Source organism: Pagrus major, chromosome 19 (assembly GCF_040436345.1).
Source record: "Pagrus major chromosome 19, Pma_NU_1.0".
Lineage (NCBI taxonomy): Eukaryota > Metazoa > Chordata > Actinopteri > Spariformes > Sparidae > Pagrus > Pagrus major.
The window spans coordinates 23,371,626-23,438,890 of record NC_133233.1 but is presented as its reverse complement, the minus strand read 5'-3'; the positions used below and the strand labels follow the sequence as shown (position 1 = coordinate 23,438,890).

The following is a 67,265-nucleotide window of genomic DNA, read 5'->3' as shown; positions in this document are numbered from 1 at the left end:
GGAACAACACAGGCTTGAACACTTAGAAAGTAACAAGGGGATGAGGTGCAGCTGGAGAACAGGACAGTGCTGACGAGGCTGATGTGAGACAGTTGTGGGGGGAAATCAGGCTGAGGAGGAAGTATAAAATGACAATAAAATAGGAAATAACATACCAAAAACAAAAAAAACCATGACAAAGCCAGGCCAGGAAAAGGGTCTGTATAGCTGGACTAGTACTCACCAATGTTTTTAAAACAGCAGAGGCCAGGAGAGTTCACTGCTTTCATTTTGTCTTTACTCTTGTTCTTGGCTTTTAAATGCAGAACACACCAAATCATTGACTTCTCCTGAAACAAGAACAAGGAGTGCTATTAACCACGGACAGTGTTGTTGTTGGTGGTGTTGATCTCAGAGGTGAAACTACTGGAACACAAAGCGCATTGTGCTGAATACGGAAATTCAGAAGTTTTATTTAGGGGGAAACTTTAGTCTCTAACCTCAACAACAATGCTAGATTATCTCGTTTGTTTGTGTCAGTCTTGTGTGTTACTGACTGATCTTTCATCTTTGTACTTTTTGGGCTTTTTTTTGCCTTTATTGATAGAAGAAGACAGGAAATGGGCCCAGACTCGACAGTATCGAGTCCTTTTCTTTGCAGAAAGTCAACTTCAATAAGTCTTTCTGTGTTTTGTTTGGCTAGTCACACATAAAAATAGATAGTTAGGATATGTGTAATGTTCCTAAGGGGATCAATCAACTATAACTAATCTCCTGTTCATCTGTTCCCATGCGAGAGTTTGAGCTGACGTCGAGCTCCCTGTGTGACGTCTGCTAACTCCTGGATCCAATCCAGTCAATTACAAACAAACTGAGGCCAATCGCTCATTACCCTGACTTCACAAGCTTCAGCGAGGAAGATGTGGACCCAAAAACAGGTCATCCTCTAATTGTTTTTGGGCTGTTTGTTTTTTTATGAACTGTGACTTAGAGGGCAGACAACACTAGAGACAAACAGGACTTCCAAGTCTGCTTGTGCTCCTGCCAAGGCTGACCAAACACAGTCTGGCAACCATGCCTGACGAGGGCACTAATGAGTGTACTTGGAAGGGTCAACGTCTTTTGCGAAAATGCATGAGCCAGACACAAAGAACACACTGACTCATAAGTTCAATTAGAAGCAGAGTGGTAGAACATTTTTAGGATCGCTGTAACCTTCACAAAGAGACGCAGACCAGAGAGCACGTCGTACTTAGTCCTGATACATCAGATACGCTCATCAGGCCTGTACGGTGGCTTTGTTTGCTCTTACAAGGTGAGCAGGTGTCCATTTTGATTCAGTGGCAAGTTTTCAAAATGAAGAAAAACACAATCCTCTACACAGAAACATTTCAAACAACTTTGTCTATACTTATTATGTTCCTAGTGGTTGTGTTGTAACCCAATCATGTCATCATGTGGCTTACCTGCCAAAAAATGCTTGAACAATGGTCTCTTGGTTGATTCCTGTGATTCGGTTCATGCAAACAATTTCAAGATAAAACCACATAAGCCAGTACGATCAACAAACAAAAGAACTAGCTGAGAATCGAGACCTACAAGGCTTTGGCGACTCACTGATGATGCGTCTGGGTATTTCACTAATGAATCAATCTCCAACAAAAGCTGTCTTCTCTAATTTCCAACAGGGCAATAGATCTATTTCAGTAACATAATTAGTCCAAAACACAGCTTTTCATGCATAAATGGTGACAAAATAGTGACAATCTGCGGTCAGGGACGCTTTTTAATGCTTTTATTTGTCAAAAACTCCACTATTTGAAACCAAAAGCCATTAAAATGCAATTACAGGTTACCAAAGATGGCTGCCGAACTCTGACCTACTGATTGATACCCCATTTGACCAGTTAGGAGCTTCCATGCCCGCCCTGTGGCCTGAAACAGCCAACGAGCAGTCGGAAAGACAGGAGACCCAGCCTCTCTTCGTTCCTCTCTCTCCTGAGCCACTTAGACGCCAGCCTCTGTATACATGATGTGGACCCATTGTGTGTTCCAGCTAAGAGGGGCAGCTACAGGTCATCTGCAGGCTTATTTATGCATTCAAAATTTCAGGCGAGCAGACTGAATAGATCAATTATGTAAGCACTTACAGAGCTTCTGACTGTGGTGAAAACATCTGACTGTAACCTTCCAAAAGTGCCCAATACGAAACCTGTATTAACAAGAATGATTATAGTTATTACTGCATCCTTGTAATGACATTTGATAGATTGAATGTAGGCCGAGGACACACTGCACGCACGAAAAGCAGAATGTAAAATCCTTTTATGAATTAAAAATGTCTTAATAGGCAGATAAAAATTAGATTTTGGATTGTTACAAAGGAAAGGCTGATATTAATCAATCAGCTGGGGCGGCTGTAGCTCAGGAGGTGGAGCGGGCCGCCTAGTAATCGGAAGGTCACTGGTTTGAATCCCTGGATCCCGCAGCTGCATGTCGAAGTGTCCTTGAGCAAGATACTGAACCCCAAATTGCTCCTGATGAGCAGCTGGCACCTCTGCCATCAGTGTATGAATGGGTGAATGTGACAAGTGTTGTAAAGCGCTCTGAGCGGCCAGCAGACTGGAAAAGCGCTGTAGAAATTTGGGCTGTCAGAAAGTAAACTCAAATTATCCGATGTCTCGTTAAGTATAACCAGCCTACCCTTCTCCACACGTGGCTCTGGGTATAATAAAGTCAGTTTCTGTTGTTTAAACTCATTCACGCTGGGCAATGTTTCCCTTTCGCTCATCCAAACTAATTCACACTCGACTCCGCTCTTCCTTGGGTCCTCAACAATGCACCTGACACCTGAGCGACACGAGAGTGAAGTCGATTGGATGAACGCTTTCTTCGAGAAAATCGAAGGTCAGACAGAGATTCTGTCCATTTTTAGATAGATTTACAGAAAGAAAGAAAGAGAGAGGAGAGGCGAACAGAGACGGAGAGAAAAATGACTCATCCTTGAACTGGGTCGAAATTGATTGTGTCAAACCGAGAGGAAAATGTGTTCTCCCTCAGGAGAGGTAAGAGGAGCAAAGGACAGAGGAGAGGCAGGAGGGTCACGGAGAAAAGTAAAAGGGTTCTCGCAGAACAAAACACAAGCACACAAAGGTGCTCGTCAATGTACTAATTCAAACACGCACAGACACACACTGTGTATGGACCAGCGTAGCATAGGTGTGTATGCATTAGTATCGAGGTGACACTTCAACCCTCATGGGGTAAAAAGACATGACTTCACCAGTCAGGCTGCCTAACTTTATATTAAATATATTTCTTTTTCTCCTTCAGTTCTTTTTCTCTTCTTGAGATGATTTTTGTTGTTGACCTCCAGTATTTCACCGCTTATTTCTGTGAGCTATCTGACGGCTAATGTGCAGTTGTTTTCCTCGAGAAGACTGCTGAACAACCACCTCATGCAGTGGATTCATGGAGACTTTGCTTGAGGGAATTAAATGTTAAAATCAGGCATGGACGAAGAAGTTTGGACTGTTAGTATGTATACATACATAAAGACGGACAGACAGATAGATGCTGTATTGATCCAGAGGGATATTTAGACATCCAGTAGCTTATACGACACATACAAAACACAAATGCAAACAAAAGAGTATAAAAAAGAAAATGTAAACAAGAATATAAGGATAGCAAACACACACAGCAATGAAGTGATGTCTAGCCACCAGAAGTACTTACTGTCGTACTTCAGTATGTGCAGACTCAGGTAGTTCAAGTGTACGGGGGTTCAACAGTGCATGTATTGCAGATTAAAGTGATTAAAGTTTAAAAAATGATGCAAGAACAAACTAATACTGTTGATGAAATAAATTAAATGCAAATTGAGATATAAGGAGATCCCAATCAGATCGTGCATCTGTGGGACGTGCCGGAACAAGTCCGATCCATGGCGGTCCCACACCCCAACATACAAGACCCGCAGGATCCACAACAAACGTCCCGGTGCAAGACACCACAGGACACCTGCAGAGGTCTTATGAGCTGTTCTGGCTGCACAAGGGGAAGCTGCACAATATTAAAGGGGCTGTTCTCAGAGGAAAAAAAGGTCCCCAGAACGCTGTTTGAAGCTCGAAAGGTGGCAGGGTCCGCCACATATAAACGGTGTGAAATTTTAGTATGTGTGCAAGGCGAGCTGTTCAAGAACTAATTATTATTTCTGGCGGACGTTGCAGATTTCCCACTTTTGTTTCCTCCTGCAGTCACTCAAGGTGAAACAAACCAGCAGGGACACAACTATTTATGGAAACCCCTTTAGGTGTTGCAGGGGTCAAACCCATGACCTCTCACTTATCGTCTCTGGACACCGCTCCCTGATGCAATAAACTCAGACTGCAGTGGTTGAGTTAAGAGCAATAACTTCGGGCCTGGCGTTATTGATTGGCAGAGCGAGCAGCTGACTAATGCTGTGTGCCAGGCTCTGTTCTTTCCTTCAGGAGGAAGAGGAGAGTGACATTGTCTTCCTGCTGCACATCCTCAGGGAGGTCCCAGGCTTTGTCCGCCGTTATCCCGTTATCGGATGCTCCTCTTTGTTCGCTTTATTCACATGAGGATTCTCATCTCATTCTTGATCATTCACGTTCAGCTCAAACACACGGACAGGGCAGAGACGCCGGGCTGGCCTCTGGGCGTTTGCTGTCACTCGTTGCCAGGACAATAAAATCCACAGGGCATTCATTAAATGTATTACAGGAGGAATATTGAAAACATGAACTCACCTGATTAAACACGAAAGTAAAGGTGAAAGAAACGGGTGAAAGAAATCAATGTAAAGCTGCTATAAAACATGATTTAAATCAACACAGCATGTGTTAAATCGAAGATGGCACAGGATGCCTCGACTGTGATGTGCTCTACGAGGTTATTTGTGCTTTCATATTAGTATTTCGTATGCATGAAGTAGCAATTAAGGCTCCTGGATTAATAATTCATGCGCAGAAATATACAGGGAGAATATATGAAACTAAATTGTTTGTCACAAACTTTTTAATGTTTTACAGGCAAAAATCACACAGCACAGCCAGTTATCTCCAGGTATATTTGACCACAATGAAACAAATTGTATCAAATCAGAATGGTTTCTTTAGATCAGGTCTGAGGTTTTTGTTATTTCCTGTTATATTTTGAAGTTCTGCCTTCATGTGTCATGTTTTGCTTTTAATTTCCTCCTTTTGTGTGATTTCCCGCCCTTTTTCTGTGTTCACCTGTGTCACTATTAGTTAATCAGCCTTTGTGTATATAGTCTGTCTTTGTCTCTGTGTCCTCTCTCCTATTGTGTTTTCCTGGCTTTTGTGTCCTCATGTTTTCCTGGTTTGTACTTTGTTTTGCTTTTGTCTCTTGGATTTTCCTGGTTTTTATATTTTGCCTTTGTCTGCCTTGCGTTGCTGCCTCATTTTTGGATTTTGGATTTCACTGGGTTTGGTTATCAGCTATTATTGAAACTCGCCTTTTGTTCTTTACCTGTCTGCTTGCGTTTGGGTCCATTCTGTGTAACTTGACGTGAGCAGTATTGCAAAAAACAACACAGGTTTGCAACTTCAGTGTGCGAGCGAGGGGTCTGGGGGGCCTCAGTACTGATAATTTTTTTTGTGCAAATTTGTGCTTTTCATGCATCAGTTTCTTTTTTTAAAACGACATATTTAATACAGTCTTGGGCCTGCAAGATTTGAGGGTCCAGTTCTTCCAGTTCTTCACATTTAACACAAACAAACGAGATATAGGCCACCTGAAAAATTCAGACGAACCCCTTCTTGCACCGACCCAGCCTTAATGTTTAATTAGGTAAAATCAAGTCGAGATCTTCACATTAAAAGTTCAACCTTAGGTAAAAACTTTCCATCAACTTTGCATCGATGATGTCAACACAGAGTCCACTATGGATTACTGGAACAATTAACTGAAATGAAAAGGTTTGCAGCTGCTCTGCATCCAGTGTCAAGATGTTGTGTACTTTTGTAAAGATGTGCGTTATATGATGCATGCAGGGACTTAGTACAAGGTTGTTCCTTGATGGACAATAGGGAGCAAAGAGTGCTCCTGTTGTCGATATTGTCGGATATCCAGCTGTTGATCACTGGACTCTTAACCTTGAAAACTTACATCTATAATTCATGCTTATTCCGCAAGGTGACATGATGACTGAGGATGTACAGGGCGACCATACAATACGAGACAATGTGAGCATTTATCACTTATATCACTCATATTTGCATGTCTTTGGAAGAAACAACATTTCTCCGGAAAGCGAACCTGCAGCTGGAGGCCACTGACCTTGCACGAAAATCACTTGCCCACCACAAAAGAGGCCTGGGTTTAATTCACAGCAGTTGTCCTTGGTGATACACGAAAAATAAACACAGAGCTCGGTTTGGTGCATTTTGTGATACCGTTGTGGCGTGATGTACCAGCATTTGTTCTTGATCAAAAATAGATGAATATCTCTCATAGTGATTGGGGAAGGACTGACCCTGTCATAAACTCCTCATGGGTCACCTTCGATGGCCCTCAGGGAAACAGAAGTCACATTCATGTATGACTAAATGACAAAACTGAACGGTGCACTGGGAAAAAAAGAAGGGAGTCAAAGGTATTCCCCAGCTCATTATTAATTTCAGGGCCTGAGGCAAAAGAAAAGCCCCGAGCTCTTATTAGTTTCTGACCCTGATGTTAACCCCTACTAAAATTTAATTGGCTGTGAGATGAAGGGCCTGCAGATTCTGCAAAGACAAAGTTGAAGTGGTGTGAAGTTTCGTATCCTTCACGTCGCACCTTGCAGAAGCGAGCGTAGAGATAATGAGCAGAGGAAAGATATTGTCGTGCTCACATGAAGCCATCAGACCCAAGAGCCCTGATTTTTACACATCATACTCGGTTGCAACTTCTCCAAGAAACACCTGCTCATCAAATCTGACGGCACCACAGGCAGGGGCTGTATTTCTGTTGATATTTGATCATTTGTTGCCCAAGTTATTTATAGATTATGATGCTTTTGGAAACAACTCACAGGGACACAAAGGGCATTGTTTGACTGGAGTTGTATACATGTAATTCATCTACAGTACAAGATTGATGCTTTAGGTTCATGTGTCTGGGTATCGTTCATATTTTAAATGATACCAGTTCAGATACCAGTACCCAATGGTACCTTTTTTCAGCACTTTACTCTCTAATTTCTAACAACAAAAAATGTAATTTCAGTTCGACCCAGTTAAATCATTCCTCCGTATATCATGAGCACATCACGTCACACACTCTTTCTAAGTTTTATTTCAGTAGCATCCTGCTAAATCTGGTTAATAAAATACTTTCTGAAGCAAACTGCTACAATATATACAATAATAAATAAAATACAATTTTAGATCTTAATAGTGAAATAAAAAAACCTTTAAATTAACATCCTTCACATATAAAATTGATTGTTGGTTTACATTAAGTATGTGAATTCAAACATATCGTTTGTAAATATACTTTTATCGCAGTCATGATGCTAACCTCCATTAGCACGTTAACGGGCCTACCTATTATGTGTTAGCATCGAGCTAGCAGGCTAAGCACTTGTTATATAAAATCATTTTGGGAATCAAAGTATGCATACTGTAATATTTCTAAGCAGTTCACGTACCATTAGCTTCATACCAAGGTTTCAGACATAAAAAACATCATTGGCTGAATTTTGGGGGATGTCTCTTTGTTCTTCTCTGTATAAAGTAACTGTAAAGATGCGCTTTCAGGTGCTAAATTTCGGTCAGTACTCTTAAAAGTACAGAATCCAATAACCAACCCCTACTCATTAATAACAGTACTTTCACTGACGTTAGGTTGGAGACCTTAAATTATAACGTTAACAGTTAAGGCTGAGAATGACAACAGAAATAAACAAGTTTATTGATTTCACGTTTCTCCTGGCAGATGTGACCGATGTTTCCAGTGCGACATCACAGTGCTTCGGTCTACATGATGAGCTATTTTTAGAGATACTGGACCAATCCAGCTACCAGATGTAAGCAAAGCACGGCCCTTTGAGTGTCATGTTTATTTCCATATGAATAGACATGACATTTAGCTCCCTAATGGAAAATCCAACAATCAAAATATATGCAAGGCACTTTTTCTTAAGGTATGGATTCAACCACCAACCTTATCAAACTCACCCAGCATCAAACTGAGAACGACCAAAGACAATTTCCATCAAAGAGATCAAAGTCAAATGCTTTTCCATTTGGATGATTCTCCTGCTGCCGGGCCGATAAATTGGTAATTGAACAGGAAAGTAAGCGAAGGGCAGCGAGGGAAAAAGAGCAGACGGAGGGTGAACTAATTATTCTTCAATCAAAAGGTTTTTTTTTCTGTATTCATCCTCATTGAAGAAGACCAGTGAAATTGACAGAATGAGATGAAAGGCAGTTGTGTTTATTTGTGCTCTTTCTTTCTTTCTTTCTTTCTTTCTTTCTTTTCTTTCTTTCTTTCTTTTCTTTCTGTCCTTCTCAGGTTCAGTCTTTCGCTCTGCCAGGGGACTCGTTTGGCCATGAGTGAGTGGCTGAGTTGGGAAAAGCATCAGTATCAATTTATCCACACCATTACCCACATTGAGCAACACCACACAGACACACACACACAGAGTTCAGTCTCCAATCTCCAGTCCACCGGATGACACTTTGACCTCTGGAAAGTGCTGGCATGTGATTACAGACGGAGAGGAGACGTAGCAGTCCAGCGTTGTTGGGCGAAAAGTTCAGGAAAGACAAAGAGGGATAGATATTTTTATTTTAATTTGGAAATTGTTTAATAAAACCAAGACATGTAGACTTCTTCTTCAGATAGAAATTAGAACTAGTCATCAGCACATAACGTGAACGCGTGGCATCCAGCTCAGTGAATTTCACCAAAGCTGAGGCTGACCGCTGCCCAGTTCTCAGCTACGGAGTGCCTGTTTATCTGTCTCGGGCGAGTGGCAGTTTCTTAATTGGCGTTTTAAAATCAATAAATAGTAACTGTAACCGGCAAGTAGACGTAGACTGAATTAATCTGTCTTAACACATCGGTATGAACCCAAAACGAAGAGATTTCTCTGTGATCTGACTGCAATAAATGGATCAAAAGGACGCCTGCTGTTTCAGGTTGGTCAGCCACAAGACAAGCAAACTTCTTTTAAAATGCTTATTCCCTGAATAGAGTTCGGATCGATATATTTCCAAAACTTACCAGGTAGCCTTACCTTCTCATTCACTTCCCTCCACAGCAGCTCCTTAATTGTCCCGTCTCGGTATGACTAGATGTGTTGTCGTACAGCTCTGGGTGTCCACAAACGGCCACGATTAGTGATTATTATCCTCTCCTCCATTGTTGTTCATGTTCAATATCCGTAACAATAACAACTGTGTCGCGTCATTCGTGCTAGCTGGAGCGATTAGACGCAAATTTGGCAAACCTATCCAGGTTCGTCAGCGATCAGGAGTCTTGGTGGTTGCAAGTTTGTGGAAAAAAAGGTACTGCCCCAGTGTTAGCCATATTAGCGTCAGCTAGTGTCAGCAACATTAATGTAAGCTAGCTAGCGTTAGCAAATTTAAGTAGTGTAACAAACTGGCAACCACTTCAGGGGGCGGAGGAGTTGAACAACAGCGGCGTTGTAACGTGAGTGTTATCAATAACAACCTTAAGCAGGATTTTACTATTGTAATTCAGGTAAACATTGATGATTATTCTCTTTGACAAATTGATTGACTTGTAAAAATTCAGACATTGGTTAGAAATGCTGTCACAATAACCCAGAGCCGACCTTCACAATGTTTGTTTGGTCCAAGCAACAGTGCTATAAAAAATATATTAAGATTATTATAATAATTAAAAGGTCAGGCAGCAAACATACCGAGAAATGTTGCAAAAAAAACGACTCAAATGATAATTAAAATAATACATTTTCTGTCAACCGATTTATTGTTTGTCTTCAATTCAGCTCTTCTTGTATGTTTTGTATGAAAAATATAACAAGAGCTTATAACTTGTAACTGAAGCTGTCAAATAATAATAGTGCAGTAAAAAAAAACTGAACTGTAGAGGAGTTTACATTTAAAGCAGTAAATGTATTTATCTGCGTCATGATTAGTCAGTGTTTACGTTAGCATGTCTAATGGCGATACATAACCAACGCTGTGTAAGCTCGTTCGAACAGAGGGGGGAAGATGTCTTGTATCAAACGTCCGGAGGCAATACGGGGGATCTGACATGCTCCTGCTGACATGCTCATGTCATGAGCGCGCCATCGAACTGACAGCTCATCTTGTAGCATCGCCGGCCCTCAGATGCTAGTCAGCCGCTGCCATGAGAACACCCACCTACAGGCCTGGAGCTTACACACAAATGTATCCAAAAACTATGTCCTCTTTCTTTAAAGATATAAGGGGGGAAATTGCAAAATAATTGCATCATTACGGTTTGTATTTCCTTGCACAAAAGTCGAAAAATATGGAATCCTCTTGGACTTTAAATTGAGTGATTGAGTGGGCAATTAGGGTGAAGAGAAAAAAATCCTATTTTCAACCTTAGTAGGAAAGAACATGTACAGAACACCGGGTCGCTGATTGCTTTAACAACAGTAGAGTTGCAGAGTCTGAAGAGAAAATTGAAGGGGAAAGAAAAGAAATGACACGTTACAAAAGTCCTTGAAGCTCACAAGAGCCCAGGTTATTGGGAGAGCAGCGATGTGTATTTACATCCACTACAATAAACTAATTTATCAACATGTCATTTCATACAGCCGGTCAGCGATTGGATTTCTTTCATACTCACCTTACTGTTGAGGTTTATCGTTTAAATGACGTTTCATAAATCAGGTTATTGCAGAAAGCAGAGAATGACCAGCCCGCTTAAGTGCATGTGAACACACCACCGTATCGATCTGAATCAAGGATGTCAGAACACAGCACGCTCTGACCCAAATCAGTGAGGCGTGTTTGATTTTTAAGATTTTTCCAGACGGGTGGAGGTTGATGCCGTCTACAGTAGAAAAAGTCTGGCACTAAAATATATATTGTTTCCAATTATTATTTTTAATGAGCATTTGAGACTAACCAATGCTTCTATAACTGCAAAAAATAAATCAGTCCCCACATTTTTCACACTTTGAATGTCCTCAGTATCACAGAAATGATGTATGAGTGGAAAAGTAAAGTTATAACAACACCAATACATCCCCCAGTTCGCTTCTGCACTCATAGATACCAGTCTTCTAAATATGGCTAATTATCTTCATCTAGATCCGTGCATTACTCCCTGAGAAATTAACAAAAATGAGGAAAAATGCCCAAATCTTGCAGTGTTCCTGGATCTGTGCCTTTAACCGGAACCGCACCAAAAGTTAATGGGGTCTATTCTGGGCCGAGACACATCCTCCATCCAAGTTTTGTGGAAATCCGTTCAGTAGTTTTTTTGTAATCCTGCTGACAAACCAACCAAGCAACAAATGGACACGGAGGTAAAAAAATAAATAAAAAATGTTTAGCAGGAAATGTTTACCATCATACAGACGCTTCTTTCAAAATGTAAGCTTATGGGCAAAAGTATTTTTGGGTCCCAGTGCATCGCGTGATGATGTAACACGGTTTGGCCACTACGAAAACTGGCTTCAAAGCTTGGGGAAGACTCTTTACAGCACATTCGATCGTTTCTGTTCGTATGAAAGACACAAAGATAGTTTTATTTAAAGTTTTCCACTCCAGCGTGTCATTATGAAGTAAATGTTGATTGCACAGTGTAATGGAAATAGAATAATAAACCATCAGTGTTTACATCGGCTCACTGTAAACCTCGCCGTCACTACACAATTCTGTCTGCCACCAGGCACGAAAACCTCCTGGGGAAAGGAAGGTTAGCTGCTGATTAATTTCAATTATAGACTAACTGATTGAATAAATTCTCGTTCCCTCTTGTGTCGTTGTTATTTGCGACGAAGGAAAACGGAAAAGGTCCAGCTGTCTTTGCAACAGCGGCGCCAACAATAACACCACCTGGAAAAGCTAAAGCCGACTCTTTACAACAGCTCGATCGGTCCAGGTAATTAAAGCAAAGACTCGAGCAAGACATCAACTAACGATGCAATTCTTTCTGACGTTACATGACAGCCAAAATCTTACTGAACGCAGCTCGAGGGGGAAAGAAGAAGAGAAGAAAGAGGTTTTATGTTTTCCATCCTTGTCGTCTAATTTATCAGAGCAACCTTTATCGCCTCGGGGCGGGAAGCATTGTTAATCCAGCCTTCCTGTCTCAACACTTGTCACTCATCTTGATGAGTTTAAGATGACATCTCGCCCGGGGCTGAGGCGATCAGCATCCATGAAGACACGAGTACAGCAGCAGAGGCAGGAGGAGCAGATGGTGAAAATTACAACATCTGCAGCGCAATGTTAAGTCCTAGATTTTAATTGGGCCTCGTCTGTGGCATGTTGAGCTTAGATTTCTTGTGTCTGAATCCCAAATCCTGTAACTACAAGCCAACACACTGTCTCCCATGTCCACACACATTGTGTACATCAAAGACGATCCATTTGTCCACATGCACCTACGCTCCTAAAATAAACCTTCTTATATATTATTAATGTGATAAAGCTGCATATCAAGGCTTTGATTTGAAAATAATTAATTCTACCGCAAGTCCACGAGAGTCTTTGTCGTCTCACGCAGACTTATTTAAAACATATCATTGTCAGCTCTGTGAAATAAAGCAGCTCTTTCACACCGAAGCTGATGAACTTTTACGATGAAGACAACCCCGGCTCACACACTCCTCTCTGGAGACAACAGCTCCTCGCGTCCTGTGCCCTTTTCCCGCCCCGGCTGTCCACCTGTTCGGCACGGCCCTCTCGAGCAAATATCTCATCAGTAGCCGTAGAGACGAGGCCGCAAACAGCTTGAAATAGCCTCTGCAAGCCTCTCATTAAGGCACACGACCGTCTTCACTTCTCAGATTAATTAGCAAATGTGCAAAAAGATCAGATTACGAGCTTCTACAATGGACACTAACACCGGGGCGTCTGGATGAATCGTGCCGCGGCCGAACTCCTGCGTTGCCACGTCACCTCTAGTCAGTGAACACTTGTTGTTGCCCTTTTGCCTGTTTCCAATCTCTGTCTCGCAGCTGCAGTCAGTACAATCTAATGATTCAGCGCCTTCTGTTAATTAACATTTTGGCAAAAGGCCGCTGGAATTAGTCGGAACAACTAACTGACTACACTCGTAGATAAACGCTGCACTAAATAAAAACATTACCCGCGTGTACGAATGTGTCTGACCTCAGAAAATCTTTCACACATGCACGCATCTACCACAATCTCAGCAAGGTTTGTCAAAAAAAAGTTGCAGCCGTTTGAATCAATTCCACAACCTTCAGCTGGCAAAACTACTTTAATGTTAGGGTAATGTTTGATAATTGATTCAGGAGATCAGATTTAATGGATTTCACTTCACTTCATGTCCCCACTCGACCTAGAGATGCCAGCGACGAGCCTCCTGAGGCTGCAGTCACATTTTACCCTCATCTCCATTTTACTGTATTTTGTGGCAGCTTATGAATTATGGCAGGGGTCCATTTCTACTATAAGGGAATCAAGATAAGTTGATTTTGACGTGTTTTGTCCTGAGAAAAGTTAAAAATAAGCCTTAAATTCTTCCAACAAGCAGATATAATGTTGTTTTTTCGATATAAAACAATATACACATGTTTACTGTGTGTTATGACATAGAAAACTGGAGTCGGAGATGTAAAGTTATTTTTAATTGTGTTATTTAAAGGTCATATATGTAGGAAAAGCTGATTTTTGAGACTCATTCCCAACTTATCAAAACCGCTTTGGGGTGGCGGCCGACCCAACCAACCCTCCCACTGCGTCAGTATTTAACGAGTTGGGAATGAGACTCAAAGGTAATCAAGAAATTGGACCTTTAAAGCTCAAAATTAGACATTGATTGTTACATACCAGCAAAGATATTACTCCACTCCATGAATTGAAGGTACCTGGAGTTTTATTTAAGGTTTCTCAACACATCCTGTTTGAATCCTTGAGGCCCAATAAATGAGTTTAATGCATTACTTTGCTCATAAGCTGACTTTTGGAAGAATTTAAAACCATTGTTTATGTCAGTCTTCTTCGGTAGACTATCTTCGTGCAATAGCGTAAAAACCTTTGACAGGATTGTGAATGAAGTTGACGTCACCTGCTGGTTTGTGGATCATCATTTTGAAGCCTCAAATTTCAGCCATCGCCATCTTCTTGAGCCACAAGTGACCGTACAGTGTCGGGGCGAGAGGGTGGAGGTGGGGAGGATATCCCGATTGGACCTGACTGGAAACCCGAGGACGCGTCTTGGTAGCGACTTGTCAATCACAGGGTAGCCACACCCCAAATCATACCCTGCTTTATTGATGGACCAGGCTGAAAACAATGATGTATATAACTTGATTATGCTTTGCAGAGTCAGCCCACTACTGAAGGCAAAAAGTCGTTAGCCGGTCAATCAGCCAGTCTGGCAATCCATTAGGGTCGGTCAAAAGAATCGATCAGTCAGCCAACCATTAAACCAGTCATTCAGTCAGGCTGTCAATCACTTAATCAGTCAGCTGTGAAACAAACAAAGCCTTCATCAATTACAGAAAGTACATAAAATCACTTATTTCATTTAAGAGCCTGACTCCTTTTGTCCTTAATCACACAGAACATTACACACATGCAACACGTCTTTTTTCATGTTATAATCTTTTCCTAAAGTCTGCACAATGTGTCCATAAATCCACATTTCAGTCTCAGAAAGGTGGAGAGAGTGAGAATTTATTTGTGGATTGTCAGGATTTAACCTTGTGAAAGGAGCCAAGGTGTCACGTTAGGAGGTGAACTGAGGCCGGTTGTCACTGTGATTCCTTTGATTCTCACTTTCAAGTTGAAGCTTTAATGATTTTCTTTGAATTTCAACAAAGGTTTTGTCTTTTCTTTGCTTTAAACATGCATCTCTCCTTGAATTCTTAACTCTTAAATGTGTGAAAATCACTTTAGGAACATACTTTTATTGCTGCGGTGCTACGACTTAACCAACAGTCTTCCTATAATAACAGAAAGTTACAACAAAAACTACTACTACTACTATTTGATGACAGAGACGTCGGTCCCTTGAGAGACAAAAGTGCAGGGAATGTGTCCTATACCGGCTAAATGTTTTATAAAGCAAATTTCATTAAATTAGCTCATTTTGTTTTATTAATAATTCATCCATCCATCCATCACTGGAGGTGTAAGAGTGCATCTGTTGGCAAGGTTACACCTGAAATCAAAGGATAAGACGCGGCATCATGAGAGCGAGCGGGAGCAACGTGTGTGCGTACATGTGCATTACCTGCATAATAAGTGTGCGAGGTCTATTATTTGCTCTATTAAACTGCTCTCACCAGAGAGAGGACATTTTATTTATACGATTCAAAGACATACGCTGATGCTTTCCTGACGAGTGGCTACTTGTGGTTGTGTGAATAATGCAGCCCGGTATCCTTATGTCCAGCACTGCACAATAAATTACAATATTGAAGGGGCTTTATGTAACAATTTTTAGTTATTTACATGAATGAATCACTTTCTTAATTACCATATGTGAGTGGATTGTGAAAAAATGAGACCGGTTTCCTGCAAGCCTCTGGACAATATGTGTAATGCTGCTGGATGCTTTGGATTTCTTTGTGAAAGATTTACATGACAATTAAAGGATGTTACTTAACGCACGCTCTCGAGTGCCTCTGTCCGCTCCCCTATCATTAGCTTAGTAACGGAGTCCGCTAACGTAAATGGAGATCCATCTTTCAGCACAACATAAAAGCTCCACAGAGCTACTTTAAGCTAACGAAACTGCAATGTTGCCAAAGTGCAATATCCAAATCACAAAAGCTGCTATTTTTGGATAAAGGTACAATGGTGACAGCATTAAAGTACTAAATCTTGTTTTACAGATGTAACATAAAACATCATCGGCATGTTGTTGTTGTTGTTTTTGTGATGATGACTGCATTTTCATTCTTGTGTGAACTGACTTCCTCTAACCTTTAACTGCAAAGGAAGCGTCTGATCTAAATGCAACAGCTTCTATATTTCTGCCGCAAAATAACCAAAAACTCCCATTTTGGGATGAAATGTGCGTGTTCCTCTCAAAGATCTGCAACAAGTGCTGCTGGAATAAGAAGGACCAGGATGAAACACGAGCGCTAGAATAAAGATGGCGGAAGAGGAGTCTTGAGCGGTGCATGCACCTGTCACAGCCTTTAACTCAGTTCTTCTGAGATCATTTGAGATACTTTATGTCGACCAAAGCCAAGTAAATCACGATGATGGATGTTGTGATATTCACTTCCAGTGCGTTTCTGCCACAAATGTTTTATTATGCAATACTTTCATTGATGTCTGGACTTTAAGTGAGGTGGTCTTGCTCTTAAATTAGATATTTTCTCTCTGGAGTCTGGACTTGCAGCAAAGTGTAGTAAGGTGTTGTTCTTCTTCTTAAATCAGTTGTTTTCTCTATGAAGTCTGGACTTGCAGTGAGGTCTTATTGCTCTTAAATTAGACATTTTCTCTCTGGAGTCTGGACTTGCAGCAAAGTGTAGTAAGGTGTTGTTCTTCTTCTTAAATCAGTTGTTTTCTCTATGAAGTCTGGACTTGCAGTGAGGTCTTATTGCTCTTAAATTAGACATTTTCTCTCTGGAGTCTGGATTTGCAGTAAAGTGTGTAGTTGCTACTACACGCACCTGTCACAGCCTTTAAACCAGTTCCTCTGAGCTCAGTTGAAATACTCTATCTCGACAAAAAACAAGTAAATCATGAAGACAGAGGTGTGATATTAACTTCAGCCACAGGCATTCTTGTTATGCAATACTCACTTTCTTTGCTGGTCTGATGGTGGTTTGAGGTTGTTACACATGCGTGCTCACACGCACTCACACACCTCCTCATGTTGAGGGTTTCTGTCCCCCAGCGCGTTAAAAGGCGCTGTGGGTGATAAAAGCTCAGTCGCACTTCGCGCTAAGCCGAAAAGGAGCGCACCTCTCCGGACCGGGAGCGCACGGCGAGAGGGGGCGGATCTAACACGACACCGGCATCTGCTGTCTGAATCCTCACTCACTCTCCAAGCAGCTCTCTGGGACTGTAAAGCCATCTCAGACATCTCTTCTTTCTTCTTCTTCTTCTTGTTCTTCACTAATGCGCTCACGGTGCCACAGCGCGCTCCCCCGTGCCCCCCTCGCTCCTCCAGATGGGCTCACCGGATGAAAAGCACCGAGACCGGATGGTCGGTGCAAACTTCGGGCCGGTGCAAACTTCGCGACTCAGCCCGGTATGATCGTGTGCAACGTGAGCCTGAGCTGCGCGCACTGTCCCGAGGGAGGCACGGCGGCGACGTACGAAGAGGTGCCCGGCTCTCTCCCTCCTCCGACCCTGAGCCCGAGGGGGCACCTGGTGGTGGCGGTGTGCCTCGGCTTCATCGGCACCTTCGGGTTCCTCAGTAACTTCCTGGTGCTCGCGCTGTTCTGCAGGTACCGGGCTCTGCGCACGCCCATGAACCTCCTGCTGGTGAGCATCTCTGCGAGCGACCTGCTGGTCAGCGTGCTGGGCACCCCGTTCAGCTTCGCGGCCAGCACCCAGGGGCGGTGGCTGATCGGGCGCGCTGGGTGCGTTTGGTACGGGTTCGTTAACGCATGCTTAGGTGAGCTGATGATTTTTGTTTTATTTTATATGTGTCACTGGAGAGCTACTGACCTAAAGGGACACCTAAGAAAGAATTTAAGCTTTAAATCTAATCTATCTGCTTATTTTTATCACTGATCATTTACCACCTATTAATTTCTTCTTTTCTTAACATATTGACTTTAAATGTGGCTGAAAGTGTGAAAATATTGTATCCAAACTGTCCTCTTTTCAGTCTGATCATGCATGTTTGTCCAAAGCGACCTGAGCTTATGCATTTCATCAGTTGCTCATCTCTCATCAGGTAGGAATTTAAACGAAAATCGACTAAATTTAGTGAGAATTGATCAATCCTGAAATAGACTCGAGCACAGACGTCTCTTCTCCTTCACTCACAGCTTCATCATCCATCTCTGTTACTTTTACTGCCCTCTTGAGCAGTGTTGTTGCTCTTAAATAGGGTATTTTCTCTCTGGAGTCTGGACATGCTGTAATGTGTAGTAAGGTGTTGCTGCTCTTAAATCGGTTGTTTTCTCTCTGGAGTCTGGTCTTGCAGTAAGAAGTTGCTCTTAAATCGGTTGTTTTCTCTCTGGAGTCTGGTCTTGCAGTAAGAAGTTGCTCTTAAATCGGTTGTTTTCTCTCTGGAGTCTGGTCTTGCAGTAAGAAGTTGCTCTTAAATGAGTTATTTTCTCTCTGGAGTCTGGACATGCAGTAAGGTGTAGTCAGGTGTTGTGGTTGCTCTTAAATCGGTTGTTTTCTCTCTGGAGTCTGGTCTTGCAGTAAGAAGTTGCTCTTAAATCGGTTGTTTTCTCTCTGGAGTCTGGTCTTGCAGTAAGAAGTTGCTCTTAAATGAGTTATTTTCTCTCTGGAGTCTGGACATGCAGTAAGGTGTAGTCAGGTGTTGTGGTTGCTCTTAAATTGGTTGTTTTCTCTCTGGAGTCTGGACTTGCAGTAAGGTGTAGTCAGGTGTTGTGGATGCTCTTAAATCGGTTGTTTTCCCTCTGGAGTCTGGACTCTGGACTCTAGGTGAAAGTGTGAAAATGCTGTATCCAATCTATCCTTTTTCAGTGTGACCACTCTGCACATCATGCACTGTTATCGAAAATGACCTAAAAAGATTTTATAAGCCCCAAATTTTACAGATGAAAGTGGACAAAACTGAGGATTTTTTCAGGATTAGCAGCAGCAAACTCCTTTATGGCTGATTTACTCTCCTTTACCTGATTTTAACCTAATTGTCTCGCTTTAGCTGCTTTCAAGAGAATGAAGAAAATCATAGAACTCACTCGAAACATATGATTACGATCCTGTTAACTCGTCTCATTCTGCAGTTGATTGAAATCCCATTAAGTGGTGAAGGTAGTGTGCTGTTGACCTCTGATAACATTCAGCTGTGCTATAAGCTCGCAAACTGAAATTTCCTTTGGGGACATAAATAATGTGACAGTGTGATGTGTCATAATTCAGATTCGGTCCCAGAGGTAACTTCGGAGGGAGGATGCAGGAGAGATGAACTCTGAAAAACACGGAAAAAGCATTTCTGATCGTATTACATAATAAATATGCTCTTGTTATAGGCTCTTATCTTGATCCTTAGAGGTTGTGTCTGTTTACAAGAGCTCTTCACCAGTGCTGGATCAGACCTGTGACCTTTCAGCTCCAGCACAATCACTTGAATTACTAATGTCAACCTTCTGCTCAGAAACTTGGATCATCATTTTTAAGCCACTGGTGTGAGGAAAGATGAGAGAGATGATGATGATTGAGGGGAATTCCTGCTGCACTTGTCAGTGTTTTCGTGCTCTCTCTGAATTTAGATGCTTTATCTCTTCGTACTTAAGGGAGTGTGTGACTGACTGCAAATACAAGTGAATGAATCAAGAGACGTCACCTATCACCTCTTCATCATGTCTCTCTATTACTTGTACTGCCCACTGGAGCTCGTAAAGCTTTTGCTTTCCCCCTAGAGTTTGGACTTGCACTGAGTTGTTGTTGCTCTTAAATCTGTTGTTTTCTCTATGGAGTCTGGACCTGCAATAAGGAGTTTTTCTTGTTGCTTTTAATTCAGTTGTTCCCCTCTAGAGTTTGGACTTGCACTGAGTGGTTGTTGCTCTTAAATCTGTTGTTTTCTCTATGGAGTCTGGACTTACAGTATGATGTTGTGGCTCTTAAGTTGTTTATTTTCTCTCTGGAGTCTGGACTTACAATAAAGTGCAGTAAGATGTAGTTGCCCCTAAATCGTATGTTTTTGCTCTGGAGTCTGGACTTTCAGTTCGGTGCAGTAGGATGCTGTTGCACAGAAATGTCTTGTTTTCTTTTCTGGAGTCTGGACTTGCAGCAAGGTGTTGTTGCTCTTAAGTTGTTTGTTTTCTCTCTGGAGTCTGGACCTGCAATAAGGAGTTTTTCTTGTTGCTTTTAATTCAGTTGTTCCCCTCTAGAGTTTGGACTTGCACTGAGTGGTTGTTGCTCTTAAATCTGTTGTTTTCTCTATGGAGTCTGGACTTACAGTATGATGTTGTGGCTCTTAAGTTGTTGGTTTTCTCTCTGGAGTCTGGACTCTGGACTCTAGGTGAAAGTGTGAAAATGTTGTATCCAATCTATCCTTTTTCAGTGTGACCACTCTGCACATCATGCACTGTTATCGAAAATGACCTAAAAAGATTTTATAAGCCCCCAAATTTCACACACACATCAGGTAGAGAGCACCAGGTCACATGCTGCAGGACCTGTTGGTCTGCTGCTGGAAATGAACTACACACCTGCACTGATTTGATGTTTTTCAAATCAGTTGCTTTCTCACTGGAGTCAGGACTTACGGTAAAGTTCAGTAAGATGTTGTTGCCTCTAAATCATATGATTTTGTTCTGGAGTCTGGACTTGAAGTAAGGTGTTGTTGCTCTTAAATTAGTTGTTTCTTCTATGGAGTCTGGACTTGCAGGAAGGTTCCCTCTTCATTGTTGCTCTTAAATCATGTGTTTTCTCTCTGGAGGCTGGACTGGCAGACCATTTGACCTGGACTTTGTTCTCAATTTTCTCCCCATCAAGTTGAAGGATTCTGACTAAATCCCCCAATAACTCCACTATACTGCTACTGACATGGTCAGCAGCTCTCCAATACAATCCTGGATGCTACAAACAAACCTTTCAAAAAAGAAACAACAGTCACTCTGTAATGAAACACTCCCAATTTATAAATCTGATTTGAAGTTTTCCCATAACCTGAAAATCTCTTTTGATGAATTGTGCACAATGTTTGTCTCACTTGTGCTTGTTAGAAGTTAGCTGTAGAATAAACAAGCAATAATCAATAGTTTCAAAACCGTACGTGAGAGGATCAAAGGCTCACTGCTGAAAGATACCTTGAATAAGATGCTTTAGAGATGTAATTGTGTGGCTGGGTTGGTCGTTGGCTTTTCTAAAACCATGGAGTGCAGAGATGGGCACACCAGCATCAAAGATTTATGTGAGGTGTTAATGATTGATGACAGTTTGGTCAGAATCGATCTGATGGTGGAAAAACAAGAAGAAATGGAGCTCAGGTAGAAAATGTCCAGAAATAACCTACAGTGGAGCTTCGAGTTAACTCACATTGTATTCTGGCAGATGGACAGCTTGTTGTGTTAAAAGTGATTAATATACAGAAATAAAACACCCCTGCCTGAGAGTAACAGGGACAAAACTTATTTCAGTTCTTTATTTCCTTATTTACACAAACTTTGTGCTTATAAAATAGTCAAAAACAAGTGCTGAGGTGGAAAAACAGCCTATTCAAAGGTCCAAAACACTTAAAATTACATAATTTCCGAGTTTAGGGCTTTAAAAAAATGATTGCAGGATCTGAAATTTCATTGGCTACATGATGTATCAATCATCTGGAGGCTGGCGAGTCAGTGGCTCACACAGAGGATAAAGAAGAGAGAGTGGGTCACATGTCTACACGGTCACCCATTGGCTGTTGTAGGCTCTAGGGTGGGCATAGATGCTCATTTCTGAGCTGTCAGTGGAGTTTTTTGATGGATAAAAGCATGAAAGAACCTGCGATCGCATTTATTTTTGCCATTTTGTCAGTTGATTAATTGATATGTGGATCAACAGAAAATTAATCTTGACAGTTGTTATTTTGATTTTCAATTTTTGCAAAAATGCCAAACATTCACTCGATCTCGCTCTTCCAATGTGATGATTTGCTGCTTTTCTCTGTTTAATATGAATACATATCATTGGGTTTTGCACTGTTGCCGGACAAAATAAGTAATTTGAAGACGTCATCTTGGGCTTTAGGCAATTGAGATCCATATTTTGACATTTTGTAAACTCAACAGCAAATCTGTAATAAGACAATAGAACAAGATCGACTGGTAATGAAACTAAGTGTTGGTCGCGGACCTCGTACAGACACCTTGTGTGGAAGTGTCAATGCGATGCGGATACATGCAGTCGTAGGTTTGAACTCTGCAGAGTTCAAATGAGTCTGAAGTGGAAAAAATTGCTGCCTGAGGATGAGATTTAGCTCGAAGTGCATCACTTCTTTAGAGTGGATATTTAGCTACAGTATCTTTGTATTAAGTGCATTGAAATTGTGCAATTGCTCAGGAAATGTTGGCTTCCCGGTGGGCCTTTGTTGATAAGTGCAATAATGATAAAGGCAGTTAAGTGCATGACGTACATTTCTCTTGTTCAGCGCTGTTCGATCAAGACTTTTATGCAAAGACAAACAACCCACGATGAGAAGCGTTCCCAGCTGTGCTGAAGTGGACGACATCACTAATGAAAAAAAAAAAAAGGAAATAGAGAAAATGACCTATTTTTATTATATCAGATTTTTCCAGCAGTTTCTGACATAATTTCAAATGATACAGATAATTAAATTAACATGACCTGGATCAGGATAAGCAGCATGAAATAGGCGGATTAGCCCATTAAAAATGATTTATTAATTTAATGTATTCATGTATGTGCACCATAAAGAATGAAAAAAGCCTCCTGCACACACTTTCTGCTTTAATGGCAGATCAGGGCAGATAGATTCAAAAAGATAACTAAATTAAAACAAAAATTAGTAAATTGAAACCTTGGATTCACTTTAATTTTGGCAATTTTATGGATTTTTTTCTGTTTATTTTACATTTTTTCCCTGTATTTATGAAATTCACAAAACATCCATAAATTATATAGTTATTCGCCTGAAATTATGTATTAAAATCCAAGAAAAACGGCACAGCCCTGTCATTTTAAGCCTGATTATTTGTATTATGAACAGTGTTTGACTATATTTAAAGATAACTTTATCGTTATTATACGTGTAAATATCCTAAATTAAACATTTAAAGGCCAAAAAAATAAATGATGTCAAATTACATCAAAAAACTGTATTTTATTTACAGAAAATTACTGTATTTCTAAGTTATTGTCCGTTACTTCCAAAATATCACCGTTCTTTTCTGATTATTATTTTAACATGTGTATACGATATATTTAATCAGACTTTTAGGTTATATGTGTGTAACGTCACCCGATAGCCGGCAGTCACATACAAAACATTTTATAAATAACATCACTCCCTGTGTGTTAAATATTTAAAACTTTTATAAATTAATTTTTAATTGTTATTACTTTTTAATACCTTCTGAGGCCATCAAAGATACCCTGCGATTTCAGAAAATCTCCTAACAAGCATTACTGTAGAAGAAGCTACTCAAATAAAGTAAATGTAATTGATTACTTCTGACAGTTACTTATCAATATCTCCTCCACGAATACACATTACTCCGTTCAGTCAGTCTGTGTACAGATACTGTGTCACTTACAGGCCTCATAAAACAGAAATGAATCTCTCAGGTTGGCAGGACTGAAGTGAAAACACAACTGAGACGTCTCGTTTCACCGCCTGCCTTCGAGACAGAATCCACTTCGTTTGTTAATTCCCTAATGAAGCATCGTCCGCCCCGCTGCAAATTACCCAGACTGCATCAGAGCTACTGTACCGTGCAGTCAGGGACTGTTAGGGAGATTGTAATCAAGCCTCATCAGGTCACTGGAATAAGATCTTTCTTCATGAGGTCACAGAGGAGTCTTTCCTTTTCTCACTTTCTCTCTCAGCTGCAGGATGACTGGAAGTAAAAGTTAGGTAATAACTGAGAGACAGATGGAGGTATTAGTTTAAGACTTTTTGGTATTTGTGCACAGGGCTGAGCTTTATATACGATATATTATAGTGATATCAGACTTGTTATATCATGGTGTGACATAAGTGTTGTCTTTACTGGTTTTAAAAGCTGCATTACAGTGAAATGATTGATTGTTCTAATACTTGTCTTTATCTACTCAGTCATTATATCCACATTACTGGTGATTATTGATCAGACATCTCACTGTGCTAATGTTTTATGAAAGTACCAATATTGTCATCATATTAATGTTGAAGTATTTGGTCAAAAATATTGTGATTTCATGCTTAATTCTCACATTTATGAGGTGCTTTTGAGAACAACTCCCAGCCCTGTATTATTAATATTGAATATATTTTATTCCTTTGTTTTAACCTTTGTCTCAGATTCTCTTTTTCCTTGTTATACATATTGTATGAGCGTTGTTGGAGGAAGGGAACAACAATTTAATCAGCAACTGCTGCTTTATTTTGATTGTTGCACATATTAAGAATATTTGCTAACAACTTTCTTTCCCCTGACGTTTAAACAGCAGTTTAACAACCCAGCTGCCAGAATAAATGTTGGCAGTGTCTGTAAACCACAGATATGTTAAATATCTACAACTTCATGTTTTTTTTAGGTTCAGTTTTCTAGGTTGTGACGACGCTTATGGTCTGGTTAGGTTTAGGCACAAAAAACACCTGACTAGGGTTCGGAAAAGATTGTTTTTTGGCTTAAAATACCTGCTTGAGTCGCCGTGAACCCAGCTGGAGATGTGACGAGGTTTTAGATAAGTACACCCGGTTTTGACGCCACGAACACGGGTGGAAATCGTCCTGAGGTGTCCTTAAATATACCCAGTGGATTCACACTTTATTGAAACGTTTGAACGCGGTCTCGAACTGCAGTCACTGGCTTGGCAGCCTGCGTGGCTGTAACTCCACCACCATCCCCCACCAAATCCTGATACAACAGCAGGGTCATAAACATATAATGTGAACGTGAACGTGACACTAATCCCAAAACGTTGTGAGGTTTCAGCAAAAAGACGACATTAACCTGGTTTCTTGTATGTTGCACGTACTCTTCGTATGCTGTGCAGCATCTAGATGATACTTAAAGAAGTGGTCTGATTCAGCACAAGAGTTCCTGCAGTTGGATCTGAAACAAGAAAGATAAGAGAGGTAGAAAGTTACAGAGTAAGAGGCAGAAAGAGGAAGAGGGTCATTCAGATTTAGAAAGGCAGAAAGAAAGAGTTAAGGGGAAAGAGTGGGATGAGATGGAACAGCAGGAGACAAGGACAGATGACTAGCTCCTGTGCTGACTCAGCCTTTGGACATTCGGTCACTCACCATAAATCCATTCAGCACCGCTAAGAAGCTGGATGACGAGGAATCGGGCCTCAGGTGAAAGGAACATTAAAATGCATGGTGGAGAATCAAAGTGGGCGACGTTTGAATCAAAGCCAACGTTGGGGACTAATACGTGTCCCCGCATCCCCACCAGGCTCAGAGTAAAGACTGTGCAATCATTACAGGGAATGAATGGAAAAATCAGTCAGCGTGAGGAGAAGCTGCAGAGCATTCCCATTAAAAACATCCACAACGGTTATTTACCCATGATTGTATAATCCTTTAGTAATTTCAACACAGATTTTGTTTTCTCCTCCTGCAGATGTTCAATAGAAAGTCATCAGGGGGTTAGTTGACAGCACGGCAATTACACAGTCGTGTGAAAACAGGGATCGTTGTGTTGAGATCACTTATGTGGTGATCACAAGGCAACAATTATGTAAAGAAAGAGCTCGTTATTTCAAGTTTACAAGAAGTTAAATAACAGGATCACAGGAAGGAAACAATATTTCACAGTGGTAGTCTCACTTTTTGGGTGTGTTAGTCGCACCAGCACATAGTTAAGTTGCAGCCAATAAACACGTTATGTGAATGATTGTAAAAACGACAAGAGGTGAGGTTAGACGTGTTGCCTCGGTCAGATTGGTATTTGACATGACACGTTGACTTCACTGTGACTTTTGTTGACGTTTTATGTCCACGCAACACTCACAAACGTCTTTTGTTTTGGTTGAAAGAGACCCCTAGTGGCAGAGGTTATATATTGTGCTTTTGAAACTGACATTTGGCGACCCCTGGTGGTCGTATCAGAAAAATGCGTCAATCCTAGGAGCTTAACTTTTTATCAAGCAGAATTATCAAAACAAAATCTACTCATGTGGACATTTATCGACTTGGATGTCTTGTTTTTCCTCAGTATTTCTTTAAAAGTCAGTTTTTTTTTATGTAATGAAAACTCCCGTGTGATTAAACCTTGTATTATTTTCGCACAGTATGCTAATGAAGCATCTGTTTGACTCCGGGTGGACCTGTGGAGTCTCACCAGCGTGCATCGGTAATGAGCGGAGAGCTCTTACACACTCTTCATCCACCTGCAAACACACACAGGTTACACTGACGAACACACACAATATAATTTCCATGATTCTCGAGACATCTTTGTCGTTGCTCTCGACCCATCGTGCACCCACGGCCCACACCATGCCCGCACCGCCACACCCAAGTCAGCCAATCAGAAACCGTCATTATACATGGAGGTGCTATGATTGTCCCCTAATCAAAGCCTCTGTTCCCATGAGCCTCAGAGGTAAAGTGCCCCTAGAGCAGCACTTTAGGCCGTGCGTGCTGATTAGCCCTGAGTTTAGACTGAGTCACCTCAGCAACAATTCACTGCAACAGGACACATTCATCGATTAAACAATTAACATGTCGAGAAAGAGCCGCATGTGGCCGTGCTTTTGTCTGAATCAGTGATTCTGTGCATGTTTGACTCGATGTTTCAAACAGGCTTTCAGCCACAGACCCGCTGAGGGCGTGAGGATAAAATTGGATCTAAAACGAAGGATACAAAAGCTGTTTTTAAAGGCTCACCGTTTGATCCGCTCGTCTTATTTTTACAAAGTTTGACTGCGAAAATGAACAGAGAATTCTTTATTTTGTATAAAAAAATTCACTTTTTCAGTTTGACGTTCATTAGAGCTACAACAGAAGTCATCTCTCAGGCAAAAGTATCAAATATGATGCGTCCAAAACTTTATTGCACCTGTGGATCGACAGGTGAGTAGGAGAAGACCAAGGGCCGACAAAAACGTTCTTGATAACAGTGTTTCGGTTATCATCCGGTTATCTTGGATAACTTGATGAAGGTCTTTCTTCAGTTTTTTCAGTTTTTGTCCTGATGCATCCAGGATGTAAAATATGAGAATTTGCTGCTTTGTCTTTTGTTACATAACGATAAACTGATTATCTTTGGATTTCAGACTGTTGAACAGAAAAATCTTGATATTATTATTATGTAAGCTTAAGTTCTAGTGAAATTGGGAGGGGCGTTTTATGTGTTTTTACACAACATGGGATTAGTAACCAAGAAAATGATACGCAGATCAATCAGTGATGAAAGCAATGATTGTTGCTGTCCTGCTATTTGCAGTTTTTGGTACGTTTTATTAGGTTTTGGTGCACAGTAAATGAACTCAATCATAAAATTAAAGTGTCGAGTATTTAAAAATGCTCGTATACGACGTTCTTACAAAGATTAAAACAAATGTCAACTTCTGAAAACACAGTCAGTCGCCTCTGGGTGTTTATTCCTCCAGAAGGTCTGGCTCTGCAGTGTAGGACGTCCTCACAGTTTAATTATATGATTGAGTTAATTTATTGTATTGTCATTTGCATTTTCCACCAAAATCTAATTTAAAAAATGCCAAAAACTGCAAATAGCAGGCGGCAAGTATGATTATTTTCACCACGGATTAATCTGACATAATTTAACGGTTATTAATCCCATGGTCTTTAAAAACACAAAATGATTTGTCCATTCTGCAGCCTGAAATACATGGAGATGATCAATTTATTATTAACAAAGAAAAGCAGCAAATTCTCACATTTAGGAACCTGGACCCTTAAAATATCTGTGCTTTTTTGCTTGACAAATCATTTCTGTTGTTGCTCTGAAAAAACAACAGAAACTTTAAAACCAAAAGGACGTATAATGCAGAGAAAATGAGGAAAAGAAGCAAACGTGGACAAAAAGATTTTTGATTTACTGCCTACTGAAGCAAACACAGATGCATGAGTTGAAAAATGTTGCTTATTCTGTGTTGTTATAAGAAGAAGGTCCAGAGGGAATAACAGGAAGTCCCTTTGTGGAATGCAGTCCGTCAGCTGGTGAACGCCGCTGCTGTCCAAGCAAAAAAACACTTCAGTGATAAAACAACAAGCAGAAAATTTACTTCACTGTGGATCTAAAAGCTGCTCGATCATTATCACGCAGTGAGAGAGAACACAGGCGCTTCTGTTTTGGGACAAACTGCTCCTGAAAGCCCAAGTGTTGATTAGATTTTTAGGATATTACGCCACGTTATTCAGTTACCGACCGCTTGTCTGTGCTTCCTCCTCAGGCCTCGTCTCCATGATCTCCCTCGCCGTCCTGTCCTACGAGCGTTACTGCACCATGATGGCGCCCAATGTGGCCGACGGCAGGGAGTACCGCCCGGTGCTGGGAGGGATCTGCTTCTCCTGGCTCTACTCCATCGCCTGGACCGTACCTCCGCTGCTGGGCTGGAGCAGATACGGGCCCGAGGGTCCCGGCACCACCTGCTCGGTGGACTGGAAGACCCAAACGCCGAACAATATCTCCTACGTCGTCTGTCTGTTCACCTTCTGCCTGGTGCTGCCGTTCTGCGTCATCCTCTACTCGTACGGCAAGCTGCTGTACACCATCAGACAGGTGAGACGCTGCAGGAAGGATGAAGGATGAGAGGAAACATAATGCGGCTCTGTTTAAAGGCAGAAAAAGATAGATTTGAGATAAGAAAGCAGAGAGAAAGTGTATTGACACATGCTTCAAGCGCACACCACCAGCCTCACGTGCCCTTACCTGAGACACTAGATCCACTACTGTATGAAAAACCTCCAAGCTAGTCTGAATGTTCAGTCAGGGAAGTTGACAAGCGAGGAAAGAATATGAATTCAAACATTTCAAAGGAGCAGAGAAGTGAAGCCAGGCATCAGCTGATCTAAAAAAATCTCCGGTCAGGTTTGACATCTCGACAAAGTCGTTTATTAAAGCTGCCAACACCAATTTATTCTTTTCTCTTTGCTCCTTCTCGCCGACGCTGACTCACCGAGAGGCCAAACGGACACTGTGAGATTTTTTTTTTATTTCCCGAATGTAATTTACATCTCTGTGCAGGAACAGTGGGAACAAGAGAGGTTAAAACATGATTGAATATCTGGATGACAGCTGGAATTGAAATCCTGGCAAATTGCTGCTGAACCGGTAAAAATATCCTGTCTGCTCCCGTCAGGTAGTCCTGAAAAAAATCTTCATTTTGAGCAAACTAGGAGCTTTTCAAACTTTAACGGCGGCACTTGGCAGGTGAAAGTTTGACAGACGTGTGTGGTGCACTGTGAGTTCACATGTTGCCCTAATAATGATGTAAGTTTGGGTTCAGGTTTGATTTCGCTCTCTGTTTCTCCTCTCACCTGCCTCCAACATTGACTGGTTCAAACTTCTGTTTGAGGAATAAGGAGAGAAAGTGGATAGAAAGCTAAACTGAGCTTGAATTAGAAGTCGCTGCAGCCCGATTTGACATCCAGCAAGTACAAAAAAACCCCAGGATATTCATATTCTTGTTCAGAACAGGGGGATGGAAGTCAGTGAGTGTGACTGATAACTAAATTATAAAAGCATCCGTATAGATTTGGATCTGTGGACTCGTTCTGTACCTGCTGGATTTTTGGTTTATTGATATTTTCTTTGCTTCGAGCCTGATTTAAAATGCAGCCTTGGTGTATGAGAGCAACGCTACATTTAAGCGTGAACACGTATTCGATATAGTGATGAAACAGCTCCTTCGTGTCCAAACCCAGCGCAAGTCGAAGTGGAAAAAGATGATCCGTGACTTGTGAATCTGTTGCAGACGACTGGAGATCGCAGTGAAACAGGAAACTGTCATTTTAGTTTCATTATACGTGTGTTTTGTGTGTTTTCTAGGTTTTTGTGGAGTCTTCTGCACTTTCCCTCCTGTTTTCTTGTGCTCCACACCAGCACTGATCTCCTTCATCAGCTCCTTCCCTGTTCCCTGTGTTTCTCCACCTCACTCCACCTGCACCTCATCCCCTCCTTAGTTTAGTTTGTATTTAAGTCCAGTCTTTGCCGGGTCGTCTGTTGAGTTTCCCTGATCCTGCCGTGTTTGCCTGTCCCAGCCGTTCATCCTAATATACTTCATATCCCTGTCTGCCGTCTCGTGCATGTGGTTCCACCTTCTCCCACCTGAGACTCAAATTATATGTTAAAGTTTTGTAGGCTGTGTGCTAAGAGTTCACGTTTCAGTACACTACTCTTCAAAAGTTTGGGATCACCTGCCATAAAAGCTTGATTTGGTAGTCAGATGGTTAAATTTTTGAAAAGTCTTGTGGACATGGAGAGTAAAACAGTGTTGAGTGGTTCAAACAGACTGACAAATGAAAACGCCTTTGAGCAACAGTTAAATAAGAATATAAGAAATTGCCAGTGCTTTGAGTCGGCTGATACTGTTGGAAGATTAAACTTTAAATCATTTAATAATTCTTCTTTTGGGGTCAAAACTATTTCAAAATACAAATAACACGTCCGACGTCTGAATTATTCTGTTTCATCTTTGCTCAAGTAGCTTTTACTGAAGGAAAGAAGAAAACATCAACACAACAGCCGGTGAACGGTAATTAACAGGTGGAATAAACATAAAATAAACTAATTTAAAGAGATGCTACTTCGGCTACCTCGTTAATATTGTAAACATGTAGTTTTGGAGAAGAAATCTAAACTCAGAATTTTAATATTTATAATAATATCTTACCATAACTGAATAAACAAGCTGTTCTCAGAGGAAAATAAAAGGTCCCCGCAACCCTGATTGAAGCTAGAAAGGTGGCAGGGTCCGCCACATATAAACAAAGTAGAAACAGTATGAAACTGTTCAGTTTTTTGTCATGAAAACAAAGAGTTTGATTATTTAGTCAGTGAAGATCTTCATCTTCTGATTAAAACTACACAGTGCACCTTCTGAGTCAGAAAGCTGAAAATAGCAGGTATTACGCAGCGGGAGACGAGAGCAGCAGGTTTCTTCTACCGGCTGGTGTTAATGACATGATTACAGACAACTGTCTTCATTTAACTGCGCTGAGGAGCTTCATTAGACCTCACGGCTACAGACCTTCCACACCCACCGGCAGCTAATCACAGGGGAGAAAAACTCTGCATTTAGCCTTGTGTGACTGAGTGTGTGTCTTCATAGTGTGTCTGCTAACATTTTTAAAATACCTGCGGCAAATGTATGAAACTCTGTGTACAAATCTGTGTACACGCACAACGTATGTACGTCTTCATACATCCCAATCATCCCGGGATTGAACCCGAACCCCACGATTTACCATAAATGGCTCTAAAAACACCCTCAAACACCTGGTTTGCATATAAAGGGGCCAGAATTTAGTTTAGTGTTGAGGAGAAATGTTAGAAGCAAAGAAGCAGTTGAAGAACTGAAAGGGTAATTTCACAGACTGTGAACTTTAAGTAATGACTTACAGACGAAAGAGAGTTTTAGTTGGAGGCAACGAAATGAAGCTAGTGAAACGGCAGAAAGTGACAGAAGCGGTGAACGCCGCGAGTTCACAGCCACGAGCTTACAGCCACGAACTCAAAAGTGGCCTGATTTCAAGCGAGCGGCCAAGAAGCGCTTCTCTGCACACAATGAGACGATGACCCGCTTGATGACCGGTCATCATCACGGGCCAGAACATCAGTACGGTCCTTGAAAACTCTAAATTGCACATTGACAGTGTCCTCTCCCAACATCAATGCAGTTATTGTGTCACGAGGCACAGCCATTACTCACGGCTACAGAAGTTACAGAAGACTAAACTGACCTGCGTTTCTGTATGTACGACTTCGGGTGGCAGCTGTCTGAGCTGTCCTTGTTCTTCTGAAAGTGTAGCTTCTTGTTTTTGCCTGATGATAAATGATCTTTTTTGTTTTTTGGGGGTGAATCTACATGCATACAGAGCGTATATAAGAATTAAGGCTCTCCTCAGTGTTTTGGTTGTGTGTCGTATGTCTTCTGCTGGTTAAATGTGTTCGTTCACAGCCATGAATCTCTGTGAGACCTGGATGTTGACGTGTTGATGCTGTTGGCACAAGAATTTAATTTGCCACACCATTTGCTGGTTCATGTGCCGCGTCTCTCTGGGTCTCTGCACCCTGCCATCACGCAGAAGCGGTTTCTCGATTAAACAGTGACGAATATGTTAAAAATAACGAGGCACAGCTCAAGACTCTACTTTTTTCTTTGGCTTTTGGTCAAAATTGTACTGCTGCTGCTTAACAGACTCTCATCATGTTTGTTTTACTCGTTTTTGCAGTGTTCAGGGATTTTATCTTGAGGTCTGTGTGTTTATGAGTGATTTATTTCTCGTCTGTTCTGTTGACCTTATTTTCTTTGGCTTTGAAAAATTCTTTGCTCAACTCATGGCATTTTAAATGTGCTATAGAAATAAATTTGACTTGACTTAGTAGAAAAGAAAGTGTGAGATAGATTGAAACGCCCTCAGTGTCGCAAAATGGAAAAGAAGATTACACAAATGGTTGGAGCACTTCTTCATTTTCTCCTCCTCATACTTGCTGACCCATTTTTCATTGCCCTCTCCTGGTTTCCTCCCGGGGTCACGGTTCTCCTGTATTTCTCCACACTCCTTTTCTCCTTTTAGATATCATAACCTGTTTCTGGCACTGTACAGTGTCCTCGTCAGTGAGTGAGCGCTGCACAGAGAAATGGAGAGGAGATTTTAGATGTCCTGAGGAGGAGGATTCCTGTTTCTTATGGAAAGTTTGAAAGGAAAGAAGCATTTTGTCGAATGTGCTGCGTCGATATTTCTGTTAATCACAGAGGACCGGTGGTGTCAATCAACATCGAGATTGGTTAGGAGCAAAATCCTCCACATTTTGAGCTTTACTTTGCATGCTAAACAAAGATGGTTAACCTGGGCTGTTGAAAGGAGTATTTCACAACTTGAGAGATGGCCCTTGCATGAAACTGGGCAGTAGAAAGACATATTTTTGAAATCGGTGCTACATGACCAAAGAAAACATTAAAAGGGCTGCAGTACTCTGTTGGGCTCAAAAGGTGCACCCCACTGCACCCCACCAGACCATTGGGCAGTGCCTAGTTTAGGCTAGCCATGCATTCAGGTGCTGTCGGAATAATCGGAAAAACCAGGCAACGTTGCAGAGTTGACGTCATAGGATGCTTAAACACGGCTGATGAAAGTAAAGATTGCGTTGATGGTAAGGAACTTTTACCAAAGTCATGTTTGGCGCTCAAATACTGGAAACAGATGTCAACGTGTTGTTTAAATGCTCTGCGCGAAACTACTTTTTGGCATCCATGTTGCTCCCACATTCCCACAGGAAGCACATGAACACACCGAAGTCGGAAAAACGTGTTCCCAACTCGGGATATGGGGAATTAGAGCCTCGGTTTTGAAACAAGACAACAGTAAGGCGGCCAGCTGCTAACAAACATTATCATTTAGAGAGACGATGAACAGGATAATGGTCCAATCGGATCAGCACTGCCTTGTTTCACAGTTTGATCAGGCTTTTTTCAGGAAGAATATGGCGACCGGTTCCAGTTCACGATCTTTCTCCATTGCAGTGAAGCAATTTGCTACAACATGTTCCTGGAACAGTCGTAGTAACAAACTCTTGTAATAGTTATTTTCAGCACTTCACAGTTTAGACAGTTTGACGTCAGATGACTTGCGGGTCACAGTCTAATCATCTTCAAACCACTTCAAGGGATAAATCTGTCAGGGACTTCCTGGAAGACATTCATGTGATGCAACAAAGATTATGAAAGAGAACAAAGCGTCGGCTTCACTCAAAAATTGGCGATTTAAGTTAACAGAACAGTCACTTCCTGCAGTGGAGAAGGAGATAAGTGAAAGTTCTTATGCACAACGCGATTTCTCATTAGCGATCGTACCAGACACCTGAAATTAATTTGGGCAATTTTCTCATTTGCGTTTGTTCATTTGATGAATTCACATCTGCTGTAATTTGTCATTAAACGCCTTTAGATCATCGGAAGAGGAACAGAGAGAGAAAGCCGCTCTCCAGACTTCAGTTATTTAGCCGATGACTCGTTCTGAATTAATTAAAGTGAAGAAAACAGAGCCAGATGTGGTGAGAAGTCTCTCAGCATCTTGCTTCCCTGTCAGTGTCGGATTAAGACGGTGGCATGTTCTGTATGTTGATGGATCCCTGTAGGCGTAGAGAAGAGGAGATAGAGGAGTAAACAGAGAGGGGATGGTTGAGACCGTGGAAGAGTCATGGCTGTGATTTTTTTCCTTATCAGGCAGGCAGCCAGACACTTGTTTTCCCCTCAGTTTCTTTTAATGCAGACCTAGATATGGTCGACACCAAGTCACAACAGCCTCACTTTCCTTTTCACAAAAATATTCAAGGTCGAGGTTGATGAGTGTTCTTGTGTTTTTTGTGGATTTGATGGACAGGAGAATACTCTTTACAGATAAATTATCTAGTAAAAGTAATAAAGTACAGGCTCTGAAATGTACTCAAAGTAAAAAGTATCCCTCTGAAGGCCATTTCTGTGCAAAGCTAACTGAACCTCACGTCGTATTAATATAATTCAAAGACTATCAAACTTGAATGTAGAATCAGTAAGATTTGTCCAAGCTGTTCCTGAACGCACCACAAAGATATTTGATTCTTGAGTCTCATTCCCAGGACGTCATTTTGGGTTCGTAAAGCAGCAACAAAGTGAGAAAATAAGAAAATCCAGGCAGAGGGCTGCAGGCTGTCTGTTTCCATCTTGTTGCGTCTTTTTTTCTCAATTGTATTAAAACTAAGTAAAAAGTAACAAGCCTATTTTGAAAATGTTGTAGAAAGTTCATATATGTGTTAAAACGAAGGGAGTAAAAGAAAAAAAGTTAAATAAACTACTGAAGTAGTGGTGACAAAGTATTTGCACTTATATAAATTATAAGCCATTGCTCAAAGATTCATCGGATACTGACACTTTTGGATGGCGACCAACCCGTTTCCAGACGGCAGGCAGAAATATCAATGGATGAAGTTTATCAGGGGACAACGGCTGGAACAGGCAAACATGGCAGGATCACAGAAACTCAACAGATGACTCGACGATGACCGAACAAAAGACTTGACCTAAATACAAACTAAATAAACGTGGGGATGAGGTGCAGGTGAAGCGAGGCGGAGAAACACGGGTGAGGGTAATGAACGGAAAAACACTAGAAACGGGGAAACACCGGGAAGAGGGAAGGCTGATAAAGGAGATGCAGTGCAGGTGTGGAGGGAAGGCACACTGGGGAAGAACTCAGGTAACAGGGCTGAGCTACCTGAACAGATACAAGACAGGTGTGGAGGGAAGAGTGGGCTCGTGAGGAGAACAAGAAAACACCACAAAAACAAACATGGACATGACTTACTGTAGTCCATTGATTTACTAAACTTTAGGTAAACCAGTTCAGTGACATTTGTGTCATTTCTCTTGGCCGCATCAAATGAACTGCTGAGCTGCTGAGAATAAACAAATATTAAAGCGATATGCAGGTTGGGAAAGCTGATTTTCTCTGTTGATAAAGCATCATTTCTGCAGAGTCGTCAGCGAGCCTGAAGGCAGACAGATGACTGCCCTCGTCTCACGCGTTGTGTGGCTCATTGCACAACATGCAAAAGTCACAGCGACTGGGAAAACCACTTCCGGGTTTTTACATCATCCAAATTACCCAACTGATAATTGACTCAACTCATTAAAACAACATGTTGCCAGAATCTGCAAACAAGAATCATACCGATAACAACTTCAGTTAATGAGCAGATAACAATCCTAATTGTTTCCGCGGCTTTTGTTACGATGTGATGATTTTCTAATCTGTCGGCGTGTGAAGATCTTTTGGCAAAATGGTTAATTAACGCCAACGTGTTTCTTCGGAAAAAAAGACAAGAGAAAACGCTCAAGGTGATCAAGATTGGCATCAGCGAGGGAGTGTGTTTAATTTTGCGCTGCTGTCTGTTTGAGTGTGTGTTTGAGTGCGTGTGTGTGCTGTTGTGTCTCAGCGGCCTAGGTGTAAGGTTACCTGGGAGGAGGATAATCCCCTGCTTACACAGCATGCATTTTTCTGCACACACACATTGAAACTCATTCCCTGAGTTTTGCAGAATGTGATTTAATCTCTCGTGTATATGTGTGTGTAACTGTATATTGAAACCTGACACCGTACAAGAGCAAGAAACGTAGCGGAGGAGCAGGGTTTGTTCAGGCTTCAGCAGTTTTTCCTCTTTGCTGTGAGCTTTATTTGATTTTTATTTGGTATTCATAGTCATTTTTACTGTTATTAAAAAATAATCTTGCCGAATTTCTCTGTCTGAATGATGTGATTTGTTTCCTTATTTCATATCACGGTTTGAGACTAATGGCTTGTATTTGTAAGTGATTACATGTTCAGCAGTGCTTGTAACACAACAGCAACTCATCTGCTCCATTATAGCGTTTTTTAATAGTGTCTCATCAAAAGAGTAAATTATGTTAAATAAATAAATAAATATACATCCTAAATACAGATATTTTAGTGTTAAAAGTGTTAAAAATATGGGAACACCTTTTAATTTCAATGTAGTTTACACAGATGTTGACAAAAACAGCTTTTAAACTCTTGCCGGAGACTGTCGGCTACAACCCAGCTAGCTTTAAATGCTAGGTTGCTACACAGTTCATGTGGAATGAGATACAGTTTCACACATTTGCAAAAAGCTAATGAAATAAAGAGACTCAAAGAACTGCTCTTTCTAAAGCCCCGAGCACACTACTTAAACAATTTGCGAAGAGCCAAAGCTTGGCAGACTCGGCGTGCAAGTTACGTTCAATTCAATCAAGCTTCGAGCGGTCGTCTCTGGACACAACGTTGAATTTGTACCTTTACGTCACCTGAGGGGCTTAGACGCCGCTAATAACTGTGAAGGTATACTTTTCTGACAACATCATTGAGTTTATACTGACACCGTACCTCATCCTGGGACTCTCACTCCTATCTCCGTCTGTCCCTCTGGTTTACACCAATCTTGGTTTATTGCTGACTTCAGCAACAACAGCTACTTTATCCTATCTTGTTTTCTCTCAGATGGACAAAGTGGCAGAGTGCTTGTCCATAAAAACATGTTAAGTTATGTATAAAGTGAAAGAAGCTTTTGCTGACAAGATTCACAGTTTCTATTGATATTGCTGCACCACAGAAACTTTTATAACTTCTCCTCAACAGCAGCTTGGATTTAATAAACATCTATAATCTTTGCCGTGTTTCAGGGCTCCCGGGCAGCTCTGGGGCTCCTCCGTCAGTTTGGTCAATATGTGGCATAGACTTAAGATTCAGGATGGACTTTCAGCCTCTGCTTCTGCACAGCAATGTACACATCTTGTCTCCGTTGTCCTTCCCTTCAGTCTGATGAACAATCACGCCGTAGACTTTCCACCTCTACGGGTCTTTTGTGTAGGATTACTGCACATGGAGGCTGAATAGGAAATTTGCCCTTGGTAAAAGTGGGCCACCATGCTAAAGTTTTTAATTTGAATTAATGTTGTTTAACTATTGTTTAAAGGAACTTTAAAATAAAATATGCACATAAGTACGTCTTTAACTACATGGTTAGTTTGATGATAACAACATTAGGCTTGCTCGTAGGTCTGGGTTACCTGTGTTGAGCATTAACCGTTCCTGTTCCTGTCACGTTGATTTGACGTCTTTTGGATATGTTTTTGCTCAGTGGGTGGTCTCATATCTGTCAGGTAAACATGAAGCCAGAGAAAGCTGTCATTGTCATTGTTGTAGTTAACTTCCTGTCCTATTTTCTGTTTTACTGCATGAACAGGTGGAAGAGAGACACGTGTTAATGACCAAACAGTTGGAATATAGAGCTATTAAATGCTTACTTTATACAAACAAAATCACTTACAGCGGCTTTGTATTAAAGCTGAGCAAAATTCAGAAGTTAAACAATCTGTGTAAGCAAACGGCTCCTCTAAAGATCATAAAAAACATGTTTGTTTAATCTGTACAGAAGCCAAAAAGTAAAAATGTCTTTGCATCAAGCTACGATAAGCTAATCTAATCGCCTGCTGTCTCCAGCTTTATATTTTGCATGCAGATATGAGAGTGGTATCGATCTTCTCATCTAACTCTCGGCAAAAAAGCAAATGAGCCTTCCTCCCAAAATGTCAAACTATTTATTTAACAAACTGACCTTTATCATTTTTGCTCTGAAGGTTTTTCACACTTTGTAGAGACGCCTCTGCATCACAAACAGCCCTGACTGAATGCTACTCTTTCAAATACCTTTTAACCCTTGGTGCTGATTTTTGGCGAGCCAGCCAGATGATGGAGCAGCGGCTGGCCCATTATTGATCTGAAACTGTCACACATTGTAAGAAATTATACTTTTTGCCACATCCTCTGTACTCTGCCATTAAGAATGACTCCAGGTAGTCGATGCCGAGGCCTGAAATATTCGTCTGACATCCCCGACAGCTGATGCAGCAGCCGTCACCAGGATTGAGAGGGCACAGTCTGCTCAGAGTAACACGTGAGGGAAGATTTAGTTCAGCAGATCATTGTTCAAACTTTGAAAGCTCAAAGATTGAGACCTGATGGAAGAGCTGGCTGTCTTAACATCAGCACATTCAAGCTCCTCTCGCTCTCAGGAGATATTATTTGGGTCATACAGATTAATATCCTTAAGGTTTCTCAACAGCTAAAAGTCTTTGGTTTAAATTCATTTCATTGTGAGTATGAAATTCAACCTGCAGAGACTCGAAACCTTTTTGAACTTCCTGTCACCTTTCACTTTTGTCATTGCATTAAGGTCTTTTTGTAATACAGGTCTGAAAAATGTAGGGCTGTCCTGAAAACCAATTTTGGGGCTTCAAAACCTCCGTAACAATTACATGAATATTTGAAGCTTTGACAAGGAGCGTGGGAGTAGCTATGTGCGTTTTCTTTTATTCATGTTCTTATGATTCAAATGAGAAACGAGGAAAAGGAGGCGAGACATCAGCCAATGCCACAACCTCGAGCTCCAACTCAGACGGCAGAATAAATGTTGGTACTTTTCTGCAAACCGAGGATCTGTCGCAACTTTAAGTTTCTTTAGGTTCAATTTTTGATGATTGATTGAAACATCATTTTTTGACTTGAAATACTTTCTTTGGTTGCCAGAGACACATAGCTGAAGATTTCCCGAGGTCTCAGTAAGAACACCTGGTTTTGTCGCGACAACACAGCTGGCGATTATCGTCTCACCGTCAAAAATCGTCGTTGTTGCCACGAACAGGCCTGGAAAAGGTCTCCTTAAAAATATCCAGCGGCTACAAATGTCAAAACATCGTGGTCTGTCATCAAAACTATCCAGTGGTTTCACACTTACAAATGTTGGAACGCAGTCTTGAACAGTGGTCACTGGCTTGTTATCCTTCATGGCTTGACCTCCACCTCCATCCCCTCCACATCCTGATCTGAAAGTCAGGTCATAAACATGTCATGTGAATGTGATACAACACGCAGGGTTTGAGACTAAACCTAAACGTTTTCGGTGCAGCTGATGTAAGTTTGAACGTCTCCACCTTGAATCAGTATCCTTCATTTGAATACTGACTTGGGGCGTAGATTATGACAAGCTTCAAAGCATTTGGAAGCCCTTGAAAAATATACTATAGATGAGTTCAAGACTCAGTTTTTGCTTGTTTGATTGTGTGTTTTTGTGTTTTGTGGGTCAAAACAGATGGTTTAATCACCTCTAGACCTTGTGACTCCATGTACAAACTAGCCACAACACGACACAAACAAAACTTGCAGGTCTAACCTGAAACCCCAACAAGCTCATTTTGCATTCACCACACGGTCCGGCCCAGTGTCCTCCTCTTGTGTCACTAACGGTCCTCTGAGCTCAGTGTTGGCCTCCGATTATTGAAGTTAACAAATAAATGCAAATAAAGAGAGCCAGACCAAAATCCTTCAGGGATGAGGGTTATCATTCTTTTGTCCTCTCTCTCCCTGTTGTCTGCGCACTGGCTGGCTGATATAAGATAAAACTGGCATTCTTCGAAAATTGGCAACCAATCAAAATGACAAATGACTACAGCCGGCAGCTGTTTACTTGTTTGTCATCTGATTTAGACCTTCTGACAAAATTCATGTGTTACTTAACATCCACCATTTATCAGTTCATGGATAACAGAACATCCTTGAACATCCATTGCTGCTTAATAGACATACAGATACTTTTTTTCTGTAAGTTAAACAGTTTTCACCTTTAAAAAAACAACTGCACCTTTATTATATACAGTATTTTGTTTAGTTGTGTACTTAAATTATCCCAGATGTTCCCAACAATGTTCAAAACCAGAGAAATCCTGTCGCTCTAACTTCTGGGATAGAGTCAGAGTGTGAGGGAAGGAAGTCGGCGAATGTGGAAGTCGGCGAAGCGTAACGTGAATTAAACTAAAACAACAGTCAACAGTACAGAACATAAACACCCGATAATGGAGGTCACCTCCGCGGATCGCTGCTGCAGTCAGGTTGATATATAGGAGTGAAGATGAATCCCAAAATTTAATCCCAAAAGTTTAAAAGTTATCTCTGAGCTCTGCACCTAACTCTCTCCTCCAGAGTGAGGATACGTCAAAAAAGACGACTAATTTAATTCTGGCTCTTCTGTTGAGGTCCTTTCAACGTCATCAGAAACATTGAACTGCCGTATTTTGGATATGTTTTTATATATAGTAACCTTCTCATCTTATTTGGAAAAACTCCGAACACGTCTTTCCAAAAACGTCAGTAAGAAAGAGAAATATGAAAGTTAATGTGAGGTACGTCTCAAATATGGCATCTTTGTGTGTTTTTAACTCTGTTACTTGTTACTGATGCTTTACTCTTTGAGTGGAGAATAAGCTAAACTTCACAGGCATCAGTGACGTTCGTAATAATGGAAGTTTGCCAGTGAGACTTTTTTTTAAAAATTACATCCAAGTTTAAATTATTAACTTTAACAAAACTCTATGGTCCGACTCTCTCATTCTGCCTCTCCCTGCCTCGCTCATGTGTTTTAATTGAAAAGTGTAAATTGCATTGTCATATTAATGAATATTTAATGCAGTATTTCTGTTGGCAGAAGATGGATTTGATTGTTTGGGTTCAAATGTCACTTGAGCGTTTGCAGCTCCTGGAAATGAAAAATGTAATGGATTCAGTTCTGGTGTTATTCTGTTATTGTGGAGGATCTGTCTACAGTATGTGCTGTTTTATTGAGTGATGGATTGATTGTATGTGAGTGTGAGAGTGTAACAAACATCTGTTTCTGGCAGAAGCAGACATTGGCAACTTGTCCCTTTTCTGGGAGTGTGTGGCTTTTTTTTTTTTTTATTGCAAAGTAGTTTTACTGCAGTGTGTGAGACCGCAGGCTGCAGTGTTAAATCTGCTGAATCACTTAACCTCCTCGGCCCAAGTACATCTCAAACTTACAGACATTTATTTTGAATTATTGGATTGTTCTTTGGTGTCCTTGGGATCTGGACATCAAGTGAAATGAATAGAATCTTCCATTTCCTGTAAAAGTGAAGCCATAAACATATTTTACAACTAATTTTACTTGTGTATGTGAGGCAATAAAGTGTGATTTGCCACATTTCAAACTGATCTGCTGACAAAAAAATGCAAAAGAAATGACTTTTGTCTGATTGCTGTCAGCCCTAACCATCGAAGAAATACACTGCATTTCCTTTAACTGCTGTAGTAAAAGCCAACCCATCAAACTAAAGGATTTTTAAACTTTTTGAAGTTGGATTTGCAGCAACTTAATACAGCTCTGATAATAAAGGTGAACTATAAACAGTGAGGCTTAGCTAAATGAGATAAAATCATGAACGGTACGGCTGCAGTCCAGAGCGAGAATGGCGTACCCCGCCACTAACAGTGAAAACTACTTTATAGAAAGGTAATGAAGGAATGGAGACACAATCGAATGGCACGCAGACCATTAATAGCTTCCAAAACAAGAGCTCGTTTCAGGAAAGATTAAGAAATATTTGGACCTTTTAATGTTCAAGTGCTTTTAAAGAGTGTCTCTCCTCGAGCCAGTATGATTGAAGAGTCAGCAAAGTGTCGAGTGAGAGTCATGTCGTTCTTCACCCAAACAGCAGGAAGTTGTCTGCCATTGACTTTATTGATAGGTCTCTTCACAGTGATGTGGAGAAGACTGAACTTTGGATTTTTTCCAGTTGTAGTGGTGGTTTTGTTGTCAAACGTCTTGAGGAACTGGTTTTTTGACTGACATGTCGGTCTGGTCTGCAGTGTTCAGTCAGTCTTAATTTAAGAAACACTGACCTTTTGTCCACTTCATCCATTTTCTGCTCGAGCGAAGACAGCTGAGCAGTTAGTTGTTTGGCCGGGTTTTTAAGTGGACTTAATTAATGTAAGAGCTTTGAAATTCCTCCTCGTGGAGCTCATTGTAGATACAAACCAGGTGACAGAAGGCAAATCTGTTTGTTGTTTTAAGGTGCTGGATTGGTCGCCCTCCACTATGATACTCCACTTGTGATTAAAAGGTCAGTTTTGTTGTCATATGAATCTGATTTCGGTCCCATAGATTTATTGTCCACTTACGTATTTGAGACTGACCAATATAAGGCAAACCTCCCAGACGAATGTGCAGATGAAAGAGAGGGAGAGGAGCCGGTTCTTTCTTGTGAAGAAGTTGGGAGTTTTCTTGTTGGCGCCCGTACAGTGGGATTATCTGGAGCTGGATCTAATAGACGCTGGAGGAGCTGCATCTTCAAGCAGTTCAATGTTGGCATTTAGCTTTGGCAGGCGGGCAGAGAGATGTAAATGTCCGACTGATCCACAGTGGAGATGGACAACGAAGAGACACCAGAAGATCCTGTGACAAAGATTAAAGCCGCTGTGGGGGAAAAATTCTGAGAGAGAAGCTGTGAGATTTTGAAAAAAAAATAAGCAATTATTTCTGGAATAATTCATTAAATTATGAGATTAAAGTTGAGTGGAAGGTAACTTCCTGAATGACTGTACTCAAGTGCAGTTTTGAGGTACTCCTCTTCTTCTTCTTCTCCTCTTTTCTTCTTCTTGTCTTTTCGTCTTCTTCTTCTTCTTCTTCTTCTTCTCTTTTCTTCTTCTTCTTCTTCTGACACTCTTCACTTCTTCTTCTTCCGCTCTTTTTTCTTCTTCTTCTGACACTCTTTTCTTCTTCTTCGTCTTCTTCTTCTCTTTCTTCCTGTCTTCTTCTTCTTCTCTTTCCTTCTTTGTGTATAATTGCAGATCACAAACAACCTGTAAAGGTTCATGCCATACTGTATCTGAGTGTTTAGATGCTTCAAACAATGAACACAATTTATTACAATCATTTTATCTGCTACAGTTTCCCAGAAAATGATAAATAAATAAAAAAATATTGGCCCAATATACGTCGTGCATCCCTCATAGATGAATCTAGTGAACAGTTGAAAGATATCTGTGAGCTTATGGGTCAAATTCTCAAAATCTCCACTTCCCGTTTTTTTTCCTCTGCCAGGTCAGCAGCGTGAGTTCAGTGGTGTCCCGCCGCAGAGAGCAGCGGGTGCTGGTGATGGTCGTCACCATGGTGGTGTGCTACCTGGTCTGCTGGCTGCCTTACGGAGTGGCAGCTCTGCTCTCCACCTTCGGCCCCCGAGACTTCCTGCCCCCGGAGGCGAGCATCATGCCGTCGCTGCTGGCCAAGTTCTCCACCGTCATCAACCCTTTTATCTACATATTCATGAACAAGCAGGTGAGGCGGTGGAAGATAAAAATCAAGCAGTCTGTGTTGTTTTCGTGATTTAAATCAGCTGTGTTGCATGTTGCAAATGTAATCATTGGGACTATTGGCGTGACACATGTGAGTGGGAGGAATAATACTGACAACACTGGACAAACATGATGACTGAACACTAAATGAAAGGCGTGAGGAGAAGATTACGTATTTCATCCTGTTGATCAGGTTTCAGCTGCTGCTCGCTGTGAAGTTTACTCACATCCTGCTCGCTTTAATTTATCATCACATCCAAACTTTGCATATTTCTCTTTTTCTGAAGGATGAGCATGAATTTGAATCTAATCACAGAGTCACCTGAAAAATATCTTTAATGTTTGTGGAAACAGGGTCCTGAAAACTGATTGGCCAACTGCCCATTCAGGAATGGGACCTTACATAACAACTTTTATGTATTATTTCTTATGTATGTAGGGGGTTCTGTGTTTAAGTCCTAACTTGAGGTTATTGAGTGTTTTCATTTTATGCAACTTTATACTTTTTAGAGGCAAATATTGTACTTTTTTATCATTTCCAAATTTTGTTTCTTTGAATTCGACATTTTGTGCGTGATAAGCTGAAGGCGGTGATCATTGCGAGGCTGCTAGTTAGCGATAGTTCACAGTTACTTCACCTGGCGGGGAAATCAGGTTGAAAACCAGGAAATATTTTCTCCATAAAGCAAGATCAAGCTTCACCCAAGTCAACGAGTAAAGGGTAAAACTTCATTTTACAGATCCAGTACTTACAAAGCAACATGTTTGAAATTACATCCAATAACTCGGAAACACTTCAATTTAGAGGCGGGTTAGACAGAATCTAGTTGGAAGTTTCTTGGAAATTACCAGCTATTTATTCAACGCTTATAAATAGTATTATTATTGAATAATATTGGGGTGATTTTCAAAACATTTTGAGGTGATTAAAGTGGTAACTTGGGGGCTAATTTCAAAGGAATTTCAGATACATTGCTTGGTAATTACCCCCCACTCACCATGACATTTCAGGACCCTGTTAAAGGAAGTGGAACCAAATAAAATTGTGTTTTTATCCATGTTCAGCTCCACTGCTCTGACCTTGTCCTTCGTTTTATATATTCATTGCAGCAGCATAAAAATTGAGAGCGTACTGGACGAAAATAAGTACATGTTCTTGTACAGAATGAGTCATCGACCATTTTATCGCTTTTTTGAGGAAATTACAAACTGTAAAATACCATTAAAATCATAATTTTTGCCATTGTTGGGCCTGATAGCGGCGTATAGGTGAGACATAAAGCAACACGTATGCGATAAAACACTTAAACATTGGTTTAATTTAATTGGCAGTAATCTTTTACTGGTATTGGAGTATTTTCAGAGTCTGACATTTGTACTTTTACTTGAGTACGTGATCGGAACTGCTGCTTTTTGTGTAAATTGAAATCCCAAACTGAGCCGGTGTTGATTGGAGTCAGCTATCCCTGATGATCTGCCCTCCTTGATTTTGGCGGTGAGTCAGACACCCAGGCCAGCTCTGTGATTCACACCCAGGGGAGGTTAATGTAGGTGGAAGCTGGGTCCTCATTTACACCTTCAGACAGAACACACACACTCACAGAGACCAACTATAAATACACACAGAAACACACACACACACACAGATAAAAGACAAGATGTCTGACATTATTACCGTGGTGTCAAAGCCTTAACAGCGTCGACACAAAACACCTACCAGCTTCCTGTGAGGTTGTGATACACATCGCTGACATTCAAGGACACGGCGAAGGAAAAAAAAAACTGATGGAAAAGAAAGAGGACGTAATCTGGTTGATGTCCTAATTGACAGGATAGCAAACTTCAAGGTGCTTTGAGCTGCATTTCAGCATCAATAAATCGTTACCGCAGTCATTAGTAGATTAGTCTAATAACTGCAGATGAATATAAGCATCGCAGAGAGGACAGTTCATGCGTGACTCCAGACCGCGTCAGACAGTTTGACGAGCTTTTCTTTTATCCCTCGAAAAAGAAAAAACACAGTTTTATTTCCTGCACAGTTTGTGAGTTGATCTGATCTGACTGTTCCCGTCAAAAGCCTGGTTGATTGACAAGAACAAAAGATGAACAGCTGAAATATCTGGTTCTTTGGTTCAAGGTTGGAGCTTGTGTACATGTAAACACAAGATGGTTATTTCTGCTCGTTTGTTTCCTGCCAGGAGGAGACTCCTTTGTTTCTATGCTGAGTATGATTGAGGATTTTATTACATGAAAAATATGAAATGGGAATACAGTCAAGAAAACAAAGGACTAAAGTAAGTCAGAAAGAAAAGGGAGGAAGAAAGAAAGAAAGAAAGAAAGAAAGAAAGAAAGAAAGAAAGAAAGAAAGGACGGAGCAAAGAAAGAATAGAAGAATGGAACAGAGAACGAAAAAGGAAGGAAGAAAAGAGGACAGAAAGAAGGATTGAAAAGGGGAAGAAATTAGGAAAAAGGAACTAAGGGAGAAATGAAAAAAGAGGATTTAACAAGAGCAAGAAAGGAAGGAAGGGGATATACAAAGACAGGAATATAAAATGGAAAAGGAGGGAAGGAAGGAAGGACAAAAGATGGAAAATGAAGGAAGAAAGAGAAATGAAGGAGGAAAGAAGGGAGGAGGAAGTAAAAAAGAAGGATGGAAAAGGAAAAAAAACGAGGAAAACCAAAAGAGAGGAATGAAGGAGCCGAGGGAGGAATAAAAGAAAAGGAAGGAGGAAAGTAAAGAAAAAGAAAAAGGTAAGGAAAAAAGCAGTGAGAAGATGAAGACGCAACGAGTCAGAAAGACATCAGCAGGAAGCAGAGAATGAAAAGAGGCAGAAGAGAGGGATGATGATTATGAAAGGAGGAATGAGGACGGTAAAAGTGAGAATGACGTGAAGATGAAAGACGGGCGGAGAGGTGAAAGATGAAAGAGAGAGGTGAAGGAAGAAAGGTAACGTTAGCTTTGATTTTTGATTAGCATGTGATGTCGGTATCAGTGCGGCGCTGACCTTTTCCTTCTTCCTTCACACTCTTTTATCTGCGTCCGTCTCTTTTTTATCTGCCTCCACCTGTTGGACTGTCTCTATGTCTCTGCTGAGCTCCGGAGACATTTAACTCTGATGACTCGTGAGGCAGTTTTTGACTGTGTTCATGTGTTCATGTGTGTGTGTGTGCTGATTAACTGAGCTTTGAGCGTGCAAGAGGTCTCACTGTGTGGCGCTTTCAGTCTTCAGTTCCTCCCAGCCCATAACTATGGCAGCAGTGTGTTGAGGCGAGTTGAAGACTTAAAGCGCTGCGCAGATTCAAGCCGCCGAGAAACACCCGGACAGACGTCTGTGGAGGAGATGCTACCGCCGCTGACGTCTGTAGTTATTATCTACACAGTTATTATGAGTCTCTCTCACATCTTTTCATCTGTTTCACACTGTTTCTTTTCTTATGTTATGGAAAGAAAGAAAAAAGAAAAAGAAAGAAAGAAAGAAAGGTAAGCAGGAAAGGTAGAAGGAAATGTCAAGGAAGGAAGAAAGAAAGAAAGAAAGAAAGAGAAAGAAAGAAAGAAAGAAAGAAAGAAAGAAAGAAAGAATAATGTGAAGGAAGGAAGGAATTAAGAAGGAAATGGGAAGGAGGGAAGGAAGGCAAAAGAAACAACAACATAGGAAAGAAAGAAAGAAAGAAAGAAAGAAAGAAAGAAAGAAAGAAAGAAAATGACAAAAGAGGGAGAGAAGGAAGGAAGGAAATAAGAAAGAAATGGAAAATGGAGGCAAGGATGAAAGAAGGAAAAAGAGGAAGTAAAGGAAGACAGAAGGGAGGAAAGAAAGAAACAAAGAAAGACAAGGAAAGAAGAAAGGAGGAGAGAAGTAAAGACAAACAAAGGAAGGGCAAAAGATGGAGAAGCAGAAAAGAAAAATGAAAGAAAGAAAGAAAAGGAGGAGGGACAGAAATAACGGAGAAAAGACAGAGGAAGTAAGAAAGTGTCAGCGTCCTGCTTACTGTTTAATTGATGATTGAACTTGAGGCGATTGGTTTATCTGCCTGCCGATCAACATATGAACAGCCCTGATTCTTATGAAGATCATTTCTTTCCCCTGTCCACCTAAATTCACTTGAAATGAATGGACTTGTACGTTCTGTATGTATTTCTTCATTTGTATTTGCCTTTAATAATCCTCCTTCTCTTATGTTCAACTTCATGTTATAAAATGTGACACTGAGTGGCAGGATGACAAGAAAGCTTCGACTACAGTAAAAGAGGAAGCAGTGAAGTGTATTCAGAGGTGCTATCATGTCATGTTGCCTTAAAGATACAGACTTGGATTGGCAGGTGAGGATTCGGTGACTCCTCAGTCTTAAGATCTCAATCTGCGCCTGATATTCGCTGTAATCCCTCATGACGTCAGCTTTTCCTCCTGTCCTGCTCTCCTGCTGTTTTCATCCCTTTCTCCTTCACACTTCCCACTTCCCACTTCACACATCTCTCTCTTTTTGTTTCCCCGGAGGTTTCGCTTTTAAACCAACAGCCCTTTTTTTCTCCCCCAAAGCTCAGCTCTCCAGTTAGATTAATACTTTGGGATTTGAGAAACCAGAAGATTTAAAAACCTTGTGCTAAATTTGAAAGCTGCATCATTTCCTCGGGGTAACAGAAAATTAATTGGCTTATATGTATATGATGAATTGTCAGCCTGCTGCTTAAGTATCTCAGTTAAAAAGCACCATTAACTGTCTCATGCAATGCATGTTTGATCTGCGGCGCCCTGGGGAAATGTAGTAGACTTAAAGTATACGTGTGGAACCAGAGAGTATACTAAGTACACTACGTTTATCCAGGGGGGCACGCTGCCTGCTGGACCCCTCAACACGGAGGAGACAAGAAGAACGACTGAGCTGCAGAGAAATGATCTGTCTCACATTTAATGTTAATCATTTTACTTCTACCAAGACTTCTGTCGACTACTAACACTTTCATTGCTGCGATCTTTACCCTTCTACTGCTCTGACTATTTCTAGAGGAGTACACCCATTAAGTGTACCACATTTGTACTGTTTTATGTGACGCTACTTGATTGCTGATACTACAAAGTGTTTTACTACTAACAACTGTCACTCAGCTGAGATTTAGGCCCCAAAACTACTTGGTTAAATTTAGGCTCCAAAACTACTTGGTTAAGTTAAGAATCAAAACTTTGATTGATTGGTTTCTCTGCTGCTCTAACAAGTGACTGCCTACAAATCATTACTGCACTCTAACTGTATTTCTGTACTATTTAATCTGTATTTTATCTCATTTTTAAAATCTTTTTAATTGATGTGTTCTGCAGATCTTGCCTCTGTGTCTGAAATGTGTTATATAAATAACGCCTTGCCCTCACTGACTTTTAGTCCCTCTTGTCAAGTCAAGCTTATTCATCGTGATCCTGACAAAATCTGCCTCCAAGGGCTCCAAAGTTGACCCACTCTAGATAAGGAAAATCCCCCTCAAAACACACCTTAACATGGAAAAAATGGAAGAAACATCAGGAAGAGGAACAGAGGAGGGATCCCTCTTCCAGGACAAACAGGAAATAGATGGTGTATTTACAAAATAAAATAGGATAGTAAAATTTAAGTTCAAACAATCAGGATGATAAAATTATATGATTACTACTCTTTAATAATGCGTGTGTGTATGTTTGTGTGTAGTTCTACAGGTGTTTCAGGGCGTTCCTGAGCTGCTCCGTCCCCGAGCGAGGCTCCACATTAAAGACATTTTCACGGCCGACCAAGACGCTCCGCACCGTCCGTCAGCAGAAGGAACACCGCGTGCCGGCTCCGGCGCCCTCCACAGCCCTCCCCACACCCAACTCCGTCCACGACTCGACGCAGAAAGCCAGTCACGGGGAATCATCTCCATCTCCATCTCCATCTCCATCGAAACAAGAGTCTGCTGCTGCTCCCGCTGCCTCCAACGCCCCAGCTGTTACCCCTAAACCCAAACTGATCCTGGTGGCTCACTACAGGGAGTAGAGACAAGGAGAGGAGCTGAATGTTTACAGAGAAGAGAAGGAGCAGGGCGCAGGTCTCCAATTAAGAAACAAATCCTCTTAATATTAGAAAAGAGCGAGCACAAAGTGAGCTCAGTGGGAGTCTTAAATACAAGCTGGGACGTTTTAATCCCACAACAGGTTATCATCGCTCTGTGAAGTCGGCAAACAGGGAAAACACACAAAACGGCAGACTCATCCTGCTTAGAAGAGGGACTGTTTATAAAGCAGGAGGTGAGGGCTGAACACAGGGCTTCGTGTTAAGATTACAAACGTCTTTACAGATTAAACAGGTCGAGGTATCTTTGTTACGTAACTGAAAAAAAATGTTCTTTCTCAATCTGAGAAATTATTCAGGAACATTTTCGGAAAAGCACAGCGTTCTTTGGCAGGTATTTCATAAACTGTTTGGTGTTTGTTTGTTTTTTTTGTAAACGGGGCAATGAGGTATTTGGTGCGTCGCTACTGTTAGCAGGATTATTCTTTTTTCGACGATAATTCAGTTGAAGAAGAGGGGTAAGAGTTTTTTTTCCTGACCCCGTTTCCATGGCTGATATTTGAGGATTTGATACAGAGTATTGAAGATTTGTTGAACAATTTTATGCAATTTGGAACTGAGGAGGTTTCTATTATGCCTTTATTTACACTGTGCTGCGTATGGGCCCTCTGTCGTCAAAGCTGGGACTTGTAATGAAAGCCATTAAAGGGACATTTCACCATGTTATGAGGGAGATTTCACTGTTCTGAGTTGTCTTGATGTGTCTGAAGCTGCAGTTTCTCGTGGTTTTTGTGTTGTCTCTTAATTGTATTTTCCTTTGCTTATGTAACATAAATGAATTCATGTCACAAACAGATCTGAGTGTCTCAAGCTTCTTCTATTTACTTGTGTGTCAGCGTGTGCGTGCGGAGCTGAGTGTTCGTTTTCCTCTCACTCTCTTCCCTCTTAGCCATATTCACATGTGTTGATTAATCCATGAATTATTAACAGCGGCATTATTTACAGGGACGGAAGCAGATTAACGCTCTAAATTACAGCCTTCGTCTCGGTGAGAAAACAGCAAACAAACAGCGATCGGCGCGTTAGAGTAGAATATAACAACTGACAGCTATGAATGAGTAATGAGCTGAGGGCTGCCAACACACAGTAGCACACACACGCAGAGGCAAAAAGTCAATAATACGTGCTGCACATCTGGGCAGCCTCCCAGAGTAAACTTTTAATCTTTGAGTTTGGGTGAAGTATTTATCTTCTGTGTATTCAGGTCCTGTAGGATTTAAAAGTATGCGAGCAAAGTTTGTTGGCAATTATTTCAAACCACTCCAGCCGCATCATCCAACTGTGGTCTGTTCATCCGTATCTTCAGTAGAGTCCAGACATATGATTACAGGATATTTCTGGCAAAACATCAAACATCAGTTGCTTACAGTTAAAAACAGAGTTTAGAAAGTGCTTTGACAAACAAGCAAAAGCAGGAAAACTCAGGGAGACATTATTACAGAATAAACACTCAACAGTCAAGCCACTCACAAGGACGCCTCGTCTAAGGTGAGTTAAAACAAGGACGCAGAACAGAAAACAGACAATATGAGTCAATACAACTAAAAGGAATAAAAGCCATAAAACAGGCAAGATCACAGAAAAAGAAAGAGAGGAGAAGTAAAGCAAAACTAGAGATAAATAAAATAATAGGATCAATAAAGGACCATTAGAGGACGGCATCACGTCAGAGGAATTAAGAGCAGATAAAAAGATTAAGAGCAGTAAAAAGAATAAAGGATGATAAATAGATTAACAATAAACAAATAAAAGCAATGAAGGGACGGAAGAAAAAAGTCTATAAAAGTGGGTTTTAAGAAGTGATTTAAAAGGATAACTTTTGGAGACCAACAGCCGACTGATCCAGCGCTCGAGGGAAGTCATTTTTTATGCCGATTTTATGCCATTAATTTCATGGGACAGCTCGAGATGGTTGTATGATAAGAGTTGGTCTTTTGAAGATTAAGAATATTTTATTATATCCTTTAAATTTGGATTTAATTAATTGACTGTATCAAATATGGACGGAGTTTTAAGGGTCTGAAAAGTGAAGCCAAAGAATGCAGGTTTAAGACACTTTTAAGACACAAAATTTAGAGTAAAATAGACGGTAAAACAGGATATGCTTTAGGCCGTACCCCCTTGATAAGTTGCTACTGAGGTGTGTTCTGGAGTTCTCAGTAAGATCCAATTGGGATATCCTCCCCAGCTCCACCCTCCTGTCCAAATATGGTCACTTCTGGCTCCAAAAATCCAAGATGGCGGTGGCTTTAATGCCAAACTCAAGGCTTTAGAAATGAAACTCTTCTAGGTAATTAATTCTCTAATGTAAATTTCTTTTTAACTTTTTTAAAATATCGAACTTAAAATGACAAATAAATATCAATCCGGCATTTTATCAATAACTGGCAATATCCATACCTCCATATAAACAAGAGCGAAATACACAACACGTCTGATGTAAACAAGTTATTTCACAAATAAAACAAGTTTTCCAATCGTGATAACAACTTGATTGTTGGTGTAGCAAAACACCACAGTAAGATGGGATTTCTTCTGGAAAAAAGTTATCATCAACTACTATTTTATATTATATCTCAAACATTGTCTGTGACTGCTCAAGTGAGTCTGTTGCTGCACAACCAAACGTTTCTCTTTGCATCTGCACCTCCACTGTACTGAAGGGACGATGGGTGATGAATAGGTTGAGGTCATGTTGACCTTTTTTCACAAAGCACCTGTAGCAGCATTAAAAATCTATATTTAAAAAGATCAACGGTAGGCTTTTAAAACTGTATATGACCCATCCAACCACCTGACTCAGGGTGGCTGTAGCTCAGGATGTACAGCTAGTCGTCCAGTACTTGGAAGGTCGCTGGTTCGATTCCCCTGGGTCCCCTGGCTGCAAGTTGAGGTATCCTTGAGCAAGATACTGAACCCCAAATTGCTTCAGGTGAGCAGGTTGGCACCTTTTACTTTTGTCACTATTAATACTACCACACTAGGAGGGGCGCTTCAAGAAGTGACGGTACATCGTCAAACAGCATATGGCTAGTTATTCGAGTGAAATGGCCCTTTAATAATACTTCTGAGACAACTTTTTCCATGCAAACTCTCTGCCTTTTTCGCCACAAGTATAATCTCTCAGAATAGGGCTGCTTTGTGCATGTGTGAGTGTGTGACTGTGTGTGTGTTGGGGTCTGTCTGTCTAGGCTGTAATTATAAACACTAAGGAGTGAAGCAGCCGCGGTCTTATCACTTGCAGAGACACAGATTGTGTCATCAAACAGATTAAATGTGGACTGATTATCAGCTCCAGACATCCAAACCAACAGCAACAACCTTTATGTAATATTGTCTTCGAAATTGTTACTGTGTCGTGACGGAAGTTCACATCTTAATCGAATTACACCGAGAGGTTTCAGGAAATAAATTCTACACATCTCCATCTGCTCACATAATGTTTTGTTTTTTAAGTGACACGTTTTAGACTCCTTTACTACATGTTCCAAGAAAAAAAGTAAGCTTATCAGATTTGGTCTCACAACATAAACTCCTGGACTCTCATTTCTGCCAGCTGTGTGAATATTTGTGGTTCATTACGCTCAAAATTGTTTTCCATATGTGCCTGAAGTTTTTGTGTTTTTGACACGAGGCCAAGTTTAATTTTTGTAGAAAATGATTTCTCACCCATCCTTGGACCCCTTTTCCGCCTGAGAGATCCAGATAATGAAGTAACATGTGATAGGTTTCGGAGGCGGATAATTATCACCATGGCGATGAAAGTTTTTTATTGTACTGAGGGGAAGCTTCGCAGCTGGATACTTTTTAGACTAGGCTATGATATTTAACGCATGATGTCCCCGTTTTACCCTTACCTGCACTCGGCTGCAGCTCACACCTGCGAATGGTGAAAATTCTTTATTAAAGCTGGTCGGTAGGGACCCAAATCAGATTATAAATTCCATGATTTCCACCCATTTTTCTTCTTCTGCCTAATAATTATCTCAATGTGAGATCAGTTTGTTAAATGTCATCAACACCTCTCCAGAATCTACATAAAAGAGAGAGAAAAAGTACAAACTTTTTTATGATAGCACAGTGCTAAAGTTTGTTAATTTCTTCAGTCAGTGGCACTTACAGGACACCCTTGAGACATCAGGATGATAAAGAAGCCCCAACTTGATGTTGATGTTCATCGTGAACATTGTAAATGAGATGCAGCTCTCCATGGACTATTAATTTTTATCACCGTGATTACAACAAATGCAGATAAACATTGATCCAAACACAGAAGATGAGTCGGAAAAGATAAATGAGCTCATTTTCCAGTGTCCCTTTGTTGCCAGAAAACACTTAGCAAAGCCTAAAAACTAGGAAAACACCACCATTATTAACAATTTATTGTTTGACATGTCCTCAGCGTGTCCCTGCTATGACTCTGTTGCTATTGGACTGCACAGAAACGTCCTCTCATCACGTCGTTAAGTCATTTGTAACTGGACCGAGTCCAATCCTAGCGGGAGTCGTATCGGAAAAGTGACTGTGTATCTCCACTAAATCGCTGCATGCATCCTCATTAGTGGACTGATACAGAGAGGGAGGTTAAAATTGGTTTTATAATCGCCGCATTTTCAGGATGAATGTCCACGTCAGGTCGAGTGAGTGAAGCAGTTTGTAGGGAAGAAGATGCCAAAAGGGCCCAGAGAAGAAGTTTTATAGACGGGATCCTGCATTATTGATTTACACATTGTTGCTCTCTACCACTGGGTAAAATACACTACCTCCCAACAGCATAATAAAAAGATGTATTTGTGCCATCGACTCCTGTCCCATAACTGTCTAAAATCCATGTCCCTGTTGTCAAGACATTCATAGTTTTATTTTTCAGCTTTCAGTTCCCCCCACATGTCAGCACTGTCAAGACAGTTTGGTTTTCACCGAGGCTTTCAACAGTTTAAACTTTTGCTAAGTGAATCATTTCATTTTAATGAGACCTTTTGAATCCTTTTCCATATTTTAAACTGGGTCATTCCTTCGAGGTCCGCTGGTTAATTGAGGCCAGGTGAGCTGCAGTGTAATCAGCCAGGTGCTGCTTGTTGAACTGACTGAACTCCATCAAGTGGTTGGATAGGAAAGGGGAGTTAAAACAGCTATTTGAGCTTTTTTTTCTCTTTCTTTCATCTTCTGCCATAATCAGAGATGTTGGTTGATTAAATACTCAAGTTCTAAAAGAGATGTTATCTGTAGAAAGATGAATTAAATCAGCTGTTACTGAAATTACTGTTTTCATGCACCTGTTTTTGGCTGAGTCCTCCCCGTACCTGTTGCTAGTGGTACATTCCAAAAGGTATTTAAACTCAAGGTTTAGGCAGTAGCAGAGTTTTGACTGCGGGCAGGAGGATTTTTAACAACTTGAACTGTGAGTTTTGTTTCTTTTTTTGGTCTTAATCAGTGGTTTCTCGCACAGATTTCAATTTCAGTGACAAAAAAATCACTTGAAACCTGATTAAATCATTATCTTTAGGACAAACTTTAATTGGACTGCACAAACTGATTACAAACACCCAGAGAAGAAGAATTAAAATGTGCATCCCTCACTTTCCCATAATAACAACTCCGTTTTAAGATTGGAGGATCTGTAGGAGATGTGATGTCGTTTCCTTTTAATTTAAGAAATTTGGATTGTTAGTCTGCTGCTGCCCATTTAGAGTATTCGCTGTGCAGCTCTTTTAATCTTAAAAAGGATGTTTTCATATTATAATATATTCTTGGTCTTGGTGCAGCACTTCATCTTGCAGAACTGTTTTAAAATGACTCTTTTGGTTGCCACAAACACGGTTGGAGATGTCCAGAGGTATCGTCAAAAATATCAGTTTTTTTTGTTCTTGGCAGCCTTCTCGCCTGTAACTCCACCACCATCCCCTCTGCCACCAGAACAGGAACACATACAAATGTGAACCAGGGGTTTCCAGCAACGTTGACTGTTAATATTTTATCCTGGCGACTGGGCTGAGTGTTATATAGACTTTAATAGGCAGAAGAACATAATTAAAATGACATCTGTTGGAGAGAGAGAGAGTACAAGCTGAATGGATTGAATTTATGTCGGTTTTATTAACATGGGATGTGATCCAATGGGATGGGTCACTGTCGCCGTCTGCTCTCATTCACTTTCGAGGCGACGTTCAAGTTCATCTCAAAGCCTGTTGTTCGATGCCAAGAAATCTTTTCATGGTCCATTAGAAATGAAGGTCTACTACTCTAGATCATAGATTGGCAGCCTTTCATTCACATTTTAATTTAAGGTTGTTTGGGGTAGACCCATTCTCACTCCCAACACGTAATACAACAGCCTAGTCAGTGGCCCTACGCTTTCAATCTTGTAGCTGTATTTACCCCTCTAGTGCAGTAGTATAAAGAGCAAGAAAAGTTCATGTTACATGGGGCAGCTGGGGTTGTTACCGAGGTACATAGCCATAACATACGTAAATGACGTAAGGTATGTCAAGACAGGAGTTGCATCACTTACGTGACAGAGACTTAGTTGTTTTAACCCAAGGTATGATCTTTCCTTAACCCAACTACTAACTAACAACTGTTTTTTGGAGCCCAAACCAACCTAACGAGGTAGTTTTTGGAGCCCAAACCAACCTAACGAGGTGTTTTTGGAGTCCAAACCAACCTCACGAATAAGTTTGGAGCCCAAACCAACCTAACGAGATAGTATTTGGAGCCCAACCCAGACCATGAACATTTGACAATGTTGTTTAGAGTCCAATAGTCTTGTCATATGTGAACTGTTTGGCAGCAATCTTTATTTTGAAAATCTAACCCAATGTTGACTATTACGTATTATTGCTCACTTGACCCTTCACATGCAAACGAGTTGGGAATGAAAATCTGTTGGAAGTAACCTGTAATTTTGTTTGCATCCATCACAAGAGTTTATTGAGGAAAAAGTCTTCTGTAAAGTATTCAAAAACAAGTTCCCAACCATGTACTACAACGGTACATACAGTTGCAGAAATGGGGACCTATTATTCAGCAATGGAAAGGAGAGTCAGAAAACACCTGTCAACTTCAAGGTCTCAGTGGGGTTTTCACCTGAGGTTGCCAAGTAAAGATCTCTCTAGTTAAACCATTAGCCCACAGGACACAAGGATAGAGACCTCCTTCTGACAAATGACCCTCACTCAGCTCAGCACTCCTGGTCAATATATAGAGGTGAGAACACCACCGAAGACAACACCAGGTCGAACACTGATCACTCACTTCTCCGATAGCTGTTGATGAGAAATCCATCACAAAGCCACCCTTCACTCACTCAGTGAGAACCGCAATTAAAATTAGTGGTTTATGTCGTCAGGGTAGAGCATTGATTCCTGCTTCCTCCCTGAGCGCATTAGCTCTTGATAGGGAAGTGGGATTATGGATGCTTTAAATCTGCCAAAGTAAGTGATAAATTGGGCTATTTATGGTAAGATAATTATTTTTCTAAAACAAATGAATACACATCAAACCCGGGTGTCTGTGAGAGGGAGAGAAAGAGAAGTGACGAGTGAGAGATGACGAAGATGAGAACAGAGATAAACAAACATGGGAAATCGGTTAATTAAGCTTTGATTATTCAGGAAGATCTCCATTGCAAAACGGAACCAATTACATTAATTCAAGAGTGCGTCAGCTGTCTTGAGTCATGAATGACATGGCTTTTATAAATGGCATCCTAGGGTGAACAGGTAGTGGCAGCAGCACAAGCATGTACAGGATATCTCCATAAATCACTGGAGATACTACCGCACAGTATGTTTTCTGTTTTTAAAGGAGACCAACTTCTGTTCTGCGAATCCAATTAGAGTTTCTAGTTTAGCTTGAAGTTTTCAGGACACTGACTATCAAGTTTTCAAGTATTTATAGTCGCACGTTATGAGAGGAGACAAACCACTTGAAGCATTTTGGATATAAAAGGTCCATAAAGGTTTTTAAACCTTACTTTTGGGCAAAAAACAAACGTCTAACTTTTTTCTTTAAAAAAAACCCCCACAAAAAACCGATTTGACCAGTTGATTCTATACATGCAGATGACCACTGAAAGTGAACTTATTGCTCTTGACCCATTAATTTAGATGTGGACTGGTCTCGTTAGTCCAAAATAACTGCCTAGGGGCACTGCCAAGATGGCTGTTGAGTGGCAAGACTTTGTTATAATGCTTTACCATACTAATCACATCTTGAGAACAGAGTGGGATCAGATGCTTGTTAAATGTGGGGTTTGTGCTGTTTGAACTTTAGAACAAAATTTAATAAATATCTGGAGACAGTATGGCGTCATCAGCATTAAAATGGACATTGCAGCTCTCAGCTGGAAAATATTTAAACAGTAATAAACAGAGGGCGTATTGATCCTTAAGGGCCACCTTTTTGGCATTGTCTGTTCCAAGACTCACATTTGAGTTTTTTGTTTGAGGGAACGTAAGTTTTGTTTGACACTTGGCAAGTATTTATAATGCTGTGCTGTGGGAACACCATTATTTCATAGGTTGTCAAAAGCAGACGGTAACCTGGAAAAAGAGTGATTTGCAGTATGAATGATTGCAAACAAGATGGTATCATCAGCATAAAAGTGGATATTGCAGTATTGAGTTGGAAAAAAAACATAAACCGTGTGTCTACTATTGATCTTTGTGTGACACCTTTTATCATCACTTTAGAGACTTGATTTGAAACCATCCATAAAACTGTTTGAGCTCTACCAGATAGGTATGATAGACAGTAGTCAGTTTTGGGAGGGCTGGCCCTCAGGACAACCATTAAGTTCACACTGTTTTTAAATTAATATATAGTCAGTATATCCATCTCTGTGGTATTGCAAAACGTCTGAAACAGAGACTGGGATACTAACTTTCCCAATCACACTTGTCTGTGTCAGACAAAGGCAAAACAAAACCCCAAAAATGACATTTTTTGCCTTTTTCTTGTAATTCCAACATCAGTTCCTTTAACTCTTACTGTGGGGAGAAGTTTGCGAAATGCAGCTTTAACAGCTGAGGAAAAAAACAACAAAACAATTTGTCCTCAGTTAGCCTACAGCAGCCGTTTCCCCTCAGCCTCCAAACAAACGCACAAAATAACATTCCAGTATGTGTCTGTGCATTAATTATCAGGCCAGTTAATGCTAGACAATGATTGAATTTATAGCACATGACGTAAAAGCATTCCAGACATGAACTGCTCAGTTAATTAATGCAAATTATATCTGATGACGGATAAAAAAAAAGTCTCACTTTCAACCTCTTATGTCAGCCTCATTACACTTCATCATTAACATGAAAAACTGGTGCAAATCTGCCTTTGACACGCTTTGATGTATTTTTTTTCCTTTTGTTTGACCACTTTGTTGACCAAAAGATCCGTGGCCACTGCACATTCTCCCAACATGCAACAGGAGACTAAGCAGCCTGTTTTTTCTTTCTCTCACCTCATGTAACCTCTCTCCTCAGTGCTTGAGCTCACTGTTTATTTCTCACCTCCCAGTGTGATCATTAGCACTTAACACGCTCCATTGCTTCTTACACTTTTACCCACTCATGACTACATCTGTCTCTTTCTGATAAATATTCCTGCGTCCTCACATCGCCTCTTCTTTTGTGTTCTCTCAATCACTCTACCCTGCCACTTCGACCATGTCCACACAAACAGGAGAAGTGCTAATGATCAGGGTATACTTGAATTAAATAGGTTTGAACAATGTGTCATCTGACCACATCCCACTCAGACTTTGGATACAGGTCTACGTCCGTCAGGTCACATCTGACATTAAAATGCATTGTGACATGCATCTTGAGTGACTGCTTACTCACTTCCCCGCTCTATTAGCAAATGAATACATATATCAGTGGGACAAACAGACATGATGCATTTTACACAAAGAAATATCTTTATAATATTAGCTGAATTTACAAGAAGGCCCAAGTGGTTATAACACTGTCGACAACACATTTCTACAACAAATTAAAGTTTCTCTTAACTCAACAACTGTCTGTTCTGTTGCTGTGGCCTCTTCTTGTTTCACAGAGGACGTCAGTTGAGTGGAACGCCTCTGAATGAGGTCTGGGTAATCGAACTGTGCACAGTGGCCGAGCTTGTCAGTTTCAGAAAGTTACAGAGCTCCCCCACAAGAGATGCTGTGTATGAGTTTGGTCAGGAGGTTTCAGATGTTCTTTAACAATCCATCAGGCGCCTCATTTGAAGGAGACTCAACCACTGAGCCTCTTTGTCTTGTTGTCCACGAACAAATCTGTCCCCTCGAGCCAACATCTGGAGAGACTTGAGTCTCAGCTGGTTAAATATTTCTGCACCTCTCCAGCCATCATCCCCAATGCTGTGTTTTCAGTAGCCAAACTCATGCTGTAGACTTTTTTTTTCCAATTCTGTTGTCAGACAGCTGAATTATGCACAAAGTAATTTGTATGCTGATGAAGACGCCAATCAAATAACTACTTTACTTCACAAAGTTGGCGCAATGAATGCAAAAGTTAATGACGGATTGGCATTCGAAAAAGGGTGGTCACAAAGAAAGTTACACGCAACAGGAAGCTCTTTGTCTGGCTGTCAATCTGCTCCCAGCCATGTCTGGCAAATCTTACATTGTCTAAACCATGGTGTTTTCAGATTAATCCACAGTGAAAAAAGTCTTTGAAAAAGTTGCATGTGTTGGGTTTAACAAATGCTGCTTTACCAGAATAGAGAAACCGTTATGTCACACAGATCGTCTCAATCAGTCAGTCTGGCTGCAGTGAAACCTTTAATTAAGTCGTCTGTTGACAAATCTCTAACTGCAATCTGGGACCACCATTTTTCAGATTGATTACCAGAGATTTTACATTTCTCCCAGGAAAAGTTGGCAACTAAAGTGACTTAATTGCTCTTATTATGTCTTTCATTGAGTTGAGGGGACTTATCCGGCAGAAAATGAACACTAAAAGGTTGGGAGTACTGGTAAGCTCTGACAAGTGTCATGTTATTGCAGCCTCTCCTCTGCTTAGCTCCTCCAAGCACACCATGAGAGAACACAGCCAACACGTCCTCATACCAAAATGACCAAGATGTCAATTACAGAAGCAGCGACTCCCAAAGCGACGTGACCATTGCAGCGTACCAGCGACACCGCTACCGGCCGTTTCATCGTATGGTGACAGTTTGAGTTACCTTTCAACTGTTGGGTTGATTTAGTTTTTCTGATGTGGTGATCAAAGTTTACTCGAGCTCATGACAACACTCGTTACCGTAAGTGCATTAAAACCGTCATGAGTAAAATGCCCATACTTGATTAAAACCTGTTCAGCAAGCAAAATCTAAACATGGAGACAGGGATATTAAACCTGCTTTGTCTGTAGTCTCATTCACCAACACTATGCTTAGGCTAACGGCAAAATATTACAGAAAACTCTATCTAGAAACTGTTGAGCTTAGTTTTTCATGCGCTTGTATCTTTAAAATTGAGTGAATTCTTGTCCACTTAGAGACAAACCAGCCCCTCCTCCCTCTGCCAGTGGTAACTGCAGGCAGTGAATCATCATCAGCAGAGGGAGGAGGATGATACTGATGTCTGTTCTTCATTCTTTATAAACTTTATAAACTCAATGTTATTTAATGTCAGTAACAAACATAATACTGGATTTACGGGTCACCATGTTTTGCATTTTCTTGCACAACAACCCAAATTACAAAAGAAAGAAAAAATACTAAAGAACAAAAAAAAACGTTTTTTTTTTTTTTTTAATTCCCCAAAAAGGAGAAAATGGTGATAACCAATAAACAAAATGCAGTAATGCTAAAAATGGGATCAACAGGTAAATAACCAGAGGGCTGAAAGTGGAAAATGTTAACAGATGAGGAATATTATTTCTGATTGAAAATTTAGGTTTGTTTCCAATGAGAAAGTTTAAAGTGATTTTGGTGTCGTAAACATGACTGTTGCTGCAATATAGTCATCATAAAACATTCAGCTCTATTCCTGTTTTAAATTGACTTTTTCTAGTGATCTAATTTTTAAAAAGCAATTATTTCCTAATGAAAAATACCGATAAAGAAACCAAACCGATAAGGAGCGCGGTCAACATGTTTTTTCATCTTACTGTCCTCTTCCTCCTCTCTGTAGTGTCTGTGTGCTGCTCATCTGTAACCACAGCTGTGAGCTAATCTGGTTTTGCTGTAAACAGACTTTGAACGCACACATTCACTCACTCATTAACTTTTTTTCTTCTCCCCTTTGAATGAGCTCCCAAAAGAAATGTCAAAGGGGCGCGTGGATGAACGACGATATTCATCTCGGCACATTACTCTCAGCTACACGCTCTGATCTCCACCTGGGCACGAACACGCACATGCAACACGAGCATGGAGCCACGTGACGACTTGTTTACCGTCCTGCCGTCCTCCTACATCCATCATCTCTCACCTCTGTCCTTCTCTCCCTCCTGAGGCTGATCACGACGATAAAGACAAATGCTGCTGCTCATCCTCACCTCGTAAAAACGTCTCCCTCATATCCTTGACCTCTCCTGGCCCTGCCAGAATGTCGGCTTTCCCACTCTTTGCCTTTTGCTCTTCCCCTCCATCTCCTGTTTGTTCACCTTGTAAAGAGTCGCAACACACTGTGTGGCCTGGACACACGGGAATGGTGTGGGAACAAGAAGTCAAAATATAATGAAAAACAGCCAAGAAAGACAAAAACATTTAAAGGAATAAAATACAAAAGCTTTAGAGCTGCTTGAGAGTCAAAATATGATGAAATAAAGGTAGAAAAGCTTCCAGCAGTGTTCTGCATTTTTGCGTCATGTTTTTTCAGCTGTCCAGTTCACATTTTCATGTAATTTAGGGCCCCTTACGGCGCCGCTGCATAAAATTCTCATTTTATGGAAAATAACCCAATTGATAGAGAGGTTTTATTGCTAGTTAGAAGCTTACCAGCTGAGAACATCTTGGCAACCAAAACCGATGAACAAGACGAGGCAAGCCGAGCTCGGCAGGAGTGTGATGGATCCTGTGGAGAAAATTGTCAGAGACTTATTGTGTCTCTTCTCATGAAAGTTGAAGACAAATTTATGTTCGGCATCTTCTTCTGCTCCAAAAAGTTTGGATTGGGATTATTGTGGCCATCATATCCACATGAAGAACAAACCCAGTATACCTACTGCCAACTGTTAGAGGATCTGAGCCCACAAAGATTGTTTGACGTATTCCTGCAAAGAAATTACGACTCTGCCCGGTTTGCAACATGTAGATAAAACGACTGAAAAGCAGGTAAACAGTGGCTGCCTCAAACATTGATGTATCCGGGCACAAACACGCAGGAGAGTCCTGCCAAAACATTTTCAGACTCTCATTCCACTCTTCAAACAACTACAGCAAACAGGAACACTGTCATTGTCGAATGTGTGTACAAGGAAAAGGACTCGAGTTTGGACAACCCAGGCAGACGGCACCGAGCAGGGATTTTATTGGAAAAATGGGGGGAAAAAGTTTACATGTAAGGGTAGAAAGTCCAAGCAGAAGTAGAAGAGGTTAACAGGAATGAGGAGGTAAAAGTTACAGGCAGGTATGTCCTCGTCAGAAAAACGACCATTCTAGGTCGACTGTGAAAGCAACACGTTACGACCCATATTTTTTTTTTTGTTAGGCTGCGACATCTAGTGGCTGTAGTAATTATTACAGCAGCTAAGGAGGAAGTCAGGCAAAGTTGTATCCATATAAGTAATAAAGAGAGGAGACGAAAGTAGTAGTTTTGTTTTTCTCTCCTGGCGTACGGCTTGGATTTTGCAGGGTATCATGAATTTAATAGATTTCATGATTGTTTTCAATAAAATTCATGACATGAATGGGACATCACAGGTGAGTTGGTTGGTCTCCCTTCCAGGCTGTGTTCAAGTCTAACTCTGTTTCTGGCTGGTGTGTATAAGTATTAGTCTCTATACACATTGTTTGTATAGGAAGTTAAGCTGCCTGATTATTTAGTCCTTGCTGTGAAGGTGGAGCAGCTGTTAAATATCTTTCAGACCAATTTCCCAGCATTTGTATTCATTTTGTGATTGGCAAAAACGTCCTCTTTAGGCTGCAGCTTTTCAAGCATAACTTCCTTAATTGTTTTGCGATCGGGTTAGACACTAAACTTCTGACTTCAAAGACGTACATCCTTTCAGACGTGTTCGAAGTGTTACAGAAATGTTCCTAAAATTGCCGTTGTGACTTACTTTCTGCGACAAAAGTCACTTGGCTGAGTTTTTATCAGATATTTGATGACTGTCTGACTGAATTTAGGATTTGCTCTGCAGACGTGGGAGAACAACTATCTCTGTGGAAAATTGAGTGAACAGATGATCAGAGTCATTCAAACGCTATAACTACCAACATCTCTACAGTGATGTCGTGTACCGTAACAGGTTTCTGCAGTCGTGACTTGCAAAACAATTCTGCACTTGAGACTAGTGTTAAGATTTACAGTGATGCATAGGCAAAGTGAGGCTGCCGTAGGGATAAGCCAGGCCTGAAGCTTCATTGGAAACAATTTCAAGGACCTGAAATAGCAGGTCACAGATGTGCTCCATCTGATGGGAGCAGAGCTTGAGAGAATCTGCATGGAGGATGTGAGACACTGTCAAAATCCAGATGTGCAAAGCTGCAATTAATACAAATTGTGATCTTACAAATAATACATAAAGGCTGTGAGTGCCCATGTACTGAGACCTATTCAATCAAATGTAAACACTCTGTGAACACACTATGTAATGAGGCCACTTCTCCATTTCAAGAGGGAAACATGAGGACATCAGCCTGAATATATCAGGACAATTTGTCACGCATTCCTGCTTCCAATGCAAGACACTCGTCAGCTTGAAGTGTTTCAATGAAGCTCACATCGAACAAACTGATGTTCGAAAAATCAAACAACCATTCAGATTGTTGGAGAATATGAGGGGTTTCCGTCGCCTGAACCCATCCGAGGTTTTCTGTTGTTGAACCCAACAGAGGGTTTTTGCCACCTGAACCTAACCAAACAGCAACCGGCAACCGTAAAGATATGGAAGAAGTCAACAGTATAAATTATTTAAAACAGGACTACCGTAGTCCTATACGTAACCCTCTCTACCATGATGGCTTACTCCAGGTTTTGTTGCTGTTTCGTAACCTGAGATGATGGTTCTGGAGCAGCATTTATTATGTTCCAGGAACACCAACACAGCTATATCAGATAAACCCTGAACCACAGCTAATACGATGTCTTTCCTTATTTTTGACTCGTTTCTCCTCATTGGTCAAGTGACAGGGTGTAATTGGCCCCCAACATGAGTAAACTCATTTAATTTTTACATCTACATTTGCTGCTTAAACGGAAATAATGATGCCTGGAGGATGATTTCAAGAGTAGATCAATTGATTTCTAGAAAAGCTGAACATATAGTCACTGGACCGCTGATGTAAAGGTTTAAATAACTGCTTTTCTCTGAGCTTGATCTCCGTCGAGGGTTAAAATGTGAAAGGCCTCAGGAGAAAGTAGGAGGAGCCATCTGTTGCCATTTTAAACAGCTGCTGTTCAGATGTGCACGCACACACACACACCAGAGGCATCGTTGCTCCAGATGGCACGGCTTCATCAAACATGGAAAGTTTAGAAAGAGACACACTAACGTAATTCGGAGACGCACACGCTTATATATTCAGACACATTATGTTAGAATGGACTTTGTCACGGCAGGCAAACGGCTGCTCCACTTTCACGTCCTTTCAGATATAATTTTCAGAGCGCTCCGTTACTTTGCTTTAATTAAATGTGGAAGATGGAAGCAACGGCTGCTTCTGTTCACTGTGGAAGCAAGTACGGAAAACTGTCACAAAAAAACCCCACACACACTTGTACACGAACACACACACACCTGACAGTGTTTTAAGAAGTGATTAATAATTAATCAGGCGTGCTGTTAGCGAAGAATGTGCCCCCTTTGAGCGGCAGGATGATAAATGCGAGCTCATGGTGAAGGATAGCAAGATAAACACCAGAGCATCGGCAAGACGACAGCGGGAGGCGGGGACATCTATCACACCAAGGTTGCCACGACGACCTGTCGCCGGTTGTCGCCAGGCGACCGCTCCGTGCCGCTCACCTCCGAGAGCCCCTCGAGAAACACATGGCACCGGATCCAACTAATCACCAAGTTATACAACGACGAGAGAGGCAACAAAATGGGAACACACACACTAAGAGGTGTGTGTGTGTGTGTCTGAGACATCTGGCCTTCAAAAACTCTTTATTGGTTTGTTTTCCTGGACCCAACAACCAGATGAAGCGTCGCCTCACACGGGGAGCAGAAACAAAATTACATTAACATAATAATGTCTGCATGTGGATCGTATAATTGTTTCCAACATACCAAATATCTCCGAGTAATTAATAGTAATTTTCATGTAAATTTGGTATGAAATTAGCTCATGGTTTTTTTTGTCTCTCAGCGACCCTGTTTCACAATGATAAGAAAGCACCACCCCACGTCTCTTTCTGTTGCTCTCTGTCTCACAGTTTTCTGTTCCTTGTCCTTGTTAACAGTTTCTCTGTTTCCCCGGGGAACAAGAGGAACCTTAATGACTGAACTAGAAAGAGGAAAGATCCCACAGCATGTCTTCAGTTAGAAAAGCCCACCCTCCAAAAAGTATTCCTTAATGTAGAGAAATGTTACATTCAATTTATTTGGCATGTTCTTTGTCTATAACTCAACCACAGTAGGAACAAGATCTAAAAGTCATCAAGTCATTGGAGCACGCCTTCAAACCAACAACTAAAATTGTGCTCAGTGCTTCGATGTCGCAGAGAGCAAGCAGAGTTTGTAGTCTGATGGGTTTTTCAGCTTGCAGTCACTTTGCTGTCCTCCCTTTAATCCACCAGAACAGAGAAGAGGTTTTGAACGATATGGGCAACCGCATGGTGGTGACGGCAGGGCAATAGACCAAAAGGAAGAGAAGTGCAGTGGTTACACAAGCCCTCGAAGTGAAAGCTGCACTTTAGCAGCAGCTGCAGTTTCAGGACTCCATCTGTGTCGAGGTCACCTGTGTTTTGTCAGTGCTCTGAGCCTCATCATGGTGGTTTTGAGAGTTGAAACGTGACACAAACACATTTCAGAAAACACAACAACTTTTCCAAAACGTGATGTCTCATGGTATTGAACGACTAAATGCAATGTTACACAAAATGCAATGACGTTTCACAAAATGCGATGACGTTTCACAAAGCGCACTGATGTTTTCACAGAATGCAAAGACATTACAGAAGGCGAAACAACATTTCACAGAATGCA

At 40.9% G+C, this 67,265-nt stretch overlaps 1 protein-coding gene across 1 annotated transcript; it reads left to right on the top strand.

Annotated features, from left to right (window-relative positions):
* Positions 1-17,390: 17,390 nt before the first annotated feature.
* tmtopsb (teleost multiple tissue opsin b) lies at positions 17,391-50,663 on the top strand. Its single transcript, XM_073488551.1, has 4 exons — positions 17,391-17,757; positions 28,359-28,687; positions 43,616-43,849; positions 49,540-50,663. Exons 1-4 carry the CDS (start codon positions 17,391-17,393, stop codon positions 49,861-49,863), a joined length of 1,254 nt encoding a protein of 417 aa, XP_073344652.1. The 3' UTR covers positions 49,864-50,663.
* Positions 50,664-67,265: the final 16,602 nt, after the last annotated feature.

Excerpts from the sequence above, each read along its gene's own strand:
- tmtopsb (XM_073488551.1), top strand. The coding sequence starts at position 17,391 with ATGATCGTGTGCAACGTGAGCCTGAGCTGCGCGCACTGTCCCGAGGGA. Across the intron at positions 17,758-28,358 it reads GTTCGTTAACGCATGCTTAG|GCCTCGTCTCCATGATCTCC; the intron begins GTGAGCTGATGA and ends CTTCCTCCTCAG. Across the intron at positions 43,850-49,539 it reads ACATATTCATGAACAAGCAG|TTCTACAGGTGTTTCAGGGC; the intron begins GTGAGGCGGTGG and ends GTTTGTGTGTAG.